Source organism: Stegodyphus dumicola, chromosome 7 (assembly GCF_044657685.1).
Source record: "Stegodyphus dumicola isolate Sdum_Otavi_A_Nest chromosome 7, ASM4465768v1".
Classification (NCBI taxonomy): domain Eukaryota; kingdom Metazoa; phylum Arthropoda; class Arachnida; order Araneae; family Eresidae; genus Stegodyphus; species Stegodyphus dumicola.
Genome location: NC_140774.1, coordinates 27,955,042 through 28,014,140, shown reverse-complemented (window position 1 = coordinate 28,014,140; position 59,099 = coordinate 27,955,042). Strand labels below are relative to the sequence as shown.

The 59,099-nt window shown below is 33.7% G+C and overlaps 1 protein-coding gene across 6 annotated transcripts; it reads right to left on the bottom strand.

The window, feature by feature from the left end:
- Nucleotides 1-14,402: 14,402 nt before the first annotated feature.
- Nucleotides 14,403-57,516, bottom strand: LOC118185495 (extracellular serine/threonine protein CG31145-like). Of its 6 annotated transcripts, none has more exons than XM_035355355.2 (10): nt 57,359-57,516; nt 49,352-49,912; nt 44,452-44,682; nt 41,752-41,876; nt 35,339-35,417; nt 33,591-33,683; nt 31,432-31,544; nt 23,974-24,264; nt 18,891-18,972; nt 14,403-15,065 (listed from the first exon to the last, which is right to left on the bottom strand). In XM_035355355.2, the coding sequence occupies exons 2-10, from the start codon at nt 49,696-49,698 to the stop codon at nt 14,765-14,767; spliced, it is 1,662 nt and encodes a 553-aa protein (XP_035211246.1). In that variant the 5' UTR covers nt 49,699-49,912; nt 57,359-57,516; the 3' UTR covers nt 14,403-14,764. The 6 variants fall into 6 exon arrangements, with proteins under 6 accessions (XP_035211246.1, XP_035211247.1, XP_035211248.1 ...); XM_035355356.2 differs by lacking the exon at nt 57,359-57,516 and adding an exon at nt 50,357-50,522; XM_035355357.2 differs by lacking the exon at nt 57,359-57,516 and adding an exon at nt 50,114-50,268.
- Nucleotides 57,517-59,099: the final 1,583 nt, after the last annotated feature.

Here is a 59,099-nt window from a genome sequence, read left to right as displayed (position 1 = left end):
GAATCTTACGGTAAAAGTAATTTCTTGTTTCCTCCAGGTGATAGTTCCTCGTTTTAGTGCAACTTAATGTGCCAAAATTCGTGCAATGTATTCATGTTAAATTCTCAAAAGTACACAAAATTAATACACAGAACGGGAATTAGATGAATATAAAAAAATTCAAATATCAGTTTAAACTATTGCGCTGTTGAAAGAGGTTAGAAAAAATCAACTTCAGTATAAACAATTTATATTCTTTGCGTGGTTCCTCCACGCAGTTATTATCTAGTAATTCAGTTTCTTTGTGCGGACGATTTCAAATCCCAAAGAACTATCTGGCTGCATGAGGCGTTCGTGATTTTCTTCTTATGTAATGCAGAAAGCATCCCCCTTTTAAGGTAGACAGCCCTCGCAACCTTTGCAACCGATTCAACCAACCAAATACAGTAAAAATCTCAATATAAAAGAGATTTATGGAGAGAAAGATCATAACAAACATGCAAAAAATATTTTGAAGTACGTAATATGTAAGGTTTGAAACATCTTTTATTGACCACTGTAAAACTGAAAATGTTCATGATTATCAAATGGCTATGATATAAGCTAAATAGACTTTAAATTATATCGATTACACGTATCATTAAAAAATGAAATGCAACTTTAAATTATTAATAAATGTGTTCAATGTTTTAAAATACTTCAAAATCTTAACCAGTCATAATTAGAAATATAACTTAAAGATCTCATGCCACGTCAATTGACAGCTCTCATGAAGCTGGATATTTGCCAAGCGTGAATGCTAAGTTCAAAATCTCGTCTTGACCATTGGAAATATTCACCAGATCAATAGGGTAAAGTTTTTCACACTTTCTTTTAAGAAAACTTTTTGGTACACTGAACTACTCGAACACATGATTTTTATACGTGTTTTAAGTTTAAATATGTAAATGCAGTTCAGCAGAACATTCATGGGCCACCTAAGCCTTCGGGCCACTGTGCGACTGCATTCCTTGCGTACCCTTATTTACGCCACTGAGGCGACCATTATGGAATGTATCAACCTGGCAACATTTCGTAGCTTGAAGCACGCGATGTGAAAATTTCAGGATCATCTGAAAACGGAAGCGAACACAGGCGCTGCCACAAGTACGATATTCTTTCATCTTTTACACAAGATAATCATTATTTATTGAATTACTAATATTATATATAATAAATCATACGAGGGTTAACAAATCTTTTTCTTGTAATAAGTACATAATTTTGAATTCACTTTTCGTTTGTATTACCTTTTCCAACCCAACTTCCTCATTATCTCCCAATCCAACTACCAAATCTTCATTTTTTTTAATATTAATATTTAAATCACGGGTGTGTACCGATTTCGCCAACTCATCTCAAACATCAATTTTATTTTTATACAGTCGCAAGCTTATTTCGTTTCCAAATCCCTTTGCTGAAAACCTTGCCATGTGCTTTCCCAAACAAATTTACCTTTAATAAGGACTTAATATCCTTATTCGGTCTTCATATTTCTTCCACTAATTTCAAGGAGTGGAAGGTTCTAGAAATCTTTCGGTGGCGGAGGAAATTTATATAAGAACGAAGATAACATTAGTTTCTCAGTATGTGTACTTTAGTTCCGCGTGAATTCGGAGTAATGAAAGATCTCTGTAGGCGCTTCGCTTTTTTAGATATGCTTTGCACTGCATTGTGTTTAACGTTCTTAGTAGTTTGAAGTGTAGCTACTGGCTGTGTTTTGTAGTACTGAGAAGAGCTGTACGAATAGTTTTCTGGAAAGTTCTAGAACTGTAAAATAATCCTTTTTGTAAAATAAAGTTCATCAAGCTACAACCGGTTCTGTGTGCATTCAAATTATTACGAACCCGTACGCAAGCAAAAACATATATTTGTATAATACAACTTATGTATCATTTAAGAATTATTACAACGTGGGTTAGAGACCTCTTTAGCATTTTTCCAGAAACGTTTACCATCCACTGATTTTAATTCAAAGACTTTCAAGTCTGTGTCTTTAAACAACTTGAATTAAGTAGAGGGTACCAGCGCATACATCGTACTTATTTGTTTTTGATGGTTTTATTTATCCTTGAAGTCAAGAACGTTGTGTTCTGATGGAACAAAATTTACACTCATATCCATAAATTAAGGATAATTCGGAGTCACGCGGAAATCGAACACTAAAATAAATATATCACCTGTAAAATCACTACACACATCTTCAAGAATCATATGCATATTTCAGGAAGTAATCTGATGACACCGATGATACGTCACAATGACGAGAGTGTAAGAGAGTGATATATAAGGAATACAGGCAAAGAAGTAAAATTGTTCGCAGGCGCTTTATAAGCATTTCAGTGCAATAACCGAATAGTTATGACACAAAGAACGCATTTGGATGATCTTTTACGTGGTAGAATTATCGGCCGTCTGGAATGTGGGCGTACCCAACTGGAAGTATCAGACGAACTTGGAATTGCCCAGAGTGTCATCTCCAGGCTTTGGCAACGATTCCAAGATGATGGTAATGTGAGTAGACGTTACAGCACAGGTCGCCCCAGAGTTACAATGCCAAATGAGGACCGGTATTTGGCAGTTACTGCCAAAAGAAACAGGCGGAGCACAGGCTCAGACCTGTCTTGTCAGCCCTCTTCAGTCACTGGTACGACAATTTCAAGGCAGACCGTGTACAGACTCTTAGGGCAGATTGTTCTATATGCTCGTAGACCTGTCAGATGCGTTCCACTTACTGCAACTCACCGCCGCCTGCGGTTAGCCTGGAGTAGAGAGCATGCATTGTGGACACCGCAACAGTGGGCTTGTGCGATGTTTTCCGACGAGTCCAGGTTTAGCTTGCAGTCTGATTCTCGCCGGACTTTCATATGGAGAGCTCCAGGTACCCGTTACCACCAAGAAAACATCATTGAATGACACCGTTATAGTGGTGCAGGTGTGCTCGTTTGGGGTGGAATTGTTCTGGGTTCCAGAACTTACCTGCATGTTCAAATTGGAACCATGACAAGCTAAATCTATCGGGACGTCCTTCTGGAACAACATGTACCTTTGTTTCGGGGCATCATGGGCGCAAAATTTGTGTTTATGGATGACAACGCCCGTCCTCACCGTGCAAACATCGTAAGCGAATGCCTTCAATCGGAGGATATCACCCGTATGGACTGGCCAGAATTCTCACCGGACTTGAATCCAGTAGAGCACGTGTGTGACATGCTTGGCCGACGAGTTGCAGCCCGTCAACCTTCTCCTACATGTCTGCCTGAACTTCGGAGAGCATTGCTTTTTGAGTGGTGTAATATCCCCCCAAGATCAGATCGATAATTTGATACTCAGCATGCCTAGGCGTTGTACGGACTGTATTGCATCGTCTGGGAGACATACAATGTATTAACAATCGTACCAACCATGTAATATTGGTTTTTTGTAAATAAGGTTTTTTTTGTAATTTGCTCTAGGGAGAAAATATCGCTATTTTTTTAATAATATCAAACATATAGCATCTTACCTTTTGTTTAATAAATATGCTTTACAGATAAGTCAAATTTCTTTTGCTTCTAACTCTTACTTTGCCTGATTTTGCATTATCCTTAATTTATGGACATGAGTGTACTGGTCAAGAACGATTAATCCCACACGTATCCCTCAGTCGATGCGATTCCAGCATAAAAAGCAGCATATTTAAATTATTCATACAATAAATGTTCATATTATAACCAAATTATACTCAAAATGGTTTATGTTAAACATATATTTTTATTCAGCGCATTTCCTTCAGATTAATATAGAGTAATGTTTGTGAAAAGCGCAACACCGTGAAGGAATTATGCGAATTGAAACAGAGTTACAGGAAATGTTGGGTGAGGTAAGACATGCAAATGATTAGAATTACAAAGCGGTTGTGCATACGTGGAATGCCTATTTGCCACTTGGTCCATGTATGTAAAGGACTGTAAAGTTGCGTTGAAAGCTGTTTACGTCTTCTGTCTACGGTAAACGTTTAATTAGTAGTCAATATGCCTCGTGAACAACGAGGGTATCACTTGTGTAGCGGAGCCCGACGCACTCAATCACCCGAAGGATGATCTTGATGGTCATAGGACTCCAACCACAAACAAGGGCTGCCAAGAACTTTAACAACAGGGGTGCCATACCAACAGTTACCGGAGTTTGAAAGAAGCCTGCATCGTCGGTATACTAGAGGCTGAACTTTTGTATTGAGCAATCGCATCCCGCACGCAGCGTAATGCCACAACACTGATGTGTTTTTGGAAGAAATGGACAAAGGAATACCAAACAAGGTGAAACCCTGACAGTGGAGCACGCAAGATAGAGCGGCACGGGACGACAAACACCTCATCCGCATAGCCGAGACAGATCCTGCAGCGTCTTCTTGTGTGTTAGCGCAACGTTGAAGCACAGCTACAGGTATTATGTCGTCTAGCTCCATGTTTCGTTGCCGTCTACTGCTGGACGAACTACGTGCAACGTTTTCTTTACGCCGAATTCCTCTGTTGCTGAATAACAGACGCCTCTGACTTCAGTGGGCACGGCAACAGTACGGCGCGCCCTGGGGCACCATGTTGCTTTCCCGATAAATCTCGCTACAATCTGGAGTAAGCAGTGGAAGAATACCTGTGAGACGTCACAGAGGGGAATGTCTGCTTCCACAGTGTGTTATCCATCGGCAAACCGCACAAATACCTGGTATCATGGTGTGGGGAACTATTGGGTATAATTGTCGATCCCATCTAGGGAAGATTGCGGGTAACCTCAACAGTGATTGCTACACAAGGGTAGTTGTGGAGCCAGAGGTCCTTACCATTCTTTGACGCATTCCGGGTGCTGTATTTCAACAGGATAATGCTCGTGCACATGTTTGTCGGACTACACCAACCTTCTTTAACTCACGTTTCTTCCATGGCCTGCTTATTCCCCGGATATGTCGCCCACTGTACCACTCGCTCGTACAGCTGGTGGGGCAGACACACTAAGACTGAACTTTGGATTCATGTTGAAGCCATATGGACTGCAATTCCTCAGGATTACTTTCAGAACCTGCATGAGTCAATGCCACGGCGTGTATACGTTCGTACTGCTCAGCGTGGAGAGCACACAAAGTAATGGTCTTCGACCTTCATTTTGTTTTTTGTCTTGTAAATTTGATCGTTTATTTGTATCACTATCAGTAATACGTAAAATAAATTTAATTCATTCCCTACAAATCCTTCATGGTGTTGCGTTTTTCACTAACATTAGTGTATATAAATGAAGTAAAGTAGTTAAAATTATGAAATGAATTTTGTGTAGACTTTCGATTCTAGAGAGAGCAGGATTAGTCAATAGTCATTTTACTAAAAGAGCGCTGAAAAACTATGAAGGAAAGATTGAATGATTAAAGCTATAAGAGTTGTCGTTCTACGACATTTCATCAGCGTCGACAAATTGATAAGATACGATGCTAAGTATTTTGCGTCTTCGCTACGTAGCTAAGACGTCGTAAAAGTGAACACGGTCTTATTGCAACTTCTTGGATCAATTTGTGAAGTTACTTTTGATTACGAGTATTTTTAGTCTGAAAAATTTCTGAACTATCTATATTTACTATGAATAAGGTTTGTTTAATTATTTAATTGAATGTGCTGGAAAACCATAATCTTGCAGCAGTTTACGGTGCACCAGATATGGCATACGAAGGTTATTTGTTTATAGGAAGAGATGTATACAAAAAGGTCTTTCTGGAACTCCTAACCGGGATAGTGGTTAGCGACGGGGACTGCCGTACCGAAGGGCACCGATTCGAATGCCGGAGAAGGCATGGATGTTTGTAAATGTGTAGTGTTGGTGCGGCATGGAGTCACTCTAAATGTGCGGCGAGCCGAAGTTTCCCTGCAGAGGCTGGCGGTAGGGAAAGCGGGGTTGGAGACCCTCAGACCCGACTTCCAGGGCGCTCTTCTTCAAAACTGGGGGCTGAAGTGAGGAATTTCGTACTGTAACTCGTATGGTGCCTAAGTCTTTCGTCAACTACAGGTGCAATCTTCCCTCCTTGCCATCATGAATTTCGTGGGTTTACTTTAATATCAGACAAGCGAGATTAATCACAACAACAGCAACAATAAGTCTTTCTGAGGAAAAAAGTTCGCATTCACGTGGTGCACTGGGGGAAGGCGAGGAATACAAAATCGCTTATGCGGCCACTTCATTCTCTGTGATTTTAAGCCCCCTCAGAAGTATTATTCGCTCAGGCGTTAGTAGGTATTTATTAATTTTGGGAATTAAAATGATATTAGTGGTATGTTAAAACATATTGTTGTTATTAATCTCACTTGTCTGATATAATCAGAACAAGCAAGCGAATTATTATCGTGGCAAAGAGTAAAGACTGCGACTGTCTTTAGATAGAAAACCAAAACTAAATATTTAAAGAAAATAAATTTCATTTATCTTTTGCTTCTGTGATACTTCTGTACTCTCTTCCGCGAAATTTAATCCAGGAAGGGTACGTGAACGTACGTTGAATTAGTAATTTTTGGCGTAGTGGCTACTTAGCTTCAGAGTGCTCTGGATGTTTCCTCTTCAGGACTTTTTCGCGGATCGCAGTGAGCTTCCTTTCCGGCTGGGAAAATTCGTGCGATGCCGACCACTTTGTTGCTTTTAGCCTCTCCATTGGCTACCTTCGCTGATTTTCCTGAGACTTCCGGTTGGCTTACTGTTTCTGTGTCGGCGGAATCCTCTTTCGAAACTTTCTCTTCTGCGGCCGTTCATTGTCCATCAAGGGCTTTCAGTGTAAATCCCGCCACATGTAACTCTTTTCTTCATTGCTGCCACCTGATTCCTCGTAGGTTAAATTCCTCCTGGTCATTGTCTGTTACTCGGATGCTCCTTGTATCTTTTGGATCTCTGTAATTTTCCTGTTTTCCTGAAACTTTTCTTTTGATCGGTCGCATTTCGGCCTTTTTTTCTCTTCTGCTATACCCGGTCCCATTTCTTTTTGTTTTCAGGATTTGCGCACGCAAAGTTAGTATAAAATCCACCGTATTTATCAATGATTCTTCACTGTTTTGATTAGGTGGTTCTTGCAAAAGAGGAAGCATATAAGTGCGCTCATATTGGTTCGTTATTGATCCTCGTTGGCACCCACCTTTTCCTCATTTGGTGCTTTTAATTAAACTACAGTTTCTCTTATATGCTCAATCAAGAATGGGCCTTCAAATTTAGGTCAAAACTTCTTCACTTTACTTTCATGGGCGCATGAAAGAGAATGTTTGATTTTCAACGCTTTATCTCCCACCTCAAAATTAAATTTCTATCTTTTCTTATAATAATAAAATTTTTGTTTCGCTCTGTCACATAAGAGTGCTTAATCACTTCATCTATTAGTTTATGGTTGTTTGCCACCTTAAATACCCCAGCTTTTACATTGAATGAAAAATAGTTTATTCAAAGGGGTAATTTACTTTCTGCCAAGAAAGAAATAATTCAGCTGGAGTTCCCCCATAACACAAGACATCCTCAGGATATCCTATTTAACTCACAATGTCCCGGGAAGCAGTTAGGATATACTATTTAACTCGCAATGTCCCGGGAAGCAGTTAGGATATCCTGAGGATGTTGATTCTCAGATATCCTGATGACTTCTTAAGTCAACATCCTGAGGATATCCTATTCAAGTCCCAATGTCCCGGGATATATGAAGATCTCCTCAAGATGTTGATTTTCAGATATCCTGAGGACTTCGTAAATCAACATCTTTAAGGATGTCCTGTTCAAGTCGTAATGTCCCGGAATATATGAAGATCTCCTGAGGATGTTGTTTCTCAGATATTTTCAATACTTACTTTTTATGGAAGCTCATATCTGAAAATATTAAAGTAAAGACCGCATGCAAGTCATGTTATAAGAATCGGAATCTTACTCTGTGGATTACCTATTCTGCATATGAAAATTTAATGCTGTAAGTATTAAGCAATAATATTTTCAAATTTTTGTTGTTGTTTCACAGTGCCTAGTGATCAGAGCACTTTCTTACAAATTATAGGCACGTGTTTTCAGCCGTTTTAAGTTTCATATTGAAAGTGTGTTTACGATTAAATTCTAATTGCTACATAATATATTTTGTAAACATTATTTTAGATACTTTTCTAATATCTTTGAACACAAATATTATTTACGTTACAGGTTAGCTCAGAAAATCTTTCACGAAGACATTTATGCTATGAACAGATGGGCATGATGTACATCCATGCCTTATCTGGCATTCGAACTTGAGCCCTTCTTTACGGCAATCAGTCACTAATAACTTACTCGTCTCTGAGGCACTAATCAGAAATATCAAGTTATAAAAGTATTCTATTTAATTCACCGATAGTTATTAGCATAGAAATAACTATACTTTGAAACCGCAAAAGAAAAAAATACTTTTTGATCTTTTACACTATTATATTAGCAATGAATGATGTTTAGTGCTGTGCAGTAAGAAGTAACAATATTTTTTTTTTTAACAAACGAAATTTTAGTTTACAGACGCAGTTAAAAACTAGTCTGTACGAGGTTTAACTTGCTTTAATTTGAATTTATAAACATAAGAATAATTTTATTGGGCTAAAACATTCATTGCAGTTTCTTCGTTCATTTTCTGGTAAGTTCTTTAATAAAAGAGAATTAGTCTTTCAAAGCGACTGAGGTAAGAAATAACTTATAATTTACCTTTCTGTAATAGGAAAATGAGGTTTAAGAATGGGAAGAACTAACATTAAGTTCTTACTCTCCTCAAACCTCACTTTGACCACTCTTTAACCATACAAATATTCGGTCTTTGCTAAACAAAGCGCGAAAAAAATATATCCAGCGCTCTGCAGTCTGATACGTTATGCCGGCAATGCTACATGACTCCTCATAATTTTGCAATAATTACTGCTTTATTAATTTATTTGTAACATCCAGAAAATGCAATAAACACGTTTCTTCAAGGTATATAACACAAAGTTAAATGTTGTTATGAAAACTCAAAATTAGATAACGGATTAAATAGATGTTCAAACTTTAAATTAAAATGATTTAATTTTTAAATTAAATGCGTTCTTTAAACTCAGCAGTTTTATTACTTTATTTTATACTATAAATAACAATTGAAATTGAAAACCTTAAATCTTTAGTTACCATCATTATCATTGTCCGTAAAACTGCTTCTCAAATTTTCTTTGCTTTTGAGAAACCGAGCTCCGCTCAGAATGTAACACCTCTAAGCACTTTTTATATAGCCGATGCCCCAAGAAGATTTCTTTTTTGTTAACGTGGCAGATTTATGTGTCAGACCTTCCCTTCTTTGTATCCTCCTACAAGGGAAACCATGGAGGTAGGAACCATGATCCCTTCACAACAAATGACACAGAATACCCCCAACGGTTTTAATTGCTTCGTAATAGTGATATCCTTGAAGAACCCCACAAAGTGGAAAGTACACGCACTTACTTTCTGATTTCTAGAATTCAGCTATTCTGCTAAACTTTAATAGCGTTACACTGAGAGAGTGTGAAAAGTAAGTTTTAAAATTTTTCCTTTATTCTACAAAAATGATCAGAACTAAAAAAAATTATCTCAGATATCTAAAAGACGGATTTATAACAGAATAAATCAACGTATATTATCGCATTCGTCAGAAGATGAAGTAGCATTTAATTATGAAAAAAGCCTGTGTCGAATTTTCGCGCTAGCAAATATTCTTAAGTTCCATTTCAAACTGTGATTCGGAATATGAACTTTTATGTCTCAAGAAGAACTGACTGATGACGATTACCAGAACGATTATCCCATTTTAAGGAATATTCCAAATATAGAACTAATAAATATTCCGTTAGACTTTATGCCCCTTGTGTGCTTAGAAGTAGTACAAAAAATGATTACTATTAGGATAGGCGGAGGCACCTTACAAGCACGATTACCACATAAAAATGTTAAACCAATTTTTTAAAAAAATGACCAGTTTTTAAAGCCTTATGTATCAATTGAATTTGCAAGAAAACCAAGGAACCAACATTAAAAGAATTGAAACACTGGAAAGCTACAGAATACCGTCAATTTTAACTGTACACTAGCCCACTTATTTTTTTAAAAAAAATTTAACAAAAAGCTATATGATCATTTTTTACTACTTCATATTTCGATTAGACTCTTATGCCAAATACAGAATCAGACGGCAATTGATGAATACGCACAGTCTCCATTAAAACTCTTCGTAGTAAATTTTGGGCTTTATTATGAAAAACAGTATATTTCTCATAATGTTCACGTCCTACTGCATATTCACGTCCTGCATATTTGAGAAGATGTAAAAATGTTTGGGCCGTTAGATAATTACAGTGCATTCAAATTTGAAAGCGGCCCACCAGCGGCCGAGCGGTAAAGACGCTGAACACTGGTAGTTCGGTCCGAGGTTCGAATCCCGCGAACGGGCTGGCTGCATGGGCGTTTTCGTGGTTTTCCCCATGTGTAACGTGTATACGAGCCAGTTTCCCTTAGAAAATCCTCCACGAAAGGCATCCCTCCCCTTAAACAGATAGCCCTAGTGTGCTTTGCCATAATTAAATACACCACACCAAATTTGAAAGCTATATATCTTCTATAAAAAAATTGATTAGAAAAATCTTCCGCTCCATTACAGCAAATAGCAAGACGAACTCCTGAACTGTTTAATCATATTGTAGCCATGTGAATAATGATTCAATCAACGTAACCGACTTAAGATCAGAATTTCAAAATTTACACACATCTGGTCCACTACTTAAAGGTTACTAAATGCTTAATTTTATTATTGAATTTTGAATACAAATTAACTGAAGTCAGAACTGAATTTGTAGAATAATTTATATATCGAAGAATTCAGTTTTGGGCTATTGAATGGTTAAAAATTTTCTCTTATAATATTTTGTATTAATAATTCATTTCAAGTCTCTTTCTCAGTTTTAGATATATTCACAAATTATTAAATAAATTGAAATTCAAATTAGAAAAATAAATTGTATAAATATTCTTAACATTTCTTATTTTTCCATAGTAACCATAGATGGAGGACCTGAGACTATTTGTGGAAAATAAGCAAGTTTCAGGTTATCACAACACCTTCACACAGTTACACTGGAATATAAAGAAGATTTCTAGGGATATACTGGGATGTAACATTAAGCAGTTGAGAGTATGTATTTAAGAGGTTAAAGGGATATTGTAACTAGTATTTCAAATTCTGATAACATCCCATACGCTGTCGGTGGGACCTAGACAGGATGTCCTAAGGATATACTGGGATGTGACATAAAGTTCTCAGGAGGATGAGTTTAGGAAGAAACTGGGATATTACGGGATGTCCTGAGGATGTAGTAAGTAGGACTTTAAATTCTAATAACATTCCATACGCAGTCGATGGGACATAGATAGGAGTTTCTTAGGATATATTGAGATGTGTTTAGGAGGTTAGTGGAATATCCCGGTATGTCCTGAGGATGTAGTAAGTAGGAGTTCATATCCTAATAACATCCCGTAAGCTGTCGATGGGACTTATTAGTTAGGATGTCCTGAGGATGTACTAAGATGTGACATTAAGCACTTGAGGAGATGTCACATTGAGGAGGTGTTTAGGAGGTTTACGGGATATTCCGGGATGTTCTGAGGATGTGCGCATATCCCGCGAGCAACATCCTCGGGATATGCCAAGGATGTTTTTGTGCTATGTGGGTTGTTTCATTAGTATCAAGTTTAGCTGTTCTCACGGCATAGGAAAATTCGTTGATGAGGCTACATTTGCTTATAATTTCTCCCGTTTGGCCCTTTCAGATAAATTACTGTTTCCCTTATAAGCTCAATCAAAATGGGCCTTCGAACTTATTAAAAACTTCTCCACCTTTTATTCCGGTGCCATGAAACAGAATGCTTAATTTTCAAGAATTTAGCTCCCACCTTAAAATCAAATTCCCGCCTTTTCTTATCACAACAAAACTTTTTTTTTTTTTTTTTTTTTTTCGCTCTGGCCATATACGAAGTTCGGCTTTCCTCGTGCAGTAGTTTTTGGATGCCTGTAATCTTAAATTCCATAGATGACTATTGAACAGAAAAAGTTCATCTGGGGACGTAATTAACTATCTGCCAGGAAAAAATTCAGTTTGTGTCTTCTCGGTAGTATCATGTTTGATTGTCCTCAACTTCATTCAAATAGCTATCTCAGGGGTTTATGATAATATTTTACGTAGTTGCGAATGATTTTAACTACACTGCTATTCATCTATTCAGTAATATTTGATTGCGGAAGATACGGAACCAGTTTGAAATTCTACATGCCAAATCAGGAATATAAATTCTCAATGTCTGGCCAAACAAACTGTTTTCCGTTGTTTGAAATTACTTTTAATGGGCCTCCTGTCATTTAAAGTATTTATAAAAAAAATCTGAAACAATTTTAGCGAAAGCTCTTTTGAGGGGAACTATTTTTACCAACTTCGAAAAAGATCCGCGATTAACAGCAAATATCTATTTTTACTTCCTTGTACGAAGTAAACGTACTGTAATCACAAAAAATTCCAGATACCATATTTCAACGAAAATCTCCATTTTGACCGCTATCAAATGTAATTTAACGATGTTTTTGGGGTGACATCTGTAAGTATGAACAGAATAAAGGACTCTTTTTCTCCGCAAAAATTATAAAACTGATTTAAAATGGATTCAGAAGAGATTTTTTCGTGGCGTCTGTACGTACGTGCGTGTGTCTCGCATAACTCAACAACGAGTAGCCTCAGAACCTTGAAATTTTGTATATAGGACAGCTATAGGATGCAGTTTGAGGCAATCAGCCGCACCAAAAGTAAATAAATATATATATATACATATACCCACTCTGTTACTCGGCTCCGTGAGCTCAGCTTTTTTTATTCTTATGTGTTGGTAAATTGTGAATTTTTTGCTTTAAAAATGATTTAATTATGTTCTTCTTATCTTCCAGTTAAGGTTTTTATGCTTTTAGTTAACTTGCTTGTAATATTTGCAGAATTATCAACAATTTAAAAGTTGTTTAAGTGCGGTTAAGCATAATTTTTTACTATAGCAGCCATATTGGTTTACATTTGAAAGTTAGCAAAATAGTGAATTTGTTGCCAATCTAAAGAATGTAAGCTTCGCAAAAATAACTGTTTCTTTTTTATTTGTCTAATTTCTTTTATACATCGTTTTAGATTTATTGTAGTATTTGGATAGAACATGTGGCAGCGACTACGTAATTCTTCAGATGATATAATTTTTGCGCATTCTGAGTAAAAAAATTAATGAGATGTAACGCTGTTAAGTGAAACTAGCGCCAGAGTGTCGCTATAATAAATAAATACAGTAAATTTTAAAGAGTGCATTTATTCTATCGTGATATATGTGCTTTATTATATTGTGGTATATGTGCTGTCGGCGAAGTAGATTTGATTCAATTCAATAAGTTTAAACGAAATGCAATAAATAATGCGTATAATTTAATATTTCGTGCAAGAAAGTCATGTGGTGGAAGATTTTTATTATTTTCACTACGTGAGTATGGTCCTATTAAACCTATTATTAGTTAAAGTAGCTTTTATGCTATTTAGATACCAGGCCAGACTGCGACTAACATCGTAAACTAACTGGCAAATGGTTACAGAACTTGACGTATTGATTAATAAAATTTTGTAATTGTGAACGATAGACAGATTCTCAAACTTGCAACTCCGTTTTTCTTATTCCGAGATCGCCTGCTATTGGCCCATCATGCAATTTTAGCAAAATATTCAACCTCAAACTTGCTGAGATAACCAGGCTTAATTCAGTACTTTTTTTTGTTACTTTAGAGTAAAACAAAAGAACCGAATTGTCGATTGAGCTTTTATTTTAATTGTAATCACGTAATTTTTTGCCGGTTTAAAAATTTTTTAAATGATCTCGATTTACCTTTTTAATAATGTGATACCTGATAATGTGACTTCAGCAGGGTGTAAAATTCCAGGGAGATTTGTGTCGCAGTCTGGTTTTACAAATGTGAATGTGCCCGTTTGGAAATCCGTAAACTTTTTAGTAACAGGAAAATTTATATGTTCCAATATCTGTTACCTAAAGCGCATGAAAATGCTATTTCTTTCTGACAATTTTTTTATGGTAAAGCATAGTATGAAAAATATTTACCATAAACAATTTTATTCTATGGTAAAGCATAGTAATGTGAGAATTTACTGTTAACGCAACACCCTCTCCAATTTTTTTTAATGAGCCAAGTCCGCATTAAATTATTTCTTTCATGAGTACTGGAGATGGTCTCTTACGAATTTAAAGCATCTTACATATACAGTGAAGAAATAAGCATAGTAATGTAAATAAGAACATTAGGATTTTCCTAAAAACTTTGTTTCATTTTATTAATAGTTATATATACTTTAAAAAATTAACAGTTGAGATGAATGAATACATCTGAATTTTCTGCCTTTCGTTACTAGGCCTTTGGAAGTTCATACATACACTGATGCCACTGGCTTATGATAATAACAACAATGATTTATTATTAATTTGTACTTGTTGAAAGATGGGAACGTGGAACTGCTCAGAAATTGTTCAGAAATACCTGAATACTTCAGAATAATTTACAGATGAACATGATTTTGATCTTTTTTTAGACACATAATAGCTGTGACAAAATAAGTCAAGTATTCATTATTTTAATCAAAAGGTTATTTTCATTCATATATTTCCCCACTTAAAGGCCAACTGAAACTTCTACAGTTTCACTGTAAAATATTTCTTCTGGTGTATTATTCTGGAAACATTCTCTTAAAACTTTGAGAATTATTTCGAGCCTTCGGTCTAAAGCTCGAAGGTGCTTTTCAAGAAGAATAGGGTTCAAAGGATCCTTGTATAGTGAACATCTCATTAGTGTAGACAACTTTGCTGGTCCATGATGAATTTCCAGTAAGCGGCTGAATGTCGAAAAATGAATGAAGCAACACTGATACAGAGGAGCTAAAATGGATATTTCGTCATGATTAGACTTCCCAAATCTGAAAATAAATCAATTTCTGAAAGTTCAAATTAGAATATACAATGGATGCACAGAACTGAATATCAAAACTAAGACTATAAACCACATTATTATTAACTATTTTTCATAAACCATTGCAGGATCCACCAGCCGCCAACCGATCAAATCGCGAACACTGGTAGTTCGTCCCAGGTTTAAATCCCATCGAACGGTCTGGGTACAGGAGTTTTCATGGTTTTAAATGTAACGTGTTCACGAAATAGTTTTCCTAAGAAAGTCCTCCACGAAATCATCTTTGCTTTAGGCAGATAGCCCTCACGTATTTTGCTACAATTCGAATAATCGTTTCAACTATTGTAGATTTGATGATTTTTTTTATATGTACTAGCTGGAATGTAAACTGCCTAGACTCGTTAGAAGCATTATATATATTTTCCTTTCTATAATAGCTATTTTAAATGTCTATATGCGCAAATGGCTAGTTTAATAAAAATTAGTGATACATTTTATTATGATAGTACAATGCTTTTTAATGAAATTCACCGTCTCAAAAATGTATTTCTTTAGTCCCTTATAACAAAAAGCAACTGAAATTAGGTGGTCAGATAATTGTTTATTCAGGGTCACTTTAGATAATTTCAGGACTCACAGCATTTTGGGAAAAACAAGGCCCCTTAAGAAGGTTTCCTTTAAAATTGCATTTTCTATAGCAGATTTTTATTGCTTGATTTATTACCACTACTCATTTTACTTCGAAAACAAAAAATATAGGCACTTATGAAATATATTTTGTATATTAACTATTTACAATATTTCTTAATTTTCCATATACAAATTATGTACATTATGTATGTTAACATATCAAATATAATACAAGTATAGAGAAATAAAGTGTAATGTGATACTTTTATAATGTTAATTAAAGTGCATAATATTCGTACTTTCATTAGAAGAACTCTAAAAAAAATCTTGTATATTTTATCTAAATTAAACAATTACAAAATATCTACCATTTTCGATGTGTAGAGTTTTAAAAAGTGTAAAGAAATGAACCTACAGAATTTATTATATTTTACAGCACGCTTCTTACAGTCCTTTCTAGATTTTGCTGTGCAATATACATTCATGTCCATAAATTAAGGATAATTCGGAGTCACGCGGAAATCGAACTCTAAAATAAATATATCACCTGTAAAATCACTACACACATCTTCAAGAATCATACGCAAATTTCAGGAAGTAACCAGATGACACCGATGGTATGTGACAATGACGAGAGTGTAAGAGAGTGATATATAAAGAATACAGGCAAAGAAGTAAAATTGTTCGCAGGTGCTTTATAAGCATTTCAGTGCAATAACCTAATAGTTATGACACAAAGAACGCATTTGGATGATCTTTTACGTGGTAGAATTATCGGCCGTCTGGAATGTGGGCGTACCCAACTGGAAGTATCAGACGAACTTGGAATTGCCCAGAGTGTCATCTCCAGGCTTTGGCAACGATTCCAAGATGATGGTAATGTGAGTAGACGTTACAGCATAGGTCGCCCCAGAGTTACAACACCGGATGGGGACCGGCCAAAAGAAACAGGCGAAGCACAGCCTCAGACCTGTCTCGTCAGCTCTCTTCAGCCACTGGTACGACAATTTCAAGGCAGACCGTGTACAGACGCTTAGGGCAGATTGGTCTATATGCTCGTAGACCTGTCAGATGCGTTCCACTTACTGCAACTCACTGTCGCCTGCGGTTAGCCTGGAGAAGAGAGCATGGATTGTGGACACCGCAACAGTGGGCTTCCGACGAGTCCAGGTTTAGCTTGCAGTCTGATTCTCGCCGGACTTCCATATGGAGAACTCCAGGTACCGTTACCACCAAGAAAACATCATTGAACGACACCGTTAGGGTGGTACAGAAGTGCTCGTTTGGGGTGGAATTATTCTGGGTTCCAGAACTGACCTGCATGTTCAAATTGGAACCATGACAAGCCAAATCTATCGGGACGTCCTTCTGGAACAACATGTACGTTTGTTTCGGGGCGCCATGGGCGCACAATTTGTGTTTATGGATGACAACGCCCGTCCTCACCGTGCAAACATCGTAAGCGAATGCCTTCAGTCGGAGGATATGCCCCGTATGGACTGGCCAGCATTCTCAACGGACTTGAATCCAGTAGAGCACGTGTGGGACATGCTTGGCCGACGAGTTGCAGCCCGTCAACCTCCTCCTGCATGTCTACCGGAACTTCGGAGAGCATTGCTTTTTGAGTGGTGTAATATCCCCCAAGATAAGATCAATAATTTGATACTCAGCATGCCTAGGCGTTGTACGGACTGTATTGCATCGTCTGGGAGACATACAATGTATTAACAATCGTACCAACCATGTAATATTGGTTTTTTGTAAATAGGTGTTTTTTGTGATTTGCTCCAGGGAGAAAAAATCGATAATTTTTTTAATAATATCTAACATATAGCATCTTTATTTGCTCTTTAGCTTTTGTTTAATAAATAAGCTTTACAAATAAGTCAAATTTGTTTTGCTTCTAACTCTTCCTTTGCCTGATTTTGCATTATCCTTAGTTTATGGACATGAGTGTAGTTAAATCTGCAGCCTGATATATTTTTTAAATTAACATTTATCACTTTTCATAAAAGTTGCCTTGAGCCTTCACAGGTTTGTTATATAAAAAAAGTATAGGATATTTATTTTTTTTAAATATTTTTTTTCTTTTTAAATTTTATTTGGTTACGGAAAATCATGCTCGGGCTACCTACTTTACGTTGTATGTGGGATAAACGTCCATGAAATCAACCCGTTCTTCTGGAAATAAACCAGGTAAAACTATCAGCGTTCAGAGACTTCATAAATGCAGAAAATGAAGTAAGCAATCTTTGTAACTTTCTGCGAAACTTAAGATAAACTTTAAAGTTGTTTTCTTTTCCTGTTTCTTTTACTCAAAAGTGTTAACCGTGTATAGATATTTTTCTGTTAAAGGAAAACTCCTTTAACAAGACATATGTTCATAAAACTGGCACAAGCTAGTATCAAGGGATATATGTAACACCACAAAGTCTAACTTATCTATAGAAGGCTCTGTTTCTTTAAACCACCTCATTACCTCCATTATCATTTTTGGTACATTTTGCTCTTTCTATAAAATATGTTTTTAATTTATTAATTAAAATTTTATTTATTTTTCCTAATTTTTATCTTCTAAACTCATGCAATTTTTTCGATTTTGCTGATGTACTTTGCGTCGTGACTCCTCTTATAGCCTATACGCTAATTAATATTCTCTTGAAATAAAGACGTATGTACTTGTCAACGACCTATAAGAAGCTCTAATTACTAGCAGAACGTCTTTAATTATTGTGGAAGAGATACGTGTACTGGGCCTTATAGAAATTAGTAGAAATATTTTACTAAAATCAACAATCTGAGATAGAATTTGGAATAAATTTTAAATACAAGATAAAGTATTTCTCTCACATTTTTTCATATAAAATTTTGTCGAAATATTGTATTGAATTATGCTTATAAGTTTGGTCATAGCAACTTCTTATAAAACTTTATTTATAACATGAAAATAATTAATAATTAATTTAAAATATTTGAGCGCATTATAAAACTGTGCTCAATTCAGTTTTTAACTGGCGTTTGTTTTAAAAAGAAATATGCACTGCATGATGCGAACCTGAAGAAAATCTCCGTAGCGCATAAGTTTTATGAATTTTAAATTTTTGTTCAAAGATTTTTTACCGTAAACCACGATGTCAGTCTTAGAACATATTTTGATTATTTTTAAATTGCGATGTTCATTTTGCACTTATTAGATACATACCCTCTCCCGTGGTCTAGATGCAAAATATAGCTGTCATTTCCAAAAATCTTGAATGTCTCATAATGATGGCGATCCATATTTCCTATATGAGAAGCGAGGAAAAACTCAAGTAAAGTATTACCTTGAACTCAACTACTAATACTGAGACGTAAAAGTTATAAACGAGGGTGAATAACAAAAGCATAAATCAAAACAAACAAACAAAAAAAAAATAGTAATGACAATAAAAATTTAACAAAAATTTTCAATTGATAAACGCAATGGAAAGAAACGACATAAAATTTCAAGTCATAAACTATTAATTAAAAGGATTTTTAATTCTTGTTTCTGTTTAAAAATGAATATTGTTGTGGCAAATACTGTTATTTTAATAATCAGCTATAATGAAGGAATATATTTTATTTTTCTATGGATGTTTACTGTTTATCAGTTACGATATCTAACTTGCATTCAAATTGCATTCTAAAAAAGAACTATTGTTAAATACCAAATGTAGATTCTGATTTTATGTTACGAAATGACTGAATTATTTTAAACTGCAAGGAGAATAATGTAGAATGGTAATGAAATAAGAGTATTGTTAATATATAAATAATTCTGCTTTGTACAGCATCTGTATTTTAATTCTGGCTCTTTCCTCTTGATAACCAGAAGCCAACTATTTTCAGAGTCCCAATAATAGCGTGTATGGGTGAAGACCTTTTGATTTAAACTTTGAAGAAACATTAGGCTATTTTGAAGCAGAAGTCATGAAAAGTGAGCAACGCCTTCGCCGGGACTCGAACCATGTGCCTCTCGAATACGCTCCAAGCATGCAGACCACTACACTACGAAGGAATGCTAAGAAGGCGGGAGAAATACCTTATAACTTGCTATTCTCCTTCTCCATATCTTTCCCAGAATTAATTTAATATAGTTACTTAATTAAATATTGCACTTCCAATAACGTTTCGAATTTATCATCATTAGGTTCTTCCCTTTGTCTCACTACTAACATTCTGGCAAACCTTTGGGACGCCAAATTTATATCCTACAACTTTTTAGGCCACTTTGGCAAGGTTTGTATGGAAATTTCACTATCAAGTTTGACCATTACGACGTTTAGAAGACTTTCACAGAAAATGGAAACCTTGAACTTAGATACCATGGGTTCACAGCAAAAATTGAATCACAGCGCTATTTTGATTTTTACAGGGTGTTGTTTGTAAGTTTCCTAAACTACAGAGAAGTTTCACTTTTTTCCTCTCTTAAATTGTTGAAGATGAATTTAAAAAGTGTTTAATATGTTTCTACGATAATTTTCTACAATAATGCTTTATATACCATTAAAACCTTTTTTTGCCACTGCGTTTTATTTTTTAATGGTAATTTTTATTTAAAAAAATTATATATATATATATATATATATATATATATTAGGGCGAGGATGTTTCACGTTGGGGTAATCTCAAACGTTTTGAGCTTTGGGTGTAAATATTGCAAATAATGTTTGTAAATAATGTTTCCATTTTTAGTTTCTTTTTACTGTTTATTTTTTCTTTAATTGCTCAAAAGGTCATGCGGAACGAAACATGATACAATTTTCTTGGATTGTTCAGGTTTTTATGTTTCAGATTATTACCCCTTGAGAAGTCAGTTTAAAACATGAAATATGAATAATCTAAAATGTATTATAAAATTTTAATATGATTGATAAGTACACTTTAAATAAGCTAAAAAAAGACAGAACAGAAAAAAAAATCTGAAAGCCTTCAAATTTTATATTACACCCAAAAGGGCGTTTTTTTTCATTTACACACACATATACGTTTCGAGAGCATTTGGGCTAAAATATTTAAAAATCAGCATATCTTATTATTTTCACAGTGCGAGAAAAATGCATACGTTCTTGCAGATTCTTCGTTGTTTAATTTCGAGACTAATAGCCATTCTGAGTTAACGCTCTTTTGAGCTAAACATTTAAAAAATAGTACGGGATTATCTTAACTTTTGTTCATGTTTTTAAAATTTAGTACATTTCTTTTAATTCAATTTTAGAATTTTAATAGGATGGTTAAATCTAATTCTAGTAAATTATTAATTTTATATAAAAATATATGTTTTACATGCAACAAACTGGAGAGGTTTATTGCATACATAGAATAATGATACTTGCAGACAGACGTAGTCGTAGATTCAACATATTTTATTGCAGAGTAACACAATTCTTTAGACGCATAATCTTATTCATACATCAACATAGGCGCGAATATGTATCCCACAATCATTGGAAACTTAAGATTTATTTTGGATCTTAAAACATACAATGAATGATAGAAAGAAGCCAGCGGTTACATGTTACTTTGAAGCAGAGAAGGGAGAAAGTGTATGAAGTATTCAGAAGAACTATGTGAGAGAGAAAAATGTTTTGGTTTCAATGGAAATCTTATTCAGTGATTGAACAATAGGTTTCTGCATTTCGGCGTTACGCAAGACCTTATTATGCGGATTAATTTTAAAATGACGCAGTTTACGTTGCTATGTTATAAATAGTTACCATTTTTAGGAAAGAAAGAGGAAGTACCCAAATTAAAATGAAGAATGAAGGGGATATTTCAAAATTAAAGTTAGCAGTCTGCTTTCATATTTTGTATCTTACATGCACATATATATACGTAATATATATATGTAAAATATGAAATATAGCTTTCAAATAATAAATAAATAGCCCTTTAACTTCCGTTTCATTCTAAAAATAATAGCAATAAATTTTTCTCCCTGCAGTTCTGATGCGCACCTACCGATGAAATCTGAACCCCAAATCCTGTACATTAAACTGCCATGTGATCTGAAATGGAATTCGGTATAAAAATGTCAACTGCGTCGCAACTCTCTCTTCTTCTCTTCGCTCGTCTCTTCGCTTTTCTCTTGCATCGTGTCCCTGCTTTGCATTGGTGCTAGCCTCGTGGAGTTTACTTTTCTAAATTAAGTGCATTGTTTAAGAAATCTGAGCTGTAGAAAAAAAGCAGGTGCATAGCGCTCCCTTAATGATAATGTGTATTATCAAAAAATAAAATTATGTGTAGAATTTACCGTTATGTGTGTCCTTCGAGTGTCATCTTGCAAACTACGCAACAAAGTCTTCAAGTTATGAAGCAGTCCTTTCTAGCGCCAATCCATTGCAAATCTCAGTAAGTCATCTTATTTCAATAATAACGCAGTTTTATTACATCTAATGGTGTAGCCGGTAGGATTCGAAAGGGAGACTACGCAGTTATTAGCTATTTTTACTAGATAGGTATACAAAGTACAGCTAATCTGTGACTGGTTAACTTTGTGTTTTAGTTCCATTTTTCGAGCAGCGTTATGTAATTTGGAATGATCTCGAATTTGGGAGAAAGGATAAACTAAGGGAGAGAGCACCAAACCTAGAATGCTAATTTTTGAGGTCGCCAATTATTCTTAAAACAGTTATCGTATTTTGTTATATCTTACACACATATATATATATATACATATATAATTAAAATTAAAATTAAATCAGAATCAAAGCAAGGCAATTCCCTAACAATATTAATTACAATCGTGGAAAAATTCATACATTGTAGCTAAACATAATCAAATTAATAAAAGAATTCATCATTAGAATAAACCCGAAAAATAAAAATGCAAATGGTAAAATAATAAAAATAAAAATTAAAACTGAATCTCCTGATTCCAATTTAATTTTAATTTTGAGTTATTTAAGTTTAATTTACTTCAATTCAATAGCAATAGCACAGGACATATAGCACAGGACATGTTTAATTTTTGTTTTTGTTTTGACATATTACTATGTTTTCCTCTGTTTCTTCTCTCTCTATTATTATTATTATTAGAAAAGATTTTTTATATACCGTTTCCAAGGAACATAAATTTAAATAATGCAATGAATTATTGGAATAAATTTGGGTCTGTATTTTAAGTATAAGTTATTTAGATATCTATTCTATTAAAACTATTTTAAATCGGAAAAATTCTAACTAGTAAAATTAAATAGTAAAACTTAAAGTACTTTAAAAGGTAGCCATTGTTATTGACCGTAGATGAATTGACTTGTCAAGGGGAACAAACCAATCCACACTCAAAATAACCAAATTAAGTGAGAGAGTTTCATCTTTTTTTTTTCCAAGTAAGGTTCAGATTAGTTGTTTTGCTAGAGGTAAATCACAAATCATCAAGAAACAAAACTCAAACCTGAGAATAATTAGTTTGCTTGAGCCAAAATAACTTGCCATAAACAAAACTGAAAATAAAAATGAGTGAGATTTTCGCTTTAATTTAAGCTTGTTAAGAAATGAATTAAGTGAGATTCTTACATTCTCCGACAGAAAAAAGTAGACTATCAAAAGTAAACACTATCAAAAGTAGGTATTTAAGTACAACTTTAGGTACAAATCGATGCCAGAAAGGAAATTTAAATTAATTTACTTATTTGGAAAATTTGAAACGAAGTGGCTGTAATTGTACATATACTCAGTGATTGGATGTAATAGTGCTGTATTTAGTGGGAGAAAGTTGACGTGTTGTACTTTATTTGAGATACTGAAGCGAGTTGGTTGGTTGGCGATAAAGTTGGCGAGTGAAACAAATTGTTTAGTTAAAGTTGTCGTTAAAGACTAGTTTCTTAGTAAACATTTTTTTACTAAACAGAAGAAATTAATTTATTTCTGGCTAATGGTCTAAAAAGCATAAGGAAGAAGGTATCTTCGCTGGCAAAGGGTTATTTACCAGAGAAACATGAAATAGGCCTATTGTAACTTGGTTTTAGTTATAAATATATATATATATATATATATATATTAAAATTATTTTAGTTATATATATATATATATATATAACTAAAATAATTTTTGATATAATTTTATTTTACAGTTATTTGATTTCATATCTTTTACTCAGCTTACGTGAAATATGAAATTAAATAAACCACATTTGCATGTAACAGCTTAGAAGAATTTCAGTAATTTAGAAATCAATGGTAATTTATAAAATAGTATGTAAAATTTAAATTTTTCATCCTAATTTATTCGCCTTGTATTAAATGATAAGTTTATCGGCTTACCTATAAAAAAGTCCAAGATTGAGGTATCAATAAGATCGGCAAGACGCTTAGTATTCCTGTACAGAGGGTTTTCACGAACGTCTTCGCAATAATCATTTCTTTTCTCCCACTCAGCTTTTCGACGTTTGTGATATGATCTTTTCCAAGGGTTCTTCCACGACCTTCTGCCACTTAATTTGTCGGGAGGCAAAAATGCTGCGAAACTGCCCTCTAGTGTGTCAGGACGTCCGCAGATGGCGTGGCCTGTACTACAGTAATAACTGCAGTGTCCATGAAAACAAATGTTCTGTGCTATAAAAGATAATCGCTGAGTTAATATACAAATGCAGAGAAGTCTTTATTTTTGAGGTATTCAAATTTGTGAAAAACAGATTCTTTCCATATTGCCTGGTTTTTAGGAATTAAGTAAGATTAAATAAAGTTCTTCAATTCTCTAACCATGCGATGACGATAATTATTTATAATTATGTAGACGTAATTTATATGAATAAAAAAAGTAGGCGGAAGGATATTCTGTTGAATTCAAGGATTGTTACAAAAATAAATGCCAGGTTTTAATTGAAAGAGAGCGCCAATGAAAAGTGAAAATCTGTGTTTTCTCACACGCACATCTCTCTTTCTGTCTTTCATGGGCGTTTTCGTGGTTTTCCCCATGTGTAACGTGTATACGAGCCAGTTTCCCTTAGAAAGTCTTCCACGAAGGCATCCCTCCCTTTAGGCAGATAGCCCTCGTGTGCTTTGCCATAAATTAATAATCCAATCCAATCCAATCTTTCGGTCTGTTTCTTTCTTTATACACATATGTAAGATAAAAATAAAGCAAACTTTTAAATTTAATTCACTATAACCTCTTTTATTTTCTATTTCATTTGGGAACTTCATCTATCTGTCCTAAAAATAGCACTGTAAGTCTAAACTGCGTCATTCACATTAATCATGCGATCTTACGTAACTCTTAATGCAGATGAACTTTTGACTCCTGAACTGAAAAACTGAAACTTCTGACTCCCTCCCTCCTTTCTATGAACTGATGCGTCACTTTTGCTTGTGCTTTCCCCCTTGGCCAAGCGTCTTTCTGCAATCATGTGTGTGCTGCTATATTCCCTTCTATGGCAATTATATCAAAATTGTAAACGTTCTTTAATAGGCACGAGTAGAGTGCCAAGTGAATTGTGACCACAAAATGAGAATTTAAATAAAAAAGGAATTTAATACGGCTCGACTGCTTCTTCTTCAAAAATGGATGGACGCTCTAAGCATCAAGTATCTACGCATCTACGTCTCAGCGTTCGTATTTCAATGCCTCCAAAATTGTTCTGCCATTACATTCTTCGGCCAGTTCTAATTATGAAGAAATCTACACGAGTTTGTTATTCTATTACAAAGTTATTCTATTAGTTTGTTATTCTATTATTATTCTATTACGAGTTTGTTATTCTATTATGTTATTACACAATGAATTATGGGAAAAGTCCTGTTTCACCGAAAATTTTAATGCAAGTTTGTGCCGCATTCATAATCAATTCTTTCATGTCGTTTCATCGAACCACAGTTTCATTACCTAGATATCACAGAAATTTTGAGTCTTGCTGTAGTACCATGATATCCTGGATATTCCACAGGGCAAGTGACCATATTTCCAGAGTTAACATTATTGAAATCAAGATAACATTAACATCATTGCATTATGAAACAAGGCTTGAGGCTCTGCAAACACTTTAGTTTTTTAATACAATAATGGGATGAAGATATCTTTTCAACGTTTTATCTTTCAGTTAGTCCAATAGGAACTAGCTAAGCAGGGTTAAATTAAATGACCGGCCTGGCCTACTTATATCCCCCTAATATATGTATTATCAGTGACCTGGGAACAACTTTCGAATGATGACCATGTGCATCCTATTTGTGTAGGCATTTACAACATCCCTCTGAAGCCGCCATGCAATGAGAAGGTTCTTTGACATCTTCAAGAAATGTTTCGAGCATGACCATGTATCACTGTTTCTGTGTCTTTTTTTAAAAAAAAACATGCTCGAAATATATAAGATCCCATTCTACAGAAATCTCATACCACACATTCACAGTGGCACTGTAAAAAAGCGTTGAAGCGTGTGGGCCTTTTAGAGTCTTGTATCAGTAACTCTGATCATGGATATTTATAATTTTACTTCAGCAATGTGGTATTACATCGAACAATGCACGATCCCAAACAAACTTCCTATTGTATTCTGGGCTCATTGTTATTGTCATTATACCTGTTCAGCGTTCAGAAACAGTTAGTCATTTTTAACTCAACCTGTGCTTAAAAATAAGTAATTTACTAAATTTCTGGGATTTCTAATAGAATGGAAATCATGAATATATTGAATGAACTTATAAAAAGTTTTAATTGTAACTAACTGCTTTAAAAAATATTTCATAGGTAAAACTACCCTAGAGAGTAAAATGTTTGACATGATTATATAGAATTAGTGAGATATGATATTGCAATCTTGTACGTTGAAGTTATATAAAAGTGTTGAAATCGATGCTTTATGTGAGGAAAAATAGACGAGAAACGCGTTTTTTCAGGTTACGACAAGCGATCAAAAAATTTAAAAGAAAGGGAAATAACGTTAAATAATAGCAGAGAATACAAGAGTTATTTCATGCATCTGTTTATTAAATCAGTTTAAGCTTTTTGTTATTTCTTAAGAGTTAATTATATCGTAGAATAATGAGATTTGCTTGCAGGTGTTTTGGGGCGTGGAAAATCATACTCATTTAGGGAACCCAAAGCCTTCCAATTGCTACTGATCTGATCGCTACAAAGACACATTAAAGAAATCTTTTATCTCATTATTAATATTAAGGTTTTAAAATATTAAGGTGTATTATATACTTTATTGTAAATTCTTTTGTCCCAGTTACTCTGAAAGAAGGATGCGTCAAAGGTTTCATAATGTTTAGTATTAGCTTCATAATAAGAATGGAAATTTCTAAGAATAATTTATTAATAATGCAAGGCACATAGGAACTAGCTTTATAAGAAGAGAAATAATCTAGTGAAGAACTTTCTAAGGGGAATCGACTCGTATTCACTATACGCTTAAAAAGTTTCATGAAAACTGTATCAACAGTCCATTTCTCTTCAGAATGGAGAACAGGAATGAACTATCAGTGTTTCACATCTCTAACTATTCGATCACTTATGCTTTCTTCCTAGTTGCGGAGATGTTTATTGTAATGTACAGGGTGATTATAATTAAAGTTTAAGTTTCAAAACGCTATAAAAAAAGAACCACTCATGAAAATGACGTCAAATTTGAAAGGAATGTTATTAAAGAAGGCGGAAAGCGTATGGCAGAAGAAAAAAATTAGTTTCAAAAGTGATCAACAGATGGCGCTGCAAGCGGAAGAAGACGTAAATTAAAATGTCAGTTAAATTTCAGTGTTATAAAGCCGCCAGGTACCAAGCTGTTCCTCTTCACCTCATTCTCTTAACTCCTACCACGTCAGACTTCCTACCGTCATGTGCCTACTGGGCTCTCCTTATGAGCTGGAAACAGCGCGCTACTCCAGCCATACTTGTTCGGATCGGCTGTTCCTCATTTCGCGTCTTAGACGTTCGCCATGGGTGTTTCACTGCAGGACCGCGCTCTGCTGGTAAAGCTGTATTACAAGAATGATGATTGTGCAAGAGTAGCTCTGCAAAAATTCAGGACACTGAAGGGTATAAAAGAAGGCGTTGGTCCAATGAGTGTCGTAGGTCTAAAGAAAATGATGCAAAAATTCGAAACGACAGGTTCGTTTGATGTGCAATCTGGTAGAGGGAGAAAACGAGTGCATTCGACGGTAGTTGAAGAAGTGGCCACAGCATTACAGGAGGGGTCGGCCGGTGGTGTGCAACCGTGCAGTGCACGAGGAATTGCCCGAACATTGGACAAGACTACGAGCACGGTGCTGAAAATTGTACGAAACATTCTGCAATGCTATCCGTACAAAATTGGCCATGTGCAGGAGTTGCTTCCGTCTGACCTGACAGCTAGGGAGACGTTTGCGTTAGAATTCCTGGCTCGCATGGAAGTGGATAATGAATGGCCGTGGAAATTTTTGTGGACAGATGAAGCCCATTTCCATCTGACAGGATACGTGAATACCCAGAATTGTCAAATATGGGCAACAGAAAATCCATTGGCAACGCACCCCGTACCACTTCATCCTGAAAAGGTCACGGTATGGTGTGGCTTTACGGCATCATTCATCCTACAACCATATTTTTTCGAGCAGACGGGTGCTTCCGGTCCTGTTACCGCAACCGTCACTGGTCAGAGGTATGCGTCTCTTTTGCTCAACCACGTGGATGTGTGGATGAAATCATTTTTATGCAAGATGGCGCTCCTCCGCACATTGCACATCCCGTGAAGCAGCTGCTGAGGCTCCATTTCGGAAATGCTCGAATTATCAGCCGTCATTTCCCTACAACCTGGCCGTTCCGATCGCCTGATCTTACTCCGTGTGATTTCTGGCTGTGGGGATATCTGAAGGATGTTGTGTTCCGTGCTCCAATTGCAAATTTAGCGGAATTAAAGGCACGCATTTCGCAACACATTCTGAACATCACCCCGGAGACATTGCGATCAGTTGTGGAACATGCTGTTTGTCGCTTTCAACTTGTTGCACACTACGGTGGACACCATATTGAACATGTTTTGCGCCAGTCTCGCGACAGTTACGAACTTCTTTGATGAATGGTTCTTATGCGGTATGTCGCCGCAAAACGCTTGAAACCGATTTGTCCCTTGCGATGTGATATGTACAGTCATGCAAATAAAATTATTCAACAAGTCTAATTTGTCAATGCGTTTTAATGTGTAACATCCACCTTAGCCGTTGTTTTACGAATCATTTCTCGTTTCTCGTCGTGATTCTGCTGCTTACAGCGCCATCTGCTGCTAACTTTTGAAATTAATTTTTTCTTCTGCCATACGCTTTCCGCCTTCTTCAATAACATTCCTGTCAAATTTCACATCATTTTCATCAATGGTTCTTTTTTTATAGCGTTTTGAAACTTAAACTTTAATTATAATCACCCTGTATTTTATATCTCCACAAAATATCATCCAATCGCAGACGGTCAGGAGACGTTTGCAACACTGTTTCCTTATCCGAATTTCTGAAATTTGGTACTTGGGAAGTATTTTGTAATTTTCAACTTTCAATCAATGAGTATCAGCGGTGCTTCTAACGAGGGGAAGAGAATTGAAACTATCGCCATGTTTGATATTATTAGAACAAATAAATACCATTCCTATATACGTATATTACTGAGAACAGAGTCTTGTTTCTTTGCCGTGTCTTCGAGCTCCCATCTACCTGACCCCCAACCATAGTCCAGTATACGTATCTACTCTTCGTCCCTAGGAAGCGAGTAAACTTGGCGATTTACCAGGTCTTGGCGAAATTATGACAGTATGCGCATGCCCAGGGAGGGACGAACCATCATCGTGATGAGATATCATATTTTTAATGTCAGTTTTACTGTATTGTCAGTTGTGCATGTATCAAATATTGTTATTGAAGTAGCAAATTTCATGTGAGATTGGTGGGGGCATTAAATAGAGAAAAATGGCTGTTCATTTTTAAGCAAAGTTCCGTATGATACATTTTCAGCCATTTTGAATTTGCTACACGAAGAGATGAAAGAATGAGACAACTTTACTTTCCTTTTGTGCATGCGCGTGTTGTCACAATTTCGCCAAGACCTGGTAAAATCGCCAAATATACTCCTGGGTGGCGTTTCCTAGGTACGAAGGGTAAATATGCATCCGGCATTAAGATCGCTGCGTGACTGCCTTGCTTTTCACAAAATCTTTGCTCAGTGCTCTGCCTTCAATTAGAAAACAAAATATTTTTTCTTTTTTTAAAAATTAAACCATTTAGATGTATTAGTGAAATATAATCAATATTAAGATGCAATTTTAAAATTTTGCGTTTTGTTAGTTTTTTAAGTATTATTTATTTACTGTGCAGTTTAAAATATAGATTATATTCACTTTTATATATTTTCTACAACGGCTCGGTGTATACTATAAAGCATGTTTAATTCAATTAAATTTTGGAACAATAATTCCTTTATTGAAAACTGCAGCTTACTGATGCAAATCATCTACTTTCTCAGTTGATGCTATTAAAAACATATCTACATCATTATTCATGAATTAAATTTGACATTTTACCTAAAAATGAATAATTATACGGATGTAAATTTTTAGCTGTTTTTCATTTTTCTGCCAAAATTTATCTTTGAATGTTTGATTTCGAAAACATTTTTTCCAAACTTTGTTATAATAAATTATTTAAATTTTAATTCGCAACTAAAATTTTTTATTATATGGACTTTTTAGAAACTCAAATGTCCAGTTTCCTTTATTTAGTGTGGAAGACAAATCTATGGAGAATATTGGTATAAACACTCAGGAAACTAAACTTATTCATTAAAATAACAATAAAACTTTGCCGTAGCACCTAAGCGCATCACTATTCCATAAGTATTGATAATTCTATAATAATTAATGATGACTCTATAATTAATAATATATTATATAATAAATTATATTAATGGATAGGAATTTTTTTTTTAAATTATAAAAATTTTTAAATTTCTTATAATATACAGATATTTAAAAGAGTTTTGTTACAGGCTTTTCTATCTTTCATATCTGAGTTTATACTTACATTTCTAATTAAAAAGCATCTCAAATTAAGAGGAAGAATTCTATGAAAACTCTTTAGATACTAACGGTGGAAAGTTTATTTAAATATAAAACATAAATTTTTATATAGTTATCATAGAGCAAAAACTCCAAATAATAGAATATTTGTTACGCTATAATAAATGTGCTGCAAAATGTTTCATAACTTTTATATGACTTCACAGACATTACAGATTTCGAAGATATTTGAGAATTAATTAATTGACCTATTTTGATTTTCGATAGGCTAGATATAAGTGATTTATAAAAATTAATTATTGTTAAATATTCAAGTTTTTTGCTTTAGGGAGTAATTGAAAATTAAAATAGTTTGTTTTCGTAGTTAATGTTCCGGTACTCGATGCAAAAACTTATGATTAAATTTTAAATGTTTCTTTGCGAATTTTTAAGGCATGAAACTTTCTTTTAAAAAAAATTAAAGCATAATGAACATTTTGCTAACTGGAAGTTTAGCTACACATAATATTTTTAGAAATCTTTTACCATTAGTAATGAAAGTGTTTTCATAAAATTCTTTGCCTTATTTTAAGAAAACCTGCCAATAGAAGTATATGTATTAATATCAGTATATAAGGAAATGAAGTCAGCAGTCACATTTTACGAATATATTTTGTATATAATTTTACAGTTTATTTTATTTATTATTTCAGCAAATTCAGTAATAACTATTGAACTATTTCTTACAAAGTGTAATTCCGATTACCAGGGGATATGAAGAAGGTTTTAATCAGTTCATCATCTGCAACTGCATAAATTTCTGTCGTTATATTGAGTTTTCTTCCAACCACTGGTGGACACCTTCTGAAACCTAGAATGCTGTATTAAAGAACAAGATATAATGTGAATATATAAAATTCTTAAGTAAGTTGAATGAGACTGTGTATGAATTAAAGAAATAATTCTTAAAATATTAAAAAATTAATAATTAGCTTGTTTAATTAGAGCCTGCATATGATGCATTTTATTCTGTTATATTACAAATGAGCTTATTAAATTTTCAATAAATTAAATATTGGAAAATATTTGAAAGATTAATTTTTCTATTTGGGAGATAACAAAACAGTGGAAAAGGATAGATAAAATACTGAAAGTTAATAAAATCTTCCGAAATATGTGAATTTTGGTTTACTTTAATAACATCTGAATTCTGCTTTTACAATTTAGAAAAGTTTATTATATCATGGCTTATTCTTTCTGTACATACAAATAGTATCTACTGATTTGCAACATTTTTCCATACCAAATTATTGTTATATGTTAGATAAGTTATAAGAGATGAAGCTGTCTCAAATAGTGTGTGCATTTTGGAAGTGCATAGAAATAATCAAAACAACCAGAAGATGCATTCTTAGCAGATATTCAGTCCTAGCGTAGCACGATTGCCATTTTGCAGAAACTGAAACACTGACTATTAATAGATGCTAAAACACGACTGAAAGAAATGAAGCCACGCCTATTGTCATATTGCTCGCTAAGTATGACCTAAATGATTCATGGATCTAGGGATCCATTTCAGGTCCATGGATCTGATATTTCAAGCAACAGCGATCAAAAGACATTCAGGAAAACTTAAATCCAAAAGCATTGATGAATAATGGATGGTCTAGAATAGCGGTTGCCAACCGGTGGTCCGTGAAAACCTTTGATGGTCCACAGAAAAATTGGGACATTATTTATATTTTTATGAAGATTCAGTTTAAAAAATGACGAGTAACAAAAACATATTATGGAATACATATTTTCTAAAATTTTAGCGACTACTTTTAGCGAAATTCCTTCTGAATTCAGCGACTTTTGCACGTGTATCTAGCGACATTTGAAAGTGAGAGTTGGCATCCATGGATATGCTACTGGTATCAATAATAGCGCGGACTGGAATTCTCTTTCCTTTTGAATTACAAACATATGCTATTGTAGTCGTTAATAACACAGTTTTTCTCCGTGTCAATAGGCAACCACCTGCATTCTTGTTTATAATTGCATCACTCGAAGTTTCCGTTTTAGTTTTCTCTAATTGTTGATCGATTGCGCCATTGCGGAATAAGCGATGAATATTATGTTTACAATAATTAAAAATTGGCGGCATAACACTTTCAGTTTATTGATATTGCTTTGCTTTTGCCGGTTTGTTCTTGCTTTCGTGAAGTTCCTTTTCAGTGATATGCAAATGTGAAGCTTTCTGTACAAGAAGGTAAGTTTTTGTACTTTTCATATAATTTTTAAATGTAAACAAAATATGTATATAATTGAGATGTTAATCGTGTTTTAATTGTTACTCATAATCAGGGGAGTAGCCTGAATTTCCATAAAGGCATGTTTCGAAAGTTATATTAACAAATGAAAATTAGAAGTACATGTAATGGAAAGTTGAATATTGTTTTTGCGTATTAATATGTTGTTGTTAAAGTCTGATTTAAGGTTTTTTTTTTAAATTCATAATAGTGGTTTGCCAGATATAAAATTATATATGTAGTGGTCCGTGAAGTTCTAAGGGTTGACGACCACCGGTCTAGAATTCAGAAGTTTATTCTTTGAGCCCTTCTGAACAGGAAAGGATAGTCAAACTGCTATTTTGGAATAAATTATACCTTTCAAGATCGATGGAAGTATGAAAAGATGCACGTAACAGCCAGCATACTCTGGTAGTGTTTAGCGTTTAAGAATTTCTTCAAGTACATCACGAGACCTACTGTTTTCGATACCATACACAATCAAAGTCAATATCAAAAATATGACAGAAACGGAAAACTTCAAATGATTATTTAACCTGTAACAAAATAATAATAAGAAATTCCTCTGAGTTAGGTATAAGAAAGAAAATATCCCCTCAAAATGTTATAGAAGTACAAACGCAATATTTACCTGTCCAGGTGGAAGGCAGCAATTTCACTTACATGCCGTTCATAATCCACGAAATAAAAATGATTGGGTTCAGTCTCTTTCTCACGATCAAATCTAACTGACGGAAGGATTGAATACTTTAGTTTTAGATACAGACACATACATTACAAAATAAAAATTTATATTAAGCATCAGTATAAATAACGCAAAAGAACTATTAATTGAAAACTGACATGGATATACAAGAAACTCGACTCTATGTATTTAGTCTAAAGGTATTTAAACTACGTTCTAATTAATGCTTTAATTGTTTTATTAATCTATTGCTATTCTCATTCCAGAGATAGCTGTTTCATCAGGATGTAGATTTGCTTGTGTAATTTGTCTCTTAGTTTATGACGATTCCGTTGCTGTTCTTCAGGTTATTTTCCCCTTTTTTACAAGAACATGTGAATGTACATATATGCAGACGATGTATAAGAAGATAATAATGAAATAGTATAACGTATTAAAATTAACAAGTAAGAATGCAATGCATATTTTTATCTTAATTCGTCATAAAAGGGAAAAAATGAAATGTCAATTCTTCCCCCTACGGACAGGAAGTAGACGCTGGTAAAGAGATTACATGAAGCAAAATATGAGATCGACTTACAAAACAGTCTCATGTCCTTCTAGATAAACACACCATGAAAGTTTTAGTTACTCTGTCATTGGTTTACTCCTATCAGCACATACAAGTTTTCAAGAAATTTCCGAAATCAATTTCTTGAGCAGCGTTTCATATTACACTTCATATTTTCGTATGATTTTCCAACATATCTTGAGTCACTGGCTGTCCTTAGAGCTAAACGTGCAAATCAGGACTGCACAATCGTGATTTCAGTGTCACATGGCTCAATCAAGATGCATCGAAGGCCATTAACTCTTTGACAAAAACATGACAAGGACCGAATATGTATTTTAACATTTATTACTTATCAAAATATAAGGTATTTATTACTTCTAACATTTCCCATTCAATCTAAAAATATTCGTAAGAGAAAATATGAATATATTAATTTTTATAAGAATACCAAATCTGCATTTGTTTAGAATATGCACATTTTTATTTAGTTTATTAGATATGGTAGCTTCCATCTGAAAGTATATTTGTACCGTGAAGGTGTACAGTTTCGAGGAATGACAAATCATTACAAATTACGCTTTTCATCGAAGTGTTGCAAAAGCGATAACACGTTGGTCCAAATCCACCTCACAGTCGGTGTTACCGTAGGAATATGCAGCACTAAGCAGCTTGGTGCATTTCACCATGCTGCCACCTGCTCTAACTCAGATTATAGTATTTTATAACATTTCGACGTTTGTTTCTTTAATTATCAAAACCATTTTGGAACCGTGGTAAACTGTAGTAACTAGGAATACTGACAATGAAAGGGTATGGAAGGATAACTATATTCTCACATCTAAGTTTATTTTCGGACATTCTGTTTTAGACATTCTAAAGATAGAAAACAGCATAGGCAATTTTTTAGAAAAACCTTAAAATAGTAACTTAACTTTACGTTTTCAAACGGTACTATAAGGTATATTCTTTCTTCTTCCAGTTTACCTTCGTAGTGTAACAGTAGAACATTCGGCGTGTATTTGAGAGGTCCAAGTTCGAGTCCCGGCGAGGGCATTGTTCATTTTCATGACTTCTGCTTTAAATAACCTAATGTCTCTACACACACACACACACGCACATAAGAAACAGGAATCAAACTTACCTCATGGGCTTAAACATGGCTTGACTTCCATCCGAGTAAGTGATCAGCAATTTAAGTTGTGTTCCTCCTTCCTTTTCATCTGAAATTAAATGTACAGCCAAACTTTCAAAACAACGTCTCGTGTAAATGAACAAAATAGCATAGCCCAAAATTGCATAAGGATTTAAAAAGATTATAAACTATAACAAACTAGAATAACGAAATTTTGTTAGAAAAGAAATGAATTTCGAAAGCTGATGATATTTTTGAGTAGTAGAAAATATTTAATTCAAGTATGCTCCAAAACAGAGCATTATATTTCACTGACAGAAATAATCACAATCAAAATACCAACGAAAAATATACAGGATAGCTCCTACTGTAATAGAGGTTTTAAAGCATTTTAGCTTAATATTTTCAACAAAAACATTTAATCAAAAGTATTTTTCACTATTTTCGTTACATGTATTTATTAAATCCCATTGAAATATCTAGCAATTAAACCGACACGAAGTTTCTTATTTACTTTATTCCAAAATGGCTTATTAATCCTGGATAGTGTTGTGGAAAACAGTTTACTTATATCCTAATAATTTAAAATGGTGGATTGAAACTAAGAGTTTTATTGGATGCAACTTTAACCACATATTTCATTGTTTTAAAGAAATAAAATGTATTCCATATATTTCATTGCTTTAAAGAAACAAAATATATTCCATATATTTTATTGCTCTAAAGAAATAAAATGTATGGCTAAAAATCTAATTACACGAAGCTGGTGTCGAAAGATTTGTTGCGTATGCAGGAATGTTGCAAAAATCTACTATGATTAAATACTTTTTGATTGGTTAAATATAGGTACGTGGTTCCGTTTTGAGAAATGAATTGGTAAGGTGGATTTTCAGATTACGAAAGTTTTTATCATGACATACATTTTAGTGGAAATAGATGGAACTTAACGTTTTAAGGGTTACATAAACAAAAATATGTTAATAAGAAATGTGTTTCCGACATTCTAATTAGCTAAACAATAAAATGAGGAGCCAAAAAATCTTTTTACGTGCTAAAAATAGTCTGAGATATTGTTATAACATATTGTTAATGAAAAATTTTAGACAGCACAACAAATATTTTTTATAGCATATCTTATTAAAAGAAATTCCTTATGTTATATTTTTGAATGCAATTTACTAAAAGATAATTTTTAAATTAGGAAAGTACGAATTTAGACACATTCGAAATTATGAATTGGATTAATTCAGATTTACATGAGCTATAAAATGGAAAATTTTCATTAAGCAGCTTAAGTAATAATTTTTTTTTGTTTTTTTTGTTTTTTATTGCCAGTTTTGCACATTTTACGTTTTTCTACTCTCTTCAACGGTCTTTAATAGAACAGGGAACAACTCAGCGCAGCTTGTTTTTATACAGGGGCTCTGCAGTTTCTTAAATTTTATACATTTTTGATAAAAGTGTCACATGCCCAAAGTTATCATAGCTTGGCAGGTTACTATGTTACATTTACATCTTAAAATAGATTTATGTGTCTAAACAGCACTTCAAGAAATATTTAGTTGCGCATTATTTTCAGAACAGCCTCTTTAAATATGAATCACACTTGTACTATTAAACCAGAAATCTAAAAAGCTGTATATAAGTTTTTGAATTGATTCATCTAGAAATGATATATTAATTTGCAATTTTTTAAAGAAAATATATTATTTTGACAGAAATCTGTTACGTAATAATATTTATCTTCCCTGTAACAATTGAGAAATATTCAAATATATTGTTACGAATTTGGTATTTAAAAAGCTAATGTTAGTTCAATTATAAATTAAATGGTTTTATTTCTCGCGCAGTGCAGCGCGTGACGAATATTAAAAGAAAGCTAAGCCGGAAAAATTAAAAATACAAGAGCGCGTGCGTTAAATAAATAAATATCTCTTTTTGATTTCGAGAAAGTGCTGGAAAACTCTAGCGCGTGATTTTAAAATCTTATAAAAGGAGGAAAACATCTCAGTTAGTTAGTAGTTGCTTAGTTTGTTGTTTAGAAAACTGCTCTTGTTGATTGTAGCGAATTCGCGGATTAGCGTTCTTTAGCTGTTTTGAATGACGTTCTATTGGACATTTGAGTAGTTAAAAGATAACTACTGTGAGATATTGTAATACTGCATGATAATTTGAGAAAATTTAAGCATTTTTGTTGTGATAATAATAAATTTTTGTTCATTTTTCATCGGACTTGTGCATTCATTTCATAACGAACCCGTACGCACGCAACAATTTTTGGTGTCAGAAGTGGGATTTGAATGCCAATAACAAGAGCGATGGAAAAACAATTCAGGCAAATGATGACTGCATTTGCTGCTTTCCAAGAAAAGATGGAAGGAGCCGTCAACTCCGTTAAAGAAGAAATTAAAGGCGAGATGAAATTGGGCCAAGAATCCGTTAAGGAAGAGATGAAGGCCATTCAAGCTGGTCAATTAATTTTTAAAGACGAAATAAAAGCCGTACAAGTAAAGATTGAAGAAAGTCAATACGAAATGAAAAGAGAAATTGCTTGCATAATAGAAACCAAATTCGATGCTATGGAAGGTAGAATAGATGTGGTTGAAAATAAAGTTGGGCAAATTGAAGAAAAGGTTTCTTCTGTCAAAGATGAAATAGAAGATAGAGTGTCGGCTGTGGAGCGACAAGTCGAAGGAAGAGTTTCGGCCTTCCAACAACAAATTGAAGAAAGAGTTTCTGCCGTCCAAGGACATATTGAACAACAAATCGAAGACAGAATTTCTGCTGTCGTCGCCAAAGAAGTTGACACTATAAAGAAATTCGTAGCGACGGCAGGGAGCACTTCGGATGGTTTAAAATTTCTACCCATGCCTGCTCGTCCCTCTCTGAAGCTATCGACATATGATGGGAAGACCTCCTGGCAGGTGTATAAGACACAATTTTCTATCGTGGCGGATGCGAATGGATGGGATTCCCAAGCTAAGGCCTGTCATCTCGCCGCTTCTTTAAGAGCCGACGCAGCGGATATCCTTCAGACGCTTCCTGAAAACCAAAGACTTGACTTCGAAGCTCTATCCGGCGCATTGGAGCTGCGCTTTGGCGAGAAATGTTTAAAAGACTACAGCAGGCTTCAATTAAAATCCCGTCAACAGAAGCCCACTGAATCACTCCAGGAACTCGCCACGGAAGTTGAAAGGCTGTCCCACCTCGCCTTTACGTAGTGCCCGAGAGAAACGAGGGAAATCCTGTCGCTGCAATATTTCGTCGATGGCATCCGGGACCCTGAAATACAGAAAGCACTGCGAATGGCGGATGTTAAAGATTTGAAAAGCGCTTTAGTGTACGCCATGAAATTGGAGGCAGCCCAGCAAGCGACTCTTAGGGATCGCTATCCAGTCAGAGCTGTGCGAGTCCACGACCCAGGGGACCAATTGATGGCTCGTTTAGATGATTTATCCAGACAAGTCGATGCTTTGATACGGAGTAGCAGTGAGAACAAAGTGGCTGTAAGATGTTGGAGATGTGGTTATGAAGGTCACCTACGACGGCATTGCAGAACATCCCAGGGCACGGATAATGAAACGGATGAGTTGACAAGACCAGTGAATGCTTTAAGACGGAATAGTGGTGAAACAAAACCGATCCTAAAGTGCTGGAATTGCGGTGTTGAAGGCCACCTACGAAGGAACTGCAGAACTCCCCAGAGCACGGAAAATAAGGCATATGATTTGAACAGACAATTAAATGCCACGGGAAGGAAAAGGACTGACAAGAAACCAAAGTGCTGGAACTGTGCAGCTGAAGGCCACGTACGAAAGAATTGCAGAACACCCCAGGGTACGAAAATTGAGACAATTTCTGAGCAACGACGCAGGAAACAAATTAATGACCATATCAAGGAACGGAGGTTGCCAGATAATGAAAAACCCTGTTTTAAAGCGCTTAAGATCTCTATAGTGAGTGGCAACAATAACGGACTGTCCATCAATGGGAATATCGATGGAGTTCCTTGCAATATGATCATTGACACAGGAGCTAACGTTACCATCATTAGAAAAGATTTAGCTGAACAGTTTAAAGATAAACTTATTTGGACGCCATCCTGTGTTACCCTTCAGAATGCGTCTGGTGACAAGATCGACATAACTGGGAAGTTAAACGTAAACATCACGTTTGGAAGTGCCGCCTACCATCACACGGCATATGTGGCGGATATTACAGATCCATGCATACTCGGATTGGACTTTTTAAGAAAATACAATTTTTCCTTAGATTTCAAAAACAATAAGCTGCTTTCAGCATCTGATGGCATGAGTATCCATCCTCAAAAGGGATCCTCGCCTGGAAATGTCGACGCCTTGTCCGAAAGATCGAGCTCGGGAAGCTGCCGAAATCATACCAGGGTCGAAAAGAAACTCAAGACTACCAGCTATTCTCCATCCCAGAAGCTCTTCGGTCGAGATCTTCGTCTGCCTTGTGACCGCCTGTTTAGTCGCCCTACGGATGCGCCTTCATCGCCTGAGGAACACATCCAAGATGCCCAGGCCCGGTTTGAAGTGATGCACAACTTTGCACGAGAGCGAGTCAACTTGGCGACGGAGAAGATGAAGACCCGCTACGACACAAGAGCTACTGAACATCAGTTGCACGAAGGAGACAAGGTGTGGTTGTGGAATCCGACTCGACGGAAAGGACTTTGTTTGAAATTACAGTCACCTTGGGATGGCCCGTATACAGTCCTAAAAAGGCTGAATGACGTCGTGGTTCGGATTCGTAAGTCTTCGAACTCTAAACCTAAAGTCGTTCATTACGACAGGTTAGCTCATTACTATGGCCATAGTACGTAATGTAAATAATTGTAAATAGTATCAGACCATGGTCCTTTTTGTTTTTTTAAATGTGTATTTGATTTGATTTGTATTTAGTATTTGATTTGCATTTAGTATTTGATTTGTATTTAGTATTTGTTTTGTATTTAGTATTTGATAGCATTTGATTTGTTTAAGTTAGTTATTGCATTTATTGTTTATATTGTTTGATATTGTAATGTAATGTTTATGCCTCAGTTGCATTTATGCCACAGTTGTAAGTTTAGCTTCCTGTCCAGGGATTGTACTGCCCGGGACGTGCAGTCCTTGGGAAGGGGGCAGTGTTACGAATTTGGTATTTAAAAAGCTAATGTTAGTTCAATTATAAATTAAATGGTTTTATTTCTCGCGCAGTGCAGCGCGTGACGAATATTAAGAGAAAGCTAAGCCGGAAAAATTAAAAATACAAGAGCGCGTGCGTTAAATAAATAAATATCTCTTTTTGATTTCGAGAAAGTGCTGGAAAACTCTAGCGCGTGATTTTAAAATCTTGTAAAAGGAGGAAAACATCTCAGTTAGTTAGTAGTTGCTTAGTTTGTTGTTGTTTAGAAAACTGCTCTTGTTGATTGTAGCGAATTCGCGGATTAGCGTTCTTTAGCTGTTTTGAATGACGTTCTATTGGACATTTGAGTAGTTAAAAGATAACTACTGTGAGATATTGTAATACTGCATGATAATTTGAGAAAATTTAAGCATTTTTGTTGTGATAATAATAAAGTTTTGTTCATTTTTCATCGGACTTGTGCATTCATTTCATAACGAACCCGTACCTACGCAACAATATGCATCGATAATTTCCTTTTACATTTTATTATAAGATTTTGTATGCTAAACTTTAGAACGGAAAATGTTTCATAAAATTTTTAAATTAATTTCGCGGTTGGGAAGTTAGCTGGAAATCATTTTCGTGTTTTCTGGAATTCAAACTGATACAAGCAGTCTTTGGTTCCTTCCTAAAGCAACAATTAAATGCTAAAAGAATGCTGAATGTTTTGGAATTATTTACATTGAATCTTCATAAGGATCTTGAAGAATTAGAGTTAGGAAATGAGCTTTTATTATTCTACTTCATAATATGCTCTGAACTCTAAAGAATTCTTTAATTTCAGATTTGCATGTTTTAATAAAAAAAATTGTAAAATGTTTTTCTTCCAAAATTTACCAACACTATATTTAGCTAATTTCACTTTAAATATAACTATTTAAAATTATGTGTAAGGCGCTGTTTAAAATTAAGTGTGAGAGGTGTGCTTGTAAAAACGAAATTTATCGCTATGCGTCATACAGAAATGCTCCAAATATATTTCAAAAAAGGACTTTTGAATACGAAATATTTCCAAGAATTTCTTCAATTACGAGTAAAATAAGTAACAATTCTGGGATCAGAAACTATGCTGGTCATTAAAAAAGACATATTTATTAAATTGAAAGGTTAAAGAGACTCACTGCTGCAATTACAAACTTGATGAAAGAAATGCTAGTTTATTTTTAATATGAGGTAACTATAAAATAAGTAAGCAAATGATAAAGGCCTTCAAACTGAATAAAACGTACCAACGTGGACGATAGGCAGAGTAGCCATACTCTTCAAAACAACATCCACTATAGGATCGTCTTCTCTGTATAGATCAATATCGCTAATCCCTAAGTGAAATTGGTCCAGATATGTTAAGTTCTCCCTAGATTAGGAAAATAATAATGCGTTTTTATAATGTCACCACTTCAAGCTATGTAAATTTAAAATGTAAATTTAAAACAGGGTAATTGACATTTAATCAGTTTTAATTGAACTACAAATAACAGTCTGACGAAACTTGTTATCTTTCGATACATGAGCAAGTCACTGAAATTCGTATACAAGTATATCTCGCTTTTCGAAAGTACAGCGTTATTGTTTTAAAGAAATAATATTATTTTTGTGTGAAGGTGGCAAATGTGCATCAGAAAAAGTAAAGCATGTGTACGAGAAGATGAATTTGATATGGTTAGGTTACGTTATTTAATTACGGCAAAGCCTCGAGGGCCATCTGCCTAAGGGAAGGGATGCCTTCGTGGAGGACTTTCTAAGGGAAACAGGCTCGTATACACGTTACACATGGGGAAAACCACGAAAACACCCATGCAGCCAGCCTGTTCGCGGGATTCGAACCTCGAACCGAGCTACCAGTGTTCAGCGACTTTACCGTTCGGCCGCTGGTGGGTTTGAATTTGATATGACAGTTCAATTCAGTTTTGTGCTAACCTCTGGAACAAAACCATGCATCGTTTATTGCGGCTCCTAAGCAATTTTTTTAATGATTTTTATTTGGGCTAAAAACGAGGGTGCAGATAGTTAATTTTCTATTTCAACATCATCTTTTGACCAATTAGAGCAAGCGCAACCAAATTCAAATTTTCAGCAAATAAATTAGCTGCATGGTAGTTTTTGTGACTTTCGCTATGTGTAGCATGAATACAAGCCAGCTTACCTTAAAAAGTCCCCATGAAGGCGTCGTCCCTTTTAAAGAGATAACCTTCGACTGATTTGTCGAAATTCACTCTAATTTACAACAAGAACATAACCGTATTTTGACTTTGTCTTTCGTAAACCTTTCCTCATGGAAAGATCTCGGGACTACATTGTTCGTATCGTATGAATTTTTACTATAGTTTGCATCATGCGTTATTAAATTTGCAGAGAAATGAAGTAGAATTACTCTATTATTTCCAGGCATATAGAATTTTGCCCGAGCATCGCGAGTGTTAAAATTTTCACACAAAGAAACTGCACGCGTGAAAGATTTAAGATGAAAATCACCTGCCCCCCCCTCCCCTCAAAAAATAAATAAAATCTGAAAGGTTTCAGATTTTAAATTACGTCCAAAGTGGCGTTTTGTTAACATCTTGTCTGTTACCCTTATTTATTAAATATCACGTTCTTCGCACTTAATAAAATTCAGTTCAAGAGCAATATCGCAAAATAGTTTTAAATTGAGTAAATCTTTAGAATTTCCGATACAGTGTCTCGCGCGCTGGAGATAAAAATGTTTTTTCTGTACAACGTTGCCATTGCTCGCTTTGAAATCCTTGAATTTGTTAATCAAAAATTCGTTAAAAGTTTACAAAATGTAAAATCTTTAATAAAACAAATTCCAAATTTCAAATTTGGGCTTCCACATGCCTATATTAGTAGGAGAATCACGTCATTCAAAATTCGATGGCTCTATGTACCGTTGTTTTATTACAATGCGAGAAATATACATACATTTATGCAGATTTTTCATTATTTAATTTCTTCAAATGTAATGCAGGACTCTAACATTTGACGGCAACAGTTTGAAAAGTGAAATGAACATTTAGAGTGAACCAACGCAAAACCCCAAAACGAAAACAATAGTTCTTCAGAGACAAAGCCCCTTTTGACTAACATAGTGTTGGAATAAGAATTAGGAACTAATATTTAAAAGACTGCACTTGCCTTCTTCTTTAGCATATTTCATATAGAGGTAGAAACGAATTCAGAATGTAGCAGTCTTCTTAATGCGATTGTCAACACTGGTAGCCGGAAAATAAGAAACCATTACTAACGTTGTTTAACCATTCACTAACATCAAAAGTATATTTCATCACCAATAGTCAATAGATTGTTAATGATGCTTTTGCTGACTAATATCCAATTACCGAAGTTTCTAACATCAAATAATTAAATATAAGTGTTTGAAAAATAAAGTTTAATTCCTCATAACTTTGAAAGAAGAAAAAGCTATCCTATCATCCGGAATTATGGGAAATGAAGGTAACTGGAATTCTACCAAATGTAGTAAATTTTTATCACATTAAATATTTATTTATTTCTGAAGTATAATCAGTCTTTTGGTGTAGTCAAGCATATGCATGACAAGATAACGAGGCATGTTAAAGATACTTTTAAAATTTTAGAAATTTTTTAATTTTAAAAAGGTATTTTTAATTCGCTTTCAGAAATTTTTTATAATTTGGTTGACATTTCCTATTCTGAGATCATTCTCATCATCACGTGAGAGCATTGTCTTCTTGTGAACATTTGTCTACTTTTAATAACGAAACAGAAGATTAAGCTAAATGAACATCATTCTGGCGCATAGACAAAATATTTCATGATAATTGTGAATTCCGGTGCACATTCAGAATGTTTCACCAATGAGATTTCAATGAGATTTCAATTTTCAATGAGAGTGAGCTAACGAAATATTTTGTAAAGGAAAAAAATAAAAAAATATGCAAATAAATAGTTACCTCACATCAATTCCATAAATTTCTCCTATGGTTAATGGTAAATCATTTCTTGAAAGTAAGCTGTCATACTTTTCTGACATATCTGTTAAATGCTTCATCAGATCTGGAAATTTTTCTCGTTCATCGTTTTCAGAATTTTTTTCCAATTTGGTGCAATCTTCCATGTTTCCTCTTCTGAGATCATGCTCATTATCGCGTAATACCGTTATCTCCTTATGAACATTTGTCTGCCTTTAATAAAGAAGCAAACGTTTAAGATAGGCACATATACAAAATGTTTCATACGGGTATATCAGAAGGTGCGTAAAGGCAATGCCTCAGTTTCACTTTCCTCTAATAAGTATTCGAGAAAAGTAACAAAAATTTTGCTTTGTTATTTTAGAAGGTGAATATGTAAGAACTTGAAATAGCGCAAATTAAGATGAATTTAGAAAAGATTTCTAATTTAATTAAATTACCATGATCTTCCAGATTAATACTTATCACTAAGCATTTACCACAACAGTGTAGATGTTAGGTTATTTCGAAGCAGGAGACAAATGTGCAATGCCTCCGCCGGGACTCGAACCTCTGACCTCTCATATACGCGTCCAGTGTGGTGACCATTACACCGCGAAGGCATGCTAAGAAGGCTGGAGAAATACCTTATATACTTCCCCTTCTAAAGGGCGACTGTGGATTAAGGGACCCAGTCGCCAAATCCTGGCGGTGAAGTATCATCATCCACCAACACTTTTAATTGAGCGCCCTTGTAGAGTCCTTAAGTTATTTCGAAGCAGGAGACATGAGAAATGTGCAGTGCCCTCGCCTGGACTCGAACCTTAGACCTCTCGAATACGCGCCGAGTGTACTGACCATTACATCACGAGGGAATACTAAGAAGGCGGAAGAAATACCTTATAAAAGTTTCAGCAAAAATTTAGGGAATTTTGTAATACTTTGCAAATATTAGAGTTTTCCTTGAATATCGAATAAATCAGCGAATTTCGAATTTTTCCTATTATTTTTAAATTATCTATTACGATTGTTAGAGTATTTTTGTATTTAAATAATTATACACTACTTACGTATTAACTATTATTTATTATTACGTATACTATTTATTATACTAATTATAATATTTATTATTACTACTTATTTATTTATATTATTTATTTAAAACATACTCCGCCGTTAGGCACTGCACGGCACAGGAATGATGCCGCGTGGAGGAACTTTTAAAGGAAACTTGCTCATATCTACGTTACACATGGGGAAAACCACGAAAGCCTCCGTGCAGTCAGCCTTGTCGGAGGAACTCGAACCCTGGACCTAATTACCATTGTTCAATGGTTGATGGCCGGTGATGAACCGTATTTTTGGAGTATGAGCAAATATAATTTCTCGAAGCTGTCCTCCTTTGCCTGACGATATCGACAATTAATTTCGTTGCCGAATATTTCTTCTTTAAAATCGTGCTATTTAATGAAGCAAAATTTATCTTCAAAATGGCTTTCGTCTCATAGAAAAAGTGCAAATTTCGAGGCAGACTACCATGGTGTTCTTTACTTTCAGAAAACAAAAATATTTTATGCAAAAAGCTGGAAATATTTGTATAACAAATAAAATCCTTAGAACTTTTACAACACATAAATTATTGATCGATTTACTGATAAGTGGGATTTTTATGGCATTAGAAATGCCTTTGGTTGATAGCAATAATAATGTAAATGTTTATAAAAACTATCATTTAGATACATCATTATTCACAAGAATTAGATGAGTCATAAATTGCATAGATTATAAATGTTATTAAAAATTAAGAATTAAAATAATGCGAGCCCTGCATTTAAATCTTTCATTCATTAAAGCTGCATTAAGTATCAATTTCAAGGATAGATTCGAGAACTCATGCCACATCGAATGGTATGGTTTCGAAATCTGATAATTTGCCAAACAGTGTAGGTTATAAACTAATCATCTTAAAATTTAGAAGGAAACTTTTGCTGCATAGATGATAAATATTCTGACCGCCTAATGCGGCCTAACTCTTATGAAAATTGGAAAGATATAGTTATTTTTAAGCCTGATTTTTTACCATTGAAAAATACGATATATAAGCATTGTCTTGTATTAAAGCAGTATGTTAAGTATAAAATATTTAACATTTTTCTTTTCCTTCTCTCTTTTTTTTTTTTTTTTTGGTACACTTGTAATGTTAATTTTATTAACAGTTAAATTTTAAGTTAAAGTTCCTTTCCTGTCAAATTCTTAACTTCAACTTACTACTTCTGCCCAGAACGTAGTTTTGGAATTTGCTGAGTATTTAATGAGGAGGAGCGGTATTTAAACCACGAAGTTACTTACTGAGTCAGAGAGAATCAGAGTTTCTGATTTACGCGCGTCTGCCTTTTTGGCCGCTCTCTCTCTCAAAGCTGTTATTACGCTCCGCCGTACTCAGGCCCTTGCTAAAGCTTCGTAGTAAAATAAGTTAGGGCCAACTCTAATTGAACCTTGATAGCTTCGGCTATACTTCTTTAGTTAATCTTAGTTTTAGTTTAATTCATAGTCTTTAAGTTCAAGCCCAAGTGCGGGCTTTGCTTGTACACTCGCAGGCGGAGTTTTGTTAAATCTTATTGGAATAATAAAGGGTTAGTAACTCTTCTATCTTGTTGTTTCTTGTCACCGAACGCAAGCGATTATTCGCTTATCAGTTCTTAGATTCCTCACTTCCAACATTAACTTAGAATTCCAAAGTGAGGAACACTACACATTAAAGCTCTGGCATGCTCAGTGCAGGAAGCGAGAGCATTTTATGTACTATTCATGCAAAAATGCACTAAAAATATGCATTTAAATTTTACAAAACGAGTATTCGTTTTAGTTATCCTCGATTTTACCAAAGGAATATTAGTTTCCATAGACTTCAAAGTAAGCTTTTGAAAGTGGAACATATTTAGGCAGATAGCGTATACCGTATATACTCGCGTATAAGTCGATACCGCGTATAAGTCAACCCCCCACTTCGACATAAAAAATTCGTAGAAAATAAGGAACCCGCGTATAAGTCGACCCCCCACTTCCGAAATCGATCGAGAAACTTCGAAAAAAAATTTTTAAGTACTACATTTATTCAAAATCATCTGAGGGAAAAAAGTAAATATGCGAAAAAAAAAATACCTTGGTAAATAAACAAAATCAAAATTCTTCAACGTCCGATTCATGGTCAGATTTCGCCAAACATTTCATAGAACTCTTCTGTCGTCATTGGCTCGTCATACATATTTTTAGTCTCGAACTCTGTTACAATCACTACTACACTCATTTCAGAGGGTATTTCGTTCCAAGCATCTTTAACCCACTGAGCAATTAATGTAATATCGGGCTTTTTAATGTTGCCTCCCTTTGTAAATATTGGTCGACCGGAACTAATCCACTCTGCCCAATATTTTCTAACATTTACTTTGAAGGGCTTATTGAGGCAGACATCTAGGGGTTGAATGACGGATGTTAATCCTCTCGGAATTACGACCACAGTCGGTTTTAGGTGTTTTGTCACTTTTGTCATTTCTTCAGAAAAGTGTCCACGAAAAGAATCATATACTAAAAGCGAAGGTTTTCTGAAAGCTGCTCCCGGTCTTTTATCCCACACATTTTTAAGCCAATCGACTGTTCCGTCAGCATCCATCCATCCCTTTTCATAGGCGCGAACCAGCACACCTGATGGAAACACAACGTTTTTCGGTAAAGTTTTTCTTTTAAAAATGATCAACGGACGATCTTTAAAAATGACTATCTGCATTTCTCTTTTCTTGACGTGTTGGCGAAATTTTTTTATTGCTCGATATTGATCGGTTGTTCGGGGGCCGAAAATTCTTTGGTTTAATCGAAACGTATTCTAGTTAAAGTATGAAACTCTGAGATTAGTTCGTCACATAATTTAAGTCATGAAATTACTTCAAGTAAGTGGCTTATTTGATAAGTCGTCCAATTTGAGCGCGGGAAGAAAACAACTGCATTATATAAAGAAATTTTTGAACTTCCGATTCTTTTAATTTTTTATGGCCCCACGTATAAGTCAACCCCCCCCCCCCACTTTGAAGTCTTTTTTTTGTCCAAAATATCTCGACTTATACACGGGTATATACGGTATTTAAAAAATTAGAACGTTATTTTTATGAAAAGAGGTATTTGTTCAAGGCAAAATGATTTTCCCAAAATGAATTCATTGTTAAAAATGAAGTTTTAATTGGTTAAAAATAATTTAAGAAATCGTATTTCTGTGACTGTGATGGGAATATATATATATATATATATATATATATATATGATTCAGGGAATATATGTAATTCAGATAATATATAATAAGTCAGGAATATAGGCAATTCAGATAATATATAATAAGTCAGGAATATATGTAATTCAAATATATATATGCATTATAATTCAAGAATATATATAATTCAGGAATATATGATTCTGGATTATATATTATAATTCAGAAACGCGTATAGTTAGGAATTCCCGTATATACAATTCTAGGAAGCTGTATTAAATTTCAATGCAGAGTATTTCTAATATTTATAGTTTGTACAAATAATTAAGAAGAACCAAACATAAATAAACGAAACTTAGTCTCAAACTTTTCATAGAAATGAAACCTAAGGTATGTGCTTAAAAATATTCTTAAAAATAAATACTTTTTCATTTTATTTTATAGAACTATATTCTTCCAATATGTAGTACAAGTTAATACATTTATGAATTATAAAGACTCAGAGTTATTAAAATTTTAATTTATAAGCGTATTGTTTAAGGCTAATAAACTGTAATAAATTACATTTTAAGGAATAAATTTATGAAATACTTTATATAAATATTTACACTGAACATTGGAACGAAAAAATTCAAAAACACTTACCTGGATATTAAATCTCTTTTCAATAAATCTACATTTTCCTTTTCACCAAGGTCCACTTCTGCTGCTCGATTGCTATCCGTAACTATTTCCTTTTGTATAAATGATTTGCGTTTTTTCTTATGTTTTCGAGATTTTTTTAGCTTGCGTAACTCAGGCTTCATTTTCTGGAGTTCTTCAAATATTGCTCGTTTGAGAGGTGTGTAGGTTTTAACAGATGTGCGTGGAGTCGAGGTGTCCAAATCAACTAATTTGTTAGATGTATAGACGTAAGAAAATAAACAGATCATAAAAATGGAAATCAATCCAGTTGCCATCAGACTTACGACCAATCGCTGTTTCAGTTTCATTTTTCTACACGTAAAATTCGTCGTACATATTTAAAGAAAATTTCTTAATGTACTGAAAGCTGATATTACTTTAAAAGGCATCAACATTATTAAAGGTTTCTAAAGTTTATGCAATGATGAATTCCGGTTTTTCTAGCATATATCACAGCTACGTCAGATTAATAAAATCTGCCATCACTCTCATAAATCTTAAAGTAATCTTCATGAAGTATTGCTGAAAAATAAGTAAACAACAATTAGATCAGTTCTGAAAGTTTCAAGTAATCGGTTTTTAAAAAGCAATTAAAGAAAAATCTACAGTTCTTCAGTTGTTTTAGAATGTTAACTACTATACATTACTTTTTTCTAAAAAAATATTGAATAGTGCGTCAAAGAATTTACAATAGAACATTTTTTATATAAATAAAAACATTACTTTCATATATTCGAATATATGAAGACGAATAGTTACTCTCAAATGGCTACTTTAATTCTTTCTCACATATTGCAGAACTCTGAGAGAAAAAAATGGTATAGAAACCACTAGCCTCGATGTCAGCTTCTAAAGTTTTCGAGATCTATAAAAAATATTCTACTTTCCATAAATTACACATAAAAAACAATCTCAATCGAAACAAAGCACTGCTTATGTATATGATCCATTATCAGGTTTACTTACTCTTCAAACGAAGAATAATATGGAAAAGCGGAAACCTTTTCACAATATGGGAAAGGTCGAAAAATCAGAAAAAATATATCTGTTGTCGTCATTGGTGACTGCTCGAGATGGCATTTCAGTATTTATTACTCTTCATTGTCCATTTAGAAATCCGTCACGGGCGGGCTGCAACTGTGCAAACTGGCTTGGTGTAATTCTGTATGCAAATAGACGTAGTAGTGCAACACATTAGTAATATATGTGAGCGAAAGAAAGCCTATATCAAGCGCGCAGGTGCTGTTAAAGTAAATCATAAGGAAATACTTCCCCGTCTTGTTTATACAAGCTGAAAGCAATGGTTCCAGAACGAAAGTTTCGTTTCGTCTGCTATCACGCACATTTATGCAGCATTTCATTCAATTTAATTTTTCTTCACTGATTCGCAGAAATTCTAAATATATATTTTATGCAGCCTAAAGATGTCTATTGTCCAAAAGTCAGTTATGAATTTGCTTATCTCAGTTTGTCAAATTATAGGAATTTTTGAGTTGGGTTTTATGGAAAGGAAAATATTATATTCTTTTAAAGGGCGTCCCAGATAAAAATGAGATAAATCTGAGGTATTGTTACGAATTTTGAGATAGATGATTTTAGTGTAATTATATATGAAATTGTACTTTTGTGTGTGATGTAACGTAAAAAATGTAAAGAGCTATGTTGAAAAAGTAAGAATACACGGGCAAGTCCATTCAACATTGAGTAAATGGGTATCTCGGTAATTTGGCGAGAAATCGACGAAAGTCGCCAAACTTGGTGACCATTTGATGACATTTCGGTCTGGTCCCTGTATCGCCGTAATAGGTATTGTAATTGAATAAATGTAATTGATCACTATATTAGCTGCAACCGTAATTCCACCCTCATAGTCTTTGCAGTAATTTCGAGAAGCAGAAAGTCCTAGAAGTATCTCGGCGGCCGGTTGAAAACTATATAAGGCCGAAGAGAGCATCTGCTGTCAGTTAGTTGTTCAGTTATTGTTGTTGCGAGTTGTTAGTTCAACGCGAACTGAAATGTCTCCGGGTTAGCTTCGCTCTTTAGGTGCTCTTTACATTGAGTTGTGTTTAACGTTTTTAGTAGTTTGAAGTGGAACTACTGCTGGTACTCTCTGTGATACTGTAAACACTTGTACGAGTATTTTTGTGGTAAATTTCAGAACTTTGAAGAGTTGCTTTTGATAAAATAAATTTTATTGTCCTAACATCTGACCTGTGTGCATTCAATCTATTACAAGCCCATGCGAACGCAACAGTATTTTAAAGATAACTCCAAGTCACGTAGCATTAAAACTTAAAACATTTAGTTATATTTCAATATGAACCTTTGAATTGTCAGATAAATTATATTTTTGCTTTGTGAAAATTTCACTAGCTTAACAACGATTATATTGTTTCTTTAAAAATTGACTTTAACAAGTCTACTAAACTGAATTATTGTTCAGACATTTTCAATTCGTTCATAAGCTTGCTTTTAAGAATGTTCGCAAAATTTTGGTTCCTGATGCTTAGGGTACGTTGGAAGCATTTATAAATTTAAACGGAATATTATTTTCCTAGTTATTCAAATAGTTATTAGCATTTTTTTAAAGTGGTTTGTAGTCCGGCCGAAACAAAATATCTTCAGTCTGATAACGATGCTTGATAAACGTACTCGTAGTAAAACTTTCCGAAATTCATTGATTTAAATAAACAGAACTATTTGTAGTTCTCTGTAAAAAGACAGGTTTAAGAGCATTGCTCTTTTAATCTATCACCTGCCATACCAAGAATTGTTTTGCGAATTTGGTTTTATCCTGAAGTGCGTAAGCGACAGAACTAGAAAAATATTAAATTATAATACTTAATGACATCACTGAGATTAAGGTATAAAATGAAATACGTCACATAATCCTTCCATGTACGGATGGAAGTATTTGCTTAAGAATTTAAAGTTTATTTTGGAGGAGAAGAAGCTGGAATTTTTTTACTTTAACCTTTTAAAGACTTTTTTTAATATACAATTTAAGCATAAGTCTTCCTTAATTGATCAATTGATTTCAATACATTAAACTCTAGGAGGCACTTGACAAAAAGATATGTCCGGTTTCTCCAAGAATTTCCGTTCAACCAATTCCATGACATATTGGCATCTTTTCTTAAGTATTGATGGCTATCAACATTTTCATAAATCTCAAACAATTTTAAAAATATGCAAGCTGATGTTTTTGATATTTGATTACTTTTGTAATGTTTAACGCAACAATCTTGCTTCTTTTGACATCATAATTATAAAAGCATAATATTTTGTTTTTATTAGCGTTCTTTGTTAAATGAAGTGCCATTTTTAAAACACTTCAAACAGTTTACTCAAAATGCTATTATTTTAAAAGAAATGAAGCGATGGTATCATGGCACCTTAAAACATTTACAAATTTATCTTCATTGCTTAGCATGTAACCAGTGTAGTTGCTCCTTTCTTTTCCGGAACGCACTTTAATACGGATAAATAAAAAATGACTTCCGCTATTCTTTACACTACTAATTTTATATATAATTCAATATATAAGCTTTTTTTTCCTAACTAGAGAATCCATCATATTTTAAATCACCTATTAAGTATTTTGTAAATAACTGTTATAACTATTTTTTCCCTTGACTAGCAGAAACAAGTTTCATTTAATAGAAAAATTTACACACTAAGCATTAAGTTACGAAATACATTAATCAGAAAAAAGTTGTTTCCGGATTAGATTTACATTGAGGATTATTTTCTTTAAAAGTTGAAGTCTTTCACTTATGACAGCAATTTTGGCATAGAAATAAATACTCAATACCTTTTTGGATTACGTGGTGTGAAATACTGCATATTCCGAGAAAACAATTAAACGGAAGAACTCTGTCCAGTTTTGAATTTGTTATGTTATGTATATTAGGTACTACAAAGAAGATTAAATTATTAAATTATAATTGATTATAATTTATAATTTTTTTTTTTTTTTTTAGAACATGAAAGGCATAAGTATGTATAATTAATGTTCACAAGTCTAGCAATAATTTTATCACTTTAGTACATTTATAAGTTCAGTATTCATTTAATGACTTTTATTAATAAGAAAATTCAGTCAAAAATCAGCTCTATTGTTATAAATATAAATCCTATGAAGTACGTAATGAATAGGAATATCTTTATGGAATCAAATTAAGATGAAGACTTTTAAAAAGACTTAGTTTAAACTTCTATGGACGATAACAGATTGTTAAATAGATTAGCAGATTGTTTATCAAAGCCATGTTTTTTCATATAGTTAAAAAAAGCTATTAGCAGATAGCAAATTTAACAGCCTTCATGCTCTAAAGTAAAATTACTACTTCATTACTTCTATAAATTTCAAAAACGATTATCAAATTACTTTTCAATTTTTTTTTGATGCACAAGATGCTGATAGAACAATAAAGCTTTCTGTTACTTGATCTCAATTATATTAATTTCTGGTGAAAAAATGCAAGTCAAGAGATTTAGAATGGACGATAGGATTGAGAAAGGAACAAGAAATAAGAGTAAAATCAATGCATACTGAAACTTACTATTTCTCACATAATCCAATTAATCAGACATTTAGGCAATTTCATATAATATCGTGAACAGCAGATCAAGTTTTCCGAATCCAGAAATCTCATTTTTATTCGATAAAAAGAAATCTAGATTTTAAATGGATTACACTTTCCGGATGTTATGTTCATATTACGTAGGCTAGAAAAGTGTATTTGTAGTACTAAGCAGAACCGAAGTTTCATTTAAAAGAAAAGTTTACACAGTAGGTATTCAGTTACGAAATGCATTCATCAGAATAAAAGTTCTTTCCGGGTTGACAGTTGCGTTTATATTTACATTCTGAATTATTTTCCTTTAAAAGTTAAAGCCTTTTAGTTATAGAGATTTGGTGAATTCAGTGGAAATAATGAAAGTTATAAAGTCATAAATTGCTAGTTTATTGGAAGTACGATTATTTTATTAACTAAACTATGAAGGCGTGTTTATGAACACAAAATTCTTAAAATTGAAATAAAATAACAATTAACAATATATTTATTTCATATTCTACACAATTTTTATTCAAGACTTTGAATTAATACGTAAATTTAATATTTAATTAATTACTAATTTTTTTAACTTCTAACATTTAATTAATTAGTAAGGAAAATACCATTCTTACTGCACAGTGTGATTTGGTTTAAAACGGTTCATGCTTTTAATTTTTAAATTTTTAAATGCTTTTAATTTTTAATAAAAATTCTGAATTAAATATATCTTTTCGAAAATGCAAGTTTGGGTCAAACGATTGTAATAATTTGGCTTTTAAAATATTTTAATTTAGTATTAAATATTTTAATTTTAATATTTAAATTTTAAAATATTTGGCTTTTAAAATATTTAATTTGGCACTAGATGCAAGTCTAGTGCATTAAAATTCCTTCAGTAAAAGTGACTGAGACAATATATTCTCATTAAAGTAGACAAAATAAAAATTATAGCAATACACGTAACAGAAGTTTTCACTATTTTTTTCTATAAAAATCGAAAAAAAATTGCTTGTCAAAATGTTATTCCAATTTGTTAGAAAAAGAATATTTAGAGAAAGAAATCTGAAGATGAATAAACAACACATCGAAAATGGTTTAGCTAGAATTAAAATGCATTTAAAAGAATATTGTACAAAATGTACTTGAAACTTAATAAAGTTGATTTACGAGCTTTTTAGTATAGTTATGTCTCTCTCAATAGAGGTGATTTAAGGCATTTTTAGTACAGTTATTATCTTTACTATGATTGAAAAAATCATGCGTCTGTGGTAATAAAAATGATTTAAGGGTTTGTTCATATAGTTGCTGTCCCTCATGTCATGTTATATCCTTGGAGTTAGAAGTATTTAAAAGTTTTAGTATAATGTAAGAGGTCTTGTGACGCAGTAGCATCACAGGTCTGGGGTTCGATTCCCGGGCTGGACAAGGTTGACTCAGCCTTTCATCCATTGATTTTCATCGCTTGAGTGGATAAAATGAGTACCAAGTTCGCTTGGAGATTAAACACTGAGGGTCCTGCGACAAGCTGACCACTTGTTCAGAGCATATGAATAAGCACCCCGGAACCCACGGTCAAGAAAGCAGATTTCAGGCACTGCAGGCATTGGCCCATTAGAGCTGTTACATCACTGACTTTTTAGTATAATGTATAATGTAAAATTTAATAAATAAATGCTTAATTAAATTGTTATAAATAAAAATTTTCATTAAAGATTCTGATATGAATGTTTTTTTATAACCAGTGGTAATGGGGTACGAGTTTCACATCTGGATCTTAATATTTCTTGCATTATATTTTAAGATAACTAGCTACCTCTGAAAGTGACTAACATTACTTAGAATGTAAATAAACACTGGCATTGAATATCATCTTTTACTGACGAAGACCTCCTTCACCGAAGACCAAAATCACTTGGAACTACATTGCCGTCTTAAAAAGAGTTCGATTTAATTCCATAGTTTTCAAGTAGCGTTTTGGCATCTTAATATTTGATGGAGCTATAAAAATGTCTATGAATGAAATTAATCTCTAACTAGCAAAATGTTAAGTGTTGGAATCAAATGATAAAATAAATGGGAAAAATGAGTTATTTTAGTAAAACAATTCAATCATATTTGCTCTCATTATCAGACTGGAATTTGGGAGGAACAATGTATGCAAGGGCGAAAGGCCTATTTGAGTGGCCTCACTTCCTGAATACTTTTTTGAGCAGCTTTTTCTTTCAGCTTATACACTCAAGTTAAATATTTAGATTAACATCTTTTTTAAAATCAAAATTTGCATTAAGTTTCATACTAAGATAATTACTATGTATTTTGCAGCAATTCAAATTAGAGTTTCGACTGTCTTATTATGAACTGACAAATATAGAGTAAAAAGTATCAAAACTTTATTTCTATGTGTTAATAACTCATCTAACAAAATGCAGTTAATTGATTTGAAGCTAATTTTAATTACGTAACTACAGAGGAATCTCACATAAATGAACTAACTCAGACCGCAGCCAGTTAAGACATGCAAATAATTTGGATAACTGGACTGGATAAACATCGGATAACTGGATTCGGATAAACATCGGCTTAGGTTTTACTTTTATTAAAATTAATCAAAGAAATTATTTTTCTGTTAGGTAACGCAAATTGCTTTGCTTATATGTGTTTAAGTAAAAAGTAAATAAAATTCTGCGTATCGTACACATTTATCTAGATTAATTTAATAATTACTGAAAGGAGTACATTTTATTTTAAATTACTTAAATCAGCTGAACGAAATAAGTAAGTAAATTGAGAACAAACTAATATTACTTTACTTAGCTAAACAGAAGAAAAAGGGATTCGGATAACTTGGATTACAAATAAATAGAGATATATTTTTTTTTCAGTTTGGTTGCATATTTTATCTGTAATCTGTGTATAAAGTTACAAATGCGTTAATTACTATATAAAGCATTCAGTTATTCCGGCGGAAATTTCTTTCATTTTGTTGTAAATAAAGATAATAAAGCACATGTACTTAATGCGTATTTCAGATAAAGATGAAATTAAATGCCAAATGTAGTTCTTTAACTGATATAGTATGAAATTTGAATATGTTCTACAGAACCATAAATACAATTTTAAGTTTGTGAGCACTTTTGAAATGTAATCTCTTATTTGCGTAAAAGATTGTAACAGTTATAAGATAAAATGCAATCAATAATGTCAGTGAAATGGATGAAAGGATCCAAATAAGCATAATAATTCGAAGTATATTAGAAATAATAAATAAACCTTGATTCTGAAATTCTTGAAGGGCATACCATACTAAGTATAACTATAACATATTTTTATTAAAAATCTCAATTGAAAAATGGCTATGACTGTTATTGTTTATGTATCAATGATATGAGGATGGGTATTGACTTACTTAAACATGATTTAAACGAATCCATGAAAAGTTGGGAAAACTATGCTGCTTCCGATGATGACAAAAACGAAGCACCCGTCATATACAAGCAATATTATATGACGTGGATGGAATCTTAACATATTTCTACGAAAAGTACGAAGTTCATAATCCACAGTGTAATCACTTGGCGGACACTTCTCAGTTATCGCTTTGGTGTTCGATTAGCAGCCAGATTGAGGTTTTCGACACGAAAATCGCTTATCTGAAAGACTGTCTCTCTCCCGCTGAATTTTTTTGTTTTGTTTTATTTTGAATTCGCGTTTTTGATTTCGAGTAGAGGATAGATTTCATTTTCATCGCTTCTCGCAACTCTGGGTTTGTTTTCGAGAATGGGCCTGATCCGGGTGGAATGAATTATAACAACGATTAACATGTCTGGAATCCATGACGCCGGCAAGCGCGCCATTTGCTTTAACATCAACATCCTGTTAAGTAAAATTTATGTAAATTAATTAGTATTTGTAGCTGAAAATGATATCGTCAGTGCAACTATAACATAGTAGTAGTTTTGAATGAAGGAGGACACGTAATTCTGAAGCAAAAATGGAGGGATTATATTTATTAAGTTGTACAGTCAGTCGATGATTAAACCGGCTCTGTGCAACAAAAGTTTGTATAGTTTATTTGTAAAAGTTTGTAAAAATCAATCATGCCCTTGCTATGATAACGAACCGCGAATCTTCCGGTTGTTAGCTGGACTTACTACTAGTTACACCCCCAGAGGGCGCACGAGGAGATATGGTAGTTTTTATCTGTTTATTGCGGAACGATGAAAAACATACTACCTCACTACCACAAATCAATAGCATAAAACAAAAGTCTCTACATAAAATATGAAAAGGAAAATAAAATTGCATGATATAATACCAATGAGGGAAATAATGTCTACCAGATCTATCAAAAATACGCAGTTGACATTTTTTTACCCAGGTTTAAACTCAGTGACGTTTTTCAAGTTTTCTTGCATATATTATTCTCTAGTACTATTTAAAATCCCGTATCTCATCTGTAATAATATTTATTCTTCTGTTATTTACAGTGCATTCTATTTGTTTTTAGCATTGATTTAATTCAAGTAACCACATGGATTTATTCTATATATTAAATTGCTTGAATATATAGGTAAAATGTTAGCAGCATTTGTCTATTAATTATAGTTTGGTTCTTACTTTCTTCTTTACTGTATTTTTTAAATACTGTCGGATAAATTAAGATTTTGAATTAATCGCCGACATTGTCCTCGGTATTGCGGCGCTTAATTCTCCCACCTTCCTAGCATGCCTTCGTAGTGTGGTGGTCTGCACACTGGGCGCGTATTCCAGAGGTCCGTGGTTCGGTTCCCGGCGAAGGTGTTGGTCAGTTTTCATCTTTCCTGCTTTCAAAAAATACCTAGTGTCTCTTGAACTGTATTGTTAAAATTTAAGATACTTCAGCTTGTTAGTTAAAGGACTAAATGAAAACTGTAAATTTGTGTAGTAACTTCGGACGTTATTAATTGTCTTAAAATATTGACAATAATAAAGAAATAAATTTTACATTATACTCAAATTTACTTCTTAATTGATTAAAAACGTATTAAAGACAAGAACCAATTCTTATAATTTTGGTTATAAAAGTAAGAATTGTGAGAAACCTAGATATGTCGAATTAATACAAAAGAAAATTTAATAGAAACCAAGAACCTTGGCCTTTTTACTGA

Coding starts and splice junctions, on each gene's coding strand:
- LOC118185495 (XM_035355355.2), bottom strand. CDS start 49,698: ATGAAACTGAAACAGCGATTGGTCGTAAGTCTGATGGCAACTGGATTG. Junction 44,683..49,351: donor AAAAGAGATTTAATATCCAG/GTAAGTGTTTTT, acceptor TCTTTATTAAAG/GCAGACAAATGTTCATAAGG. Junction 31,545..33,590: donor GCTGCCTTCCACCTGGACAG/GTAAATATTGCG, acceptor TCTTTAATACAG/CATTCTAGGTTTCAGAAGGT.